This window comes from Orcinus orca, chromosome X, assembly GCF_937001465.1.
Source record: "Orcinus orca chromosome X, mOrcOrc1.1, whole genome shotgun sequence".
NCBI classification, from domain to species: Eukaryota; Metazoa; Chordata; class Mammalia; order Artiodactyla; family Delphinidae; genus Orcinus; species Orcinus orca.
Genome location: NC_064580.1, coordinates 122,324,375 through 122,396,463, shown reverse-complemented (window position 1 = coordinate 122,396,463; position 72,089 = coordinate 122,324,375).

Sequence of the window (72,089 nt, the reverse complement as noted above, 5' to 3'; positions counted from 1 at the left end):
CTCCACTGTCATCTGTTTCTAGGTATTTTTTGATTTCCTCTTTGATTTCTTCAGTGATCACTTGGTTATTAAGTAGTGTATTGTTTAGCCTCCATGTGTTTGTATTTTTTACCGATCTTTTCCTGTAATTGATATCTAGTCTCATGGCATTGTGGTCAGAAAAGATACTTGATATGATTTCAATTTTCTTAAATTTACCAAGGCTTGATTTGTGACAAAAGATATGATCTTTCCTGGAGAATGTTCCATAAGCACTTGAGAAAACCCTACAGAAAGTAAGTATAGAGGGAACTTTCCTCAACATAATAAAGGCCATATATGACAAACCCACAGCCAACATCGTCCTCAATGGTGAAAAATTGAAACCATTTCCACTAAGATCAGGAACAAGACAAGGTTGCTCACTCTCACCACTATTATTCAACATAGTTTTGGAAGTTTTAGCCACAGCAATCAGAGAAGAAAAAGAAATAAAGGGAATCTAAATCAGAAAAGAATAAGTAAAACTGTCACTGTTTGCAGATGACATGATAATCTACATAGAGAATCCTAAAGATGCTACCAGAAAACTACTAGAGCTAATCAATGAATTTGGTAAAGTAGCAGTATACAAAATTAATGCACAGAAATCTCTGGCATTCCTATAAACTAATGATGAAAAATTTGAAAGTGAAATTAAGAAAACACTCCATTTACCACTGCAACAAAAAGAATAAAGTATCTAGGAATAAACCTACCTAAGGAGACAAAAGACCTGTATGCAGAAAGTTATAAGACACTGATGAAAGAAATTAAAGATGATACAAACAGATCGAGAGATATGCCATGTTCTTGGATTGGAAGAACCTACATTGTGAAAATGACTCTACTGCCCAAAGCAATCTACAGATTCAATGTAATCCCTATCAAACTACCACTGGCATAGTTCACAGAACTAGAACAAAAAATTTCACAATTTGTATGGAAACACAAAAGACCCCGAATAGCCAAAGGAATCCTGAGAACGAAAAACGGAGCTGGAGGAATCAGGCTCCCTGACTTCAGACTATACTACAAAGCTACAGTAATCAAGACAGTATGGTACTGGCACAAAAACAGAATGATAGATCAATGGAACAGGATAGAAAGACCAGAGCTAAACCCATGCACATATGGTCACCTTATCTTTGATAAAGGAAGCAAGAATATACAGTGGAGAAAAGACAGCCTCCTCAATAAGTGGTGCTGGGAGAACTGGACAGGTACATGTAAAAGTATGAAATTAGAACACTACCTAACACCATACACAAAAATAAACTCAAAATGGTTTAAAGACCTAAATGTAAGGCCAAACACTATCAAACTCTTAGAGGAAAACATAGGCAGAACACTCTATGACATAAATCACAGCAATGTCCTTTTTGACCCACCTCCTAGAGAAATGGAAATAAAAACAAAAATAAACAAATGGGACCTAATGAAATGTAAAAGCTTTTGCACAGCAAAGGAAACCATAAACAAGACCAAAAAACAACCCTCAGAAGGGGAGAAAATATTTGCAAATGAAGCAACTGACAAAAGGATTAATCTCCAAGATTTACAAGCAGCTCATGCAGCTCAATAACAAAAAAACAAACAACCCAATCCAAAAATGGGCAGAAAACCTAAATAGATGTTTCTCCAGAGAAGATACACAGATTGCCAACAAACACATGAAAGAATGCTCAACATCATTAATCATTTGAGAAATGCAAATCAAAACTACAATGAGGTATCACCTCACACGGGTCAGAATGGCCATCATCAAAAAATCTATAAACAATAAATGTTGGACAGGGTGTGGAGAAAGGGGAACCCTCTTGCTGTTGGTGGGAATGTAAATTGATACAGTCGCTATGGAGAACAGTATGGAGGTTCCTTAAAAAACTACAAATAGAACTACCATAGGACCCAGCAATCCGACTACTGGGCATATACCCTGAGAAAACTATAATTCAAAAAGAGTCATGTACCAATATGTTCATTGAGGCTCTATTTACAATAGCCAGGATATGGAAGCAACCTAAGTGTCCGTCGTCAGATGAATGGATAAAGAAGATATGGCACATATATACAATGGAATATTACTCAGCCATAAAAAGAAACGAAATTGATATTTGTAGTGAGGTGGATGGACCCAGAGTCTGTCATACAGAGTGAAGTAAGTCAGAAAGAGAAAAACAAATACCGTATGCTAACACATATATATGGAGTCTAAGAAAAAAAAAGTGTCATGAAGGTAAGTCGGGAATAAAGACACAGACCTACTAGAGAATGGACTTGAGGATATGGGGAGGGGGAAGGGTAAGCTGTGACAAAGTGAGAGAGTGGCATGAGAGAGTGGCATGGACACATATACACTACCAAATGTCAAATAGATAGCTAGTGGGAAGCAGCCACATAGCACAGGGAGATCAGCTCGGTGCTTTGTGACCACCTAGAGGGGTGGGATAGGGAGGGTGGGAGGGAGGTAGATGCAAGAGGGAAGAGATATGGGAACATATGTATATGTATAATTGATTCACTTTTTTGTAAAGCAGAAACTAACACAGTATTGTAAAGCAATTATACTCCAATAAAGATGTTAGAAAAAATAAGTATAAAAATGTTGAATCACTGTGTTGTACACCTGAAACTAATATAATATTGTAAGTCAACTATAGTTCAATGAAAACAAAACATAAAACAAATCCAGAAAAAATTTTAAAATATTTCTCAGAATGTAAAGGCATAGATTTAGAAACTGCCAAGAATTCTTGTTCAGGTAAGCAAAATTATTGAGTCTTATAATTCAGGCCACTGGGTTCTCTTTTTTTTATTAGCTAATAAAGTATTTGGAAATAGTTCACCACAATGAGAAAGGGTAAAATCAAAGAATCAAATGCTACTTTTCCTCCTAGTTGGCTGATAAAGTAGTAAAGGACATAAATATGGTAAATAGTCTCTTTTTATCCTCTTGATTACATTTAACTTGAAAAACCATGTTGTTGATTTGCTTTTGTTTGTAAGTTTGTTTGTTGTTGTAATTGTGTTGACAATTCTCTTCTTATGGTAGCCTGTATTGCAAAAAATAAAAATAAAGACAGGCAACTGTGGTCCTAACATTGGAACAAGAGTGGTAACTCTGTCAAATATGGAAATATATTGTAAAGGCATTATAAAAATGTGATGGTGGTATGAAAATAGACTTAAAGTTAGCTTAGAAGCAGACCCTACTTTATATAGAATTTTAATATCAAATTTAGGGGGCTTCCCTGGTGGCGCAGTTGTTGAGAGTCTGCCTGCCGATGCAGGGGACACGGGTTTGTGCCCCGGTCCGGGAAGATCCCACATGCCGCAGAGCGGCTAGGCCAGTGAGCCATGGCCACTGAGCCTGCGCATCCGGAGCCTGTGCTCCGCAACGGGAGAGGCCACAACAGTGAGAGGCTCGCATACCATAAAAAAAAAAAAAAAAAAAAAATTTAGGAAATAAGGCAAGGTATATAGACTCTTCAATAAATTAAGTAAATTGACTGAAAAAATATTTCTTCAAGCTGTATATTAAAATAAGTTTTAGATGGTTTATAATTAAAATATGAAATTGCAAAACACATGGGCCATTTGGTTTTATATTTATAATATTTATATAAATGTAGAAATGGAAAGAATTCTGTAAGCACATATGAAGCTATGGAAGCCATGAAAAATTAAAAATAAAATGTAATTCAACAACCTTCAAAATTTTTTTGTTAATCAAAGCAGAAATTAGAAAGACAAATAATAAAAAGGGGAAATTGTGACAAATATGACAAAGGTTTAAAAAATTATTTAACTAGTAAATATCATCTGTTGGAGTAGTCCAAAATAGATATATATCTAAGCAATTTACTTTATTACCAATTGTGTATGAAAATAATTGTTGCAGAAGGAGAAAAGGGAAAAAAACTAGAAGCTAGAGAGTTTTAAACTCAGTAGCAGTTATTTTTCTGTAGAGATATTTTAATTAAGGTATTAGCAGAGCCGTGCATGTGTACAGTTATATAACCTAAACATCACTAAGCAAATCCCATTTTATTATTTTATTATATCTAGCTTTTGTTTAAGCTTTTCTTTTCCTAGCATCACTACCACCACCATTAGTTCATCTTCCTACACATTTTTATCACTTTCATCACTCATGATTTTTATGGACAAAAAAAAATTACTGAAAATGACCCTATTACAAAGCAGATTTTTGTTTTTAGATGTATTTTCCCTCCTGTATACCTGGTGCCAGTTTTGGATAACCAGAATGTTAAAACCAATTGTGAATTATGTTGCCTAGTTAATAGATCACATTATACACAAAGCATTTTATGAAAACCTTGAGCCATAAGAGAAATGCCTAGATGGTACATTATACAGCTCAATAATAAAAGCACAAAGACTACAATAAAACCTTTCCAAAGATATGAAAAGTTAATTTCAGTGATGGACATACAAATGCTCGAAGTCTGTATTGAGCAAAGAAATAAATGTAAATGTAAAAAAGATACCTTTTGTTCATCAAATTGGCAAGTGTTATTTTTAATGACAACATACAGTGCTGACTGAGGGTGTGTTGATGGGAAGGTAAATGGTCAAACCCATTCTGAAAAGGATTTGCTAGAGAAAGAGAGCTAGGGAGAGTGAGAGCAAGAGAGGATGATAATCTTAAGAATCTTAAGGAAAAACAATGTACAGGAGCAAAGATTTATTTCCTTTTTAATTAATTTTCCTTTTAAGTATGGCTTGCTGCAAGTTAGTTTTTGTTTTGTTTTGTTCTGTTTTTAATAGACTATTTTTAAAAGCAGTTGAGGTTCACAGAAAAACTGTGGGAAAGGTAGAGAGATTTCATGTATATTCCCTGCCCCAACACAGCATAGCCTCCCCCTTTATCAATATCCCCCACAAGAGTGGTACATCTGTTACAATTGGTGAACCTACAATGACACATCATTATCACCCAAAGTCCACAGAAAGATATTTTTTATCAAAAATAGTCATCATGGGGCTTTCCTTGTGGTGCAGTGGTTAAGAATCCGAATGCCAATGCAGGGGACACAGATTTGAGCCCTGGTCCGGAAAGATTCCACATGCCGCGGAGCAACTAAGCCCATGCACCACAACTACTGAGCTTGCGCTCTAGAGCCCGTGAGCCACAACTACTGAATCCTGCGCACCTAAAGGCCATGCTCTGCAACAAGAGAAGCCACCGCAGTGAGAAGCCCGCACACCGCGACAAAGAGTAGACCCTGCTCGCCGCAACTAGAGAAAGCCCGTGTGCAGCAATGAACATCCAACACAGCCCAAAGCAAATAAACAAAAACAACACAAACAAAAAAACAAAGAAAACAAAATAGTCATAATTATCATGTTAAGTTTGAGTCAAAATATGCAAACCAACTAATGTCTAATAATTAAATTAACATTGGTATACATCAATATTTTCAATATTTTATATTTTCAGAGTTTTCAGCACATTATCCACAATATAATGTTGAGTAAAATATGACAAAGTAGTGACATATATACAGCAGGATAAGAGGTGGATACAAGTTTTGAGAAGCCCGAAGCTTTCACAATTATTAGAAAAGGAAATACAAAATTATGAACACAAAATTAAGTAAGCATGTGAATTTGTATTTAGAATAAGAAATCAGGAAAATTCCAAAATTTACAAAGATGATGAATAACACAAAAATCACTAAATCTAGAAACATAACAGTTTTAAAACTAATTAACTTACTGACCCACCTCGCTAATTCTCTTCTGTTTTTAGCTGAATACTATTTCATTGCTTCTTCATATGACAATGATTTTGTAATATCCTTTTATGTCGGTATTATAGAAAGATAATTTAGTCTGTCCTTTAGCATAGTTGGTCAAAATTTTAAAAAATTAGTAGTACTTTAGAAATGCTTTTCCAAGCATCACAATTTATTATTGGTAATGCCACGTAAAGGTTTAGAATCATTGCCCGATTTGAGACAACCTCTATTCCATTTCTTTTCTATAAGCACTATTACAAGCATTTTCACTGTTTGTAGTACTGCCACAGATTTGTGTCCTATAAACGAAGAAGTTCTTGTAAATTCTATTTTATATGATACTATTTTTTAAAAAGTCATGTTTATATATTTTGGATATTAGGCACACTGAAGTGTATACAGAAGTCAAAATACAATGTTGTACTCATGAAACATATATAATGTTATAAACCAATGTTACTTCCAAAAAACAGCATATTTTCTTAGGATGATTATATTATTTTTAACACTTTTTAACTTTTCCCATGTGTTCTACAATTAGCATTTATGTGTTTTATAAAGTATAAGTTATATGATTAAAATATTAAAGTAAAATCAAAGACAGTATATACAATATCTTTCTATCCAGAAAAATAGGCTAGTTAAATGACTTTCAGAGTTTCTTCACTCTCTGTAATCATTGTCTCCAAGAGGAAGGGAACCAAAGTGATGGAAGATGTGGTCATGTGCAAGGATGTTCCCCCTCTTGTTGATTACAAACATGCATTTTGTATATGCAAAGGCAAAAGACTGCATTGTATTATTCTAATAGTTTGAATGGGTATTTGAAGAATGTGATGTATCCATGTGGCATGTCTGAATGATAAAGAGCCACATCTCAGTTGGGATCACAGTTTATTTTATAAAAATTAAATGAACCTTTTCTCCTGGTGCTTTAGGGAGCATTAAGGATGAGTATTAGAAAAGCTAATTATGTATGCATGTTCACTGCTCCCCTTTGTACTCTCTGTCTCCACAAGGATCAGTGCATCATTGACACATACTGCAGCTTGCAAATACTTGGCAAGGAGGATGGCAATTTTAAGATCATTGGAAGCACTGTGACTGAACACAGAGTATTGGTTCCAGCTTCCAAAATTTCTCTCTGCAATGAGACACGGTCATATCCATATAAAACGTGGATGAAGTGTATGAAATAAATTTTAACTTGTCCACCAATGTGACCAACCAGGTTCTCAGGTAAAGCAAACCTGAAAATTTTTGCTGGGCCTTATCATCCACTTGTACATTGACTGACAATCTCTTCTTTGCCTGATTTGGTTCAGAAATTCCCTACAGTATTATCCTAACAGCTGACCTGCTTCTAAAACTACTTTTCCTTCTCAAGCTATTTTGTTATCCTACCCATACTCTCTTAGCATCCACTCTTTCTCTGCTCTTGAATTTTATATCTTAGGCTTAGGCTTTCTGTGTCCTAGGCTTCACAAATTAAAACAACTTCATACTTTGAAACAGACTGAGAAAGGATACATCCTCACTGAACTGACATGTAATTTCCTTGTTATAGAAACATGCTTTACTTTTCTAGACAAAGTAACTGATTACATGAATAAGCAATTGTCATGTCAAATAAGAAGTCATTGCCGTATTTTCAAAGGTTTTAATTTTTTTGAGAATCTTAATATTCTGATACCACCTTAAAAAGTACACTTTTTCAAAAAAGTGTTTCTAAGTCATCTGAAGATGCCTAAAAGATTTTTTCAGGATTATATAATCAGATATCTTAATACTGTGTGTGTGTGTGTGTGTGTGTGTGTGTGTGTGTGTGCGCGTGCTGTTCAATTAATACAGCTTTAGCAGAGACATAGCATATTATCGTTTAATTTACAAGGAGTCTCTTTACTGCAAGGAGATTTCTTTTACCATGTAGGTGATTATCTTAAAATATAAAATATTGAAGTATAATAAGAAAAATAGCTAACATTTACTTAGGGCTTATTAGATCCCAAGAAACTGTTCTATGCCCTTTATATGTATTAACTGAATCTTCATAACCCTATAGGCTGTTATTATCCTTATTTTACAGATAAGGAAACCGAGGCACTCAGTGGTTAAGCAGCTTGCTCAAAGTCACACAGCTAACAAGGGGCAGAACTAGGATTCAAATCCAAAACCTATACTATTAACACTGACTATGCTATTCTCATTAATGTTTATAAAGATTAATTTTGAAAGTTCTTATGGAAATGTGCCATGTTAAGAGTTATATAGGAGAAGTGTTATTCCTTAGTTGACTCCAGTGCAAGTTGACATCATTGTGGCATTTAATTTCTCCCCATGTCTACAACTTCCTAAGCACTTCAATTGTTAAGAATGGTTAAAAATCAGAAATAAGGAGCCTACTGGGCTTTATAATTGCCTTAAGTTCCTGTGAGAAATCTGCTTCAAGGTGGTGGTGTTTTATTCCCTTTAAACATCATGAAAATTGCCAGATGCTGTTGGAAACTAGCCTGCTTTCCTGGTTTAGTTCATAGATGGAACAATATCATTTATTTCTTTGTCATATGCAAAGCCAAGACCCTCATGAAAAAAACTCTGTTTCTTTTTTTATAAATCCACTTATTTCTGAATTTCCAATTTTTCTTTTGGGGTTTTCAGATAGATTGATTAGGTAATTATTGATGGACAATGACATTGCTTTTGGAATATATCAGCAGAATGCTTCAGTCCTGGCCTTCTTCAGATTTGAACACACTTATTGAAATTAAAGCTATTCATCACATTAATGCTCTACTGTCATTTATAGTTAAGAAATAAAACTTTTTCCATCCTCTTGGAAAAGGCAACAGGGTAAAATAGACACTGGTACAGAGATAAGGCATCAGCCAGTGTCACTAAAAAAGGATAATTCCTTCAATAGTGAGAATGATATACAGAAAACTATCTTATTAAAAATTTGCACTAAAATATGTAGCATTTCAGAATCAACATTGCTCCTTACCACCCCAAGTGGACAGTCCAATGTAAATACTATTATCATTTTATCATCATTGTGAGATAGAGAGGTAAAGTAGAAAGAGTGTTGCTATAGAGGAAATGTTTGTGTTGAAACCTAATCCCAAGTGTATGTAATGGTATTTGGAGATGAAGGCCTTTGGGAGGTGATTAGGTCATGAGGGTGGAGCCCTCTTGAATGAGATTAGTGCCCTTACAAAAGAGACCCTCAAGAGCTCCTTCCCTCTTTCTGCCATGTGAAGACACAGCAAGAAAACAACTGTGTATGAACCAGGAAGCAGGTCCTCACCAGACACAGAATCTGCCACCACCTTTATCTTGGACTTACCAGTCTCCACAACTGTGAGAAATAAATGTCTGTTGTTTACAAGCCACTCAATATATTTTTATATAGCAGCCCAAACAGACTAAGACAAATGTTAAACTAGGAATTATATTTTTCTATTTTAAATACTATTTTGGTATCATCTCATGCCACCTCACCACTTTTCCAATCACAATGATCCTTTAACAATTTCTGGAACATTCAGGTCTCTCTCTTGCCTCAATATGCTTTTGCTACACCTGGAATTATCTTCCTCCCTCTTTTAACAAAGGTTGGTCCTTCTCTTTTTTAGATCTCACTTTGAATGTCACCCCTCAGATAGACCTTCTCTGACCATCCTATTGAAAGTGCCCCAATTTTATTTTATTATCTGTCATATAAGACTATTTTTTTCCTTCAAAGCACTTATTACAAGCTTTATTGTATCTGTACTAAATGTTTTGGCTCTTCTACCACAGTGTGAGTCCTTGAGAATCTGGTTCACAGCTATATTCCCAGTGCCTGCCATCTAGAAGATACTCAGTAAATAATTGCATAATAAACTCATTTCCAACATCACCCACTGTCCAAATGACTGAGCATTTTACTTAATCTCTAGGTACTGAAAATGTTCAGGTCAGGCTGAATGTCTGAGACAGTCAGCACTTCGTCATGGTCTTCAGAAAGAATGAACTTATAATAAAAGTATTGAGGAAAGATGTAGATTTTACTGAAGAATTCATAGGAGAGAAAAAGAAGGCTTTGCTATTTGGCTTCTTTTCTCCACAGTCTCTGTACTTATCCTGCCTAACCGGGGAGCAATGCCTCCACCCTTTCGTTACGTAGCACTCAGTCTCTGCATCCCTCCACTCTCTTCCCCTCCACTATCTTTCCGAGGATTTCAGCTCTGTGCCCAAATCTTTATACAAACAAACAAGGGTCTTGAATATAACAAGGCCCAACCTCTGAAGGAAATTTGATGACTAGCATTTATTTAATCAAGTACTCTCCCAGGGAGCCCAACAAGGAGTATTCCACCTGAGAGGTGCTCTGAAAAATGGAATTTTCTCCATTTTGTTACATCTCTAAGTGTTGGGGTTTTTTTTTTTTTTGCTTGTCATTTTTGTGTGTTTGTTTGTATTTGGATCTGGAAACTATCAGCCCTGGCAGCCAGGGCTGTGATTAGAATCAAATAATATATATAAATAAATTATTTAATCTATCTAAAGATTTACTAGATATTTAGCATGAAACAGTGGTTCCTACCCAAGAGCAGCCTACAATCAATGCCCATTATAAACAACAGAGCACGATGACAGTTTAACTACTTGTATCGAATAACTGGATATTTGCACTATTGCAATGGTCATGATTGTTTATGTTATTAGTAATTCTGAGTTTTGGAAACAGCACTGAAATAGTAAATTCTTAATATAATTGATGTGGTATTTCAGAAATGTTATGGCTAGGGGACAAGATGACATTTTTGTTAAATAAAACCAGCCCCTTTTTCCATTAGTTGGTTTTATTCCAATTGAGAATGAACATTTTAAAGAAGGAATCGTATGAGTTCTTGTCTAGTTGTTACTCATCCACTGTTACTCAGGAGTCAAAATTTCAAATACTACAGATGTAAGTCAAGCATGTTCTGGCTTAGACTAGAGGTCAGGTCCATAGCATTGCTTATCCTTAGACAGCACAGATGCAAATGTCTTCCCAACAACTCTCATAGCTGTGCTCCAGCCGTATACCTTCCAGTTTCCCAAGGAGCTTTAAAGAACCATGTCACCTGGTCCTGCTGATCTGAATACAATTACAGCCTAATAAGAAATACAATATGATACTCACACTGCAGTGATAAATGCTACAAGAATGAGCATGAGAGGCTATTGCACCATAGATAAAGGGCCCCTGTGGTGAACTTGGAGCATCTGGGAAGTCCTTTAGGAAGAGATAGTATGTGCTTAGAGGCATAAAGAACAAATAGATGCAAACCAGATGGAAAGAAGCCTGTAGAAGGTGAAAAAAAAATAGGATTTCTATAAAGTCAGGTAGAACATCACACAAAATGGTCTAGAAATAAGAACACCACTGCATTTAGTTTCATCCTGGGGATGCAGAGGTAGCAAATTATAAAGGAGTAGAATGGAACTAAGTGAGGTTGGCAGGGCTTTCAAACAGGTGAGTAATTTTAGTCTGATTTAAGTTTTTACAAATAATAGATTAGAGAGGAAGACCAGAAGCAGAAAGACCAGTAGTTGGAAGCTACTTTATGAATCTATGATCATCTGGACTGGCAGTGGGTTAACCAAGGAAACAGCTGGCAGAGCTGTTTAGAAAGAACAGGAGGGACAGAGAGAGATGAGAGTGACTTCCATCATTCTAGCTTGGATCACTAGGTGAATGGACTGCCCCAAAGGCAACGTGGACAGGGAGTCAAGACCCAGATACTAGTCTCCACTGCACTAATACTAGCTCTATAACCTTGCCCAAGTTCCTTAACCTCCACAAGCCTCAATTTCTGCACCTGTCCAATGGAAATGCACGGTCCTATACAACTCACAGAACAGTGGAAGGGCAAGATACTTATAAAACCTCCAGAAGCCAATGCAAGGGATTATTAATTGGCTCTCTGAACCATGGCATTCGTTGACTAGCCTTATGTCTGATCATCCTTTGCTGTCAAATCTTATATCACTCGTTTTCCTTCATTCTGATGGGAGCACCCAAACTTAAAAGCTTTATTTAAAAAATTAGACATTCATTGATGATTTGGTTCAGAATATTAATGTATTCAATGGAGAAGAAAGCTTAGAGAAAAATAATTGCAAAAAGAAGGCACTTTCTAACTATCGTTCAATGCTTTCACATCATCAACAGTGTCAGGCCTCATGGTCAGCACTATGAAGAATACAGAGATGAGTAAGATCTACTGTTTATCTTTAAGGAGGTGAAAGTCAATGGAAAAACAATACACAAATATGTATCATTGTAACACAAAGTGGAAATAAAAGGAACCTAATAAAAGGGATAAGCCAAGTGTGAGTGAATGACAAACCGAGAGACATCATGGGAAACTATAAGACATTAAGGAAAGAAACATTAGAAAGTCCTGGTTTGAAATTCCAGATATGTCACTTGTTGGCTGTGTGATCTTGGGCAAATGACTTAACTCTTCTGACCTTCAGGTTTCTTATTAGTAAACTGGGGATAATACTAGCATCTCTCCCTCTTAGAATTTTGTGAGAATTAATTAAATGAGATAATATGACAAATTAGGGCTGAATAAATTTTTGGTAGGCAGAAACTTCAGTGATATGGGTCTTCTAAGACAGAAACATTAGCAAGAAACTAAATGGGTACCCTCTCCATCTGTTGAGAGCGGATAGTGAAGAGTTATAAACCCCTGTGTCATTAAAGAAAGGCTTCTAGGCTGAGTGAGAAGTGGCTGCAAGTGTCTTCCACAATCACTCCCAAATTATAAGCTTTCTTCATTACAAAGCTTTGTCCTGAGCCTGCAACCAGTCTGGCTAGCTGAGCTGGGAGTGTCCCTATCATAGCTTAATACACACGATATCAGGGCAACATAGCACAGTACTGGGTACTCAGTGGGTTCTCAAGAAACGGTTTTCAAAGTAACATAGAATTGCAAAAGCCTAACCTGGGTAAAGAATACTAAAGGGATAGTTTGGGCCAGCAATGCCTCAAGTGTCAGAGCAGGAGATGGACCAGCAGTGAGTAAGAAGGAAAAAAAAGAAAAGGAAAAGAAAATCTCAGAAAACTAATAGAACACTTCTTTTCCATAGCACAATACCTGTGCTATTAAAATAAAAATTACTTTCCAACTGGCAAAAAAAAAAAGACATGATTTTTCCCCCTTCTCCAGTAATGTATTAGTTATGAAAAAGTGTGATCAGGCTTTAGTAACTGCTGCTGGAGAGTAACAGAAAATTAAATATTCCTGCAACTTTTCATTTCTGTCAGCAACTGTAAGTGTAATCAATTTTTTTTTCAAAATAGGCCAACTGGCTGCTTATTTAGAAATTCGTTTTTAAAGTGACAAATGTGGTTGTACAAACCCAGGCAGCTAAGTTTAGTAATAGCACTAATCAAAGCTGCAAAATGGTAAGCATCTTTTCTATCTTCTAAGGAGAAGCACCCAGATTACCTATGAGAGAAAAGAACAAAATGTGAAATTAAAAAAAAAAAAGGAAAAAGGTGCATCCCTGCTACTGTGGTGATGTCAGAGAGTGGTTAAACTTCGTAGTTTTGGGCTCAAGTACCAGACTCTGACTTGATAGATTTATGTCTTCAGACAAATGAATCTCTTCAAATTCTTGCCTTTAAAATGTGAGTACTAAATGGGTCATTTTATGTAAAGCAGCTATCATAATGGCTGCATATATGTATCAATACAAGTTAGTTGCTGCTGCGTTTAAAAGTCATAGTGTTATTATTAGCATTCGCATTATTATCAGTACCATTAATTGTGACCTAATTATTGCCCTGGAAATTTGACAGCAGTTATTTCATTAAATGTGCCTAACTATACTGAGAGTTAGACATTCTTAACCCAGGGTAGAGAAAGCAACTTTTATTAGTGGTTGATGTGTATTCCACCTGGGGTTGGACTATAAAGCTTACATTGATCCCAATCCCGGGTCTCCTCTTGAGGAAGGAAAGGGAAAGGTCCCACATTATTCAGCTGTGCTGTCAGCCATGAGGCCTTGGAAGAGTGTCAAGGTTAGAAAAACTCTGACTTGGTACCCAGATCAAGGCTATTTATGAGACCTGACAGATAATTCAGGGTTTTTCCCTGATGAAGGAAGCAAAGGACGCAAGGAACTGTAGTAAGTGTGTTCATTGTGCTGCTTTCTGAATCGGGTCCTTTTGGCATGTAGAATAAATATGCATAAAGTAATCATTCATCCCCTGGGTTTTCTGCTCTTCACTCTTTCCCATCTTCCATGTCTGTCCCCAAGTAGCTGCCATCAAGGTCCCACAGGGGCCAATTATATCCAGCTCTGAGTGATGGAAACTCCACCTACCTGAGGCTGGCTCCCAGCACAGAGCACACCTGCAGGTCCACAGCCCAGTAAGCACTCCCAGGATTGGGGTTCCCAGGGGCTACTGAGCTCCATAGGAATATGGGTGTCAAAGGATGAAGTCAGAGGCAGATGGCAAGGAAACATGTAGCCAGTTCTGCAATTTCCTCCTCTCCTAGAGCCATGCCAACTTCCATACTCCTGCCAGAGTTACCATTTCCAAATCCTGATCTGGTTATCTGAGTTCCTGCTTGTCAATATTGTGTGGCTTCCTATTCCTTGCAAGGTAAAGTAAAATCTCACCCGGTTGTACCTTCCCATCTGCATTTCCCATGATGTTCTTTATCCACCATGTAGTACACCATCTAGTCCCAGCAAATTAAAAATCATCCCCATGACATGATTTGAGGTTTCTGTGCCTTGCACATGCTACTCCCAATGCATGGAGTGTGTCTGATCATTTCCTCCATTTTCTTTTAGGTAAGCTGACCTGTCATCTCTCCTGAAGAGTCCTTCCCAGCCTTTTTGTTGCTCATCCCTTGTGAACAACAGAGTGGCACTTAGTATTTAATTTTTAAATGATTGTACTTTACTTGTCCTTCTTTTCAATTACACTATAAGCTTCTTATTTATTTAAAATATACTTTTTGTACTTTGCTCTGACTTGAAAAGTAATACAGGATCATTATTGAAATGAAAAATATAGAAAAGAGCACAGCATGAAATATTTTACCAGCAACTCCACTCCTCAGAGACAATCAGTGTTAATATTTGGATATGTTTATGCTTACACATGCATGCAAATCAAACAGCTCATGTGCAAAGAGCCTGGTGGAAAGAGAATGGGTGGCACATTTAAGGGACTGAAAGAAGTTCAAAAGGCTACAGCGTGCAGAGCAAGAAGAGCAGGATGTGATGATACTGCAGAGCAAGAGCTTTCAAAAGATTCTCACCGTGACCTACAGCAGCTATGGAAAACAGTATGGAGGTTCCTCAAAAAAATTAAAAATAGAACCACCATACAATCCAGCAATCCCCATCTGAATATATATCCAAAATAATGGAAATCAGAATCTCAAAGAGAGGTCTTCACTCCTGTGTTCACTGCATGGACAATTTACAATAGCCAAGATATGGGGGTGGGGTGGGGAATCTAAGTGTTCACTGACAGATTAATGGATAAAGAAAAAGTGTTATATACATACAATAGAATATTAGTCAGCCTTAAAAAAAAGGAAATCTTGCCATATGCAACAACATGGATGAACCTGGAGGACATTATGCTAAGTGAAATAAACCAGTCAAAGAAAGACAAATGCTGCATTATACCACTTACATGAGCTATCTAAAATTGTCAAACTCATAGAAGCAGAGAACTGAAATGGGGAGTTCTTCAACAGGTATAAAGTTTCAATTATGCAAGATGAATAAGTTCTAGAGACCTGCTATACAACACAGTGCCTACAGTTAAGAATACTGTACTGCACAGTGAAAAATTTAGGAGGGTAGATCTCAAGATCCTGTTCTTACCACAGGAAAATGGGAGGCAGGAGGAAACTTGTGGAGGTCATGGATAAGTTTATTACCTTAATTGTGGTGATAGCTTCAGAGGTGTGTATATATGTTGAAAACCATTGAACCGTGTACATTAAATATATGCAGTTTTTTGTATATCGGTTATAACTCAATAAGGCTGTTAAAAAAAGAAAAGAAATGCATTTTCTACTGTGACTCAGGGGTACACATATATAACTGAAGCAAAGGGTTCATGAAATATCCTTACCATGTGAGATGAACTCTAATATTTTCTATTGTGTTCTATCCCTCTTATTCATTTAAAAGAAGATGCTGGGACGAGGGGAAGATGGCGGAAGAGTAAGACACGGAGATCACCTTCCTCCCCACAGATACACCAGAAATACATCTACACGTGGAACAACTCCTACAGAACACCTACTGAACGCTGGCAGAAGACCTCAGACCTCCCAAAAGGCAAGAAACTCCCCACGTACCTGGGTAGGGCAAAAGAAAAAAGAATAAACAGAGACAAAAGGATAGGGACGGGACCTGCACCAGTGGGAGGGAGCTGTGAAGGAGGAAAGGTTTCCACACACTAGGAAGCCCCTTCGCAGGCGGAGACTGCGGGTGGCAGAGTGGGGGAGCTTCAAGGCCACGGAGGAGAGCACAGCAATAGGGGTGCGGAGGGCACAGCGGAGAGATTCCCACACAGAGGATCGGTGCCGACCGGCACTCACCAGCCCGAGAGGCTTGTCTGCTCACCCAACCGGGGCCTCCCTATCCCACCCCTCTAGGTGGTCACAAAGCACTGAGCTGATCTCCCTGTGAGAGGCAGCTGCTTCCCACTAGCTATAGGTTTTATATTTGGTAGTGTATATATGTCAATGCTACTCTCTCACTTCATCCCAGTTTACTCTTCCCCCTCCCTGTGTCCTCAAGTCCATGCTCTACATCTGTGTCTTTATTGCTGTCTTGCCCCTACGTTCATCAGAACAATTTTTTTTTTAGCTTCCATATATATGTACTAGCATACGGTATTTACTTTTCTCTTTCTGACTTACTTCACTCTGTATGACAGACTCTAGGTTCATCCACCTCACTACAAATAACTCAATTTCGTTTCTTTTTATGCCTGAGTAATATTCCATTGTATATATGTGCCACATCTTCGTTATCCATTCTTCTGTGGATGGACACTTAGGTTGCTTCCATGTCCTGGCTATTGTAAATAGTGCTGCAATGAACATTGTGGTACATGACTCTTTTTGAATTATGGTTTTCTCCGGGTATATGCCCAGTAGTGGGACTGCTGGGTCATATGGTAGTTCTATTTGTAGTTTTTTCAGGAACCTCCATACTGTTCTCCATAGTGGCTGTATCAGTTTACATTCCCACCAACAGTGCAAGAAGGTTCCCTTTTCTCCACACCCTCTCCAGCATTTACTGTTTATAGATTTTTTGATGATGGCCATTCTGACCGGTGTGACCACCTGTCTTCTTGAATGGCCCTGCAATAATCCTTTCTCTACCCCAAACTCCAACATTTCAGTTTGTTTGGCCTCACTGTCCATTGGGCACACAAACTTGTGTTTGATAACAGGCATAAGACTCAATGATACAACTCAATACTCTACTTTCTGATTTCTAAGGCAGTTCTCTATTTACTATATTAGTTAACCATAATTCAAAGTGAGATACCACTGTAAAGCAATTATACTCCAATAAAGATGTTAAAAAAAACTGGATTGTAAGCTCTGTGAGAGCAGGAACAATGTCATGTTAAGCCCTGTATATTTAGCATCTAGTAGATTACTTACAAGATAGCAAGTGCTCAATAAATATTTATTAATGAAAAAAAAAGTGAGAACATTTAAACCAGGTGGAAGACAGAGCAAATCTCTGACTTTTGTAGGAGTTTAGCACAGGTAACTGCATTTGAATTTTGGAAGGGTCAGAGGCCTGGGGTTTGATCCAAATTTTTAATCTCATGTTGCTTTCCTCTAAAGTATGGGATTTCAGGATGACTTTGACACATACAAAAAATATTGTCTATTCATATATTCTGCAAATAGCAGAAAAGCATGCTGAAGCTAGAAAGATTTACAGTAAAATGTATTAAAGATCTGGCAAATAGTAGCTTTCATCAAAGATTAAAGGAATGGGATTCTTAAGCAAAGTAGGTAACAGAAGGGAAGATTTCATAACAGTCCTCCCATATATTCTGAATTATTTTTCTCCCCTATTACATCAAAGATAAAATGAGAAGAGGTAAGAGAGACCTAAAAGAATGATGAACTTTCTGAATGAAACAGACTTGTCATGAGAGATTCCTTCACTACTTTTAACAATAAATTGAAAATTATTTTAAAATTTTCCACCTATCTTCTAGGGAATTCCATTATGAAATTCCTCAAGGTAATTAATCTGATTAAATCCAGTCATGCATAGACAGAATCCAAGAAAAATTGCTGACTGGGAATATGAGCATTATAGAAATAGTCAAGATGCTTTCTGATGGAATTTCTCTAAGTTCAGCCAACTCCACATGGTTGACTTGATTAAGCCCCGATAAGTTGATCACCAAGTAATCAGTCAAAGTGGTAAACAAGATTCAGAATAAGAGGGTAAAATAAAGAAATCAGTTATGGTCTGGTCATTGTAGTCATGCCATAAGACCTGGATACTGTGGCAGTAAGACATAATGAGTATCTGAATAAAAATAGAATTAGTGTTGCAGAGAAGCATGTGTACTTTTAAACATTTAGTTTTAAAAATTTTCAAACCCATGAAAATGTTATAAGACTTATACAATGAGTATTCATATTCCCATCATTTAAATTCAATGATTGTTGTCAGTTTGCTGTATCTACATTATATGTGTGTATACTACATGTATACAAATATACACTATGTATTTTACCGATGCATCAAAATTAACTACAGATTTATTTATGATGCTTAAGCCCTAATTATTTCAGCACACAAATTCTAAAAGTAAGGACAGTCTCCTACATCACAAAATATCATGACATTTCTTAAAAAAAAATTAACACTACTTCCTTAATATCATTTAATTCCTATTCTATATTCTGATCTGTTCAATTGTTCTCCAAACGTCTTCTCTTTTCCTTTTAACTTTTAACTTTTGAAATAACTTTAAACACAGAATAGTTGCAAAATCGCACAGAGTTCCCATATACCCTTCACCCAGTTTCTCCTAATGCAAACACTTTGTACACTTATGGAAACCAGAAAATTGACATTGGGATGGTACTCTACTGACCAGATTAGAATTTAACCAGCAATGAAGAAACTTAAGATAATCATGTCAACAACATTGTGATATAGGCATTGTCATCATTTCACAGATAAAAGAACTAAAAAATTTGGGCTTCCCTGGTGGCGCAGTGGTTGAGAGTCTGCCTGCCGATGCAGGGGACGTGGGTTCGTGCCCTGGTCCGGGAGGATCCCACATGCCGCGGAGCGGCTGGGCCCGTGAGCCATGGCCGCGGAGCCTGCACGTCCGGAGCCTGTGCTCCGCAACAGGAGAGGCCACAGCGGTGAGAGGCCCGCGTACCGCAAAAAAAAAAAAAAAAAGCTTACATTTCTATCCCAAGGTCATAGAGGCAGTGAATGGCGACCCCTATAAAACTGTTTGGCTCTAAAGTTCACATACTTTTCACTACATGATGCTGCTTTTCCACTAATGTCTGCTATATACGTAATGGGGTCAAATAGTTGAAAGAGAAAAAAATTATAAATTAAATCGTTTATCATTTATAGCTCATGAATTAGAACTAGAAGTTCCAGATGTTTTCAAATATCACTGATAAAATTCTTTACGACTTAAGCATGTAAAGAGCTTATGTTATAAAACCTACATTTTATAAAAATTAGTAAAACTTGGTCTGCTCCTTCTGTCTTTTCTGTTCAAGCAAAATTCCTTTTGGTTTGTATAGTTATATAAGTGACAGTAATTAACTCTGCTTAAAACACTCTCACTTTTGTAAAATTACATATTTTTTTAAATCAGGCACAGTGATCACAACACCTAAAGCTTTTGAAGTGAGGAAACTGGGACCCAGAAGAATTACATAATTGTATAATGGTCGCATAGTAAGCAAGTAGTAAATATAGGACTACAACACATATTTTCTGATTCCAGTAAAATATGCTAACTATATCAAGGTACTTGGCAAATAACAAACAGCCAATAAATGTTTTTTAATAAATTAAACCTCAGTTGTTTGAAGATAAAAAATATATTGCAATAAACCCTTGGCATTCATAAGGGATATATATTTTTGAATCACAAAACTTATAAATTCCAATATAACATGATATTCATCACAAAATACAGTAGTATATAAATGAAAACAATAAGTGATCACTTCAGACCACAAAAGATTTAATATTTACAAGACTACAGTCAGTTTTTGCACTGAACTGAACATGTGATGTAATGGTTTCACAAACATTTTTCTTTATTCTGTATAGAGTGTATGATGAACACAATGTGACAGATCTCAATGACTTAAAAAAATTGACATTTTACTCCTTAATTTAAAACTTCTATGTTCAGGTTAAGAACCACAATTATGTGAAATCTCTTTGCCTAACTTCCCCTTTATTCTCTAGCACTGACATTTCGCTTTCTCTTCAGAACTCTTTTATTCCTCCTCCACATAAACATACAGGAGAAAAATTCACTATTTAAAATCACAGCTACTTTTTAAAGAGATTAGATCTTGTTAAAGTAAAGTCTCTAAACTAAGGATGGTCCTTTTGTTCAGCTAAGAACATTGATAGGTTTTTATATATGAACGTAGGCCAAGAACTGAGTTTGGTTTTAGAATTAAAACAATTGCCCAGCCTTGTGAGGAAGAGAATTAAGAGATGAGAGATACAGAGTGGGATCAATAAATTGGTGAGAGGTCAGAGTGCCACATGAGGTAGTGTGGTCTGTGAGGAATACTCAATGGCTGAATGTCCAATAATAGTAACTTCTAATGTGAACAATCAAGTTATTTTTTGTTTGATCAAACAATGTAACATTGTATTGATTACATGCCAACAATCATTAATCGTATACAAAACAGTCTATACAAACAAATCTATACAAAACAGTCCTGTGTTAGAGGTTGCTTTGAAAGGGGTGCGAAAAGAGAATAGCTTAAAACTTATGTTTGAGACAATTCCAGTTTGGAGATAAAGGCTGAAAGATTCAGAGAAGAGAATAAGAAATAAGGTAGAAGCAGGGAATCACAGTCAAAGTACTATGAAATTAGAACCAGCTACAGGAATTTGTGGAAAAACTTGATGGGGCATTGATCTTACCAAAAGTATGGCAGCCATTTGGTTTATACAAATAAATGGTATGTTTTACTTTAGATTACTTGATGAGAATGATTAATCACATGGATAATGAGAAGAGAATAGTAACACTACTTGGGAATATGTATGTTGATTGGCCACTAAGATTGCTCATTAAGAGATTGGCTCTTGTGTACATTTCCCACAGTAAACATGAAACCGAAGATTAACAAAGTTCTAATGCATAGTCAAAATCATAAATATGGAATCCACAGATACCAAGGGTCTGTGATATACATTTTTTCATTTTTCTTTATTAATAGACTATTTATAGAGCAGTTTTAGGTTCACAGCAATTGAGCAGAAGGTACAGATATTTCCCATATACCTCCTGTCCCACCACATGCATAGCCTTCAGCATTATCAGCAACCCCCACCAGAGTGGTACCTTTCTTAGAATTAATGAACATATATTGATACTTTATTATCAACTCAATGGTCACAGTTTACGTAAGGTTCAATTTTGGTGTTTTACATTCTATAGGTTTGAACAAATGTATAATGGCATGTACCTCCTTTATAGTATCATATAAAGTAGTTTTGCAATAATTAGTATAATTTCTTCCTTAAATGTTTGGTAGAATTCATCAATAATCCCATCTGGGCCTGATGCTTTCTATTTAATTATTTATTTAATTTACTTACTAGATATATGTCCACATAGATTGTCTATTTCTCCTGTTGTGAGTTTTAGCAAAGGTATCTTTCAAGAAATTTGCCCATTTCATCTAGGTTATCAAATTTGCTGGTAGTGCTGTTCATAATATTCCTGTATTATTCTTTTAATGTCCATGGGATCTTTAGTGTTGTCCTGTCTTTCTTTCTCATATTAGTAATTTGTGTCCTCTCTTTTTTTTCTTAGTGTAGCTAGAGGCTTACTGATTTTATTGATGTTTTAAAAGAATCATTCTTTGGTTTTGCTGTCAATTTCTATTGATTTGCCATTTTTTATTTTCATTCATTTCTGCTCTAATTTTTATTATTTCTTTTCGCCTACTTAATTCAGATTTTTTTCTTCCAGTTTTATTGAGATATAATTTACATACAGCACTGTGTATAAATTTAAGGTGTAGAGTGTAATGATTTGACTTACATTGACTTACATCAATGAAATGATTACCACAATAGGTTTAGTGAACATCTGTCATCTCAAATAGATACAAGAAATAGAAAATAACATTTTTCCTTGTGATGAGAACTCTTAGGAGCAAAGAAAGGTTTATTGCCATTGCCATGCAAGGAGAACAGGCAGCTGGCTTATGTTCAAAGACCTGACCTCCCCAATGGCTTTTGGAGGAAGAGGTTTTATAGGCAAAATTTGGGGGAAGGTCTGCAGGGTGTGTGACCTTCCTCTGATTGGTTGGTGGGGAGATAACAAAGTGGAGTTCTAGGAATCTCATTCATCAGCCTTCTGGTTCTAACCAGTCTAGAGTCCACATGCTTGTGTTCAGCCTGAAGGTACCATCCTCCACCTGGGTGCGGGGTCTTAGTTCCTGTAGAAGAACTCAGATATACGTTGTTATATATATATCCCTTGAGGAGGAACCAGGACCCTGCTTTATCACTGCACTATTATTTCTTAACTGTTCCTCCTTTGTTTCTGCATTCCCTCCCTTCTCTGATTAGCAAATGTTTGAATCTGCCCTTTGGAACTCAGGGAAGTTCTAGGAGGCTGAAGCCTTTTTCCTACAAAGAGGAAACAGGGAAACAAAAAGGCTTTTGTTACCTGGGAGGGCCCCACAGGGTCCTGCGTGGTTTCTGAGGAGAAATGGGATGTAATTCTTATCTTTGCTTCTCTGTAGACAAGGTTTCCCACCTCACACTCTCTAACTATATTCAGGACTTTTTTTCCTTAATTTTCTGTAATTTGGAAATGATATGCTTAGGTCTTGGGGTTTTTTTTAGAATTTATCTTGCTTGGTATTCTCTGAGCTTCCTCAATCTGTGGTTTAGTAGCAGACATCAATTTGGGGGAAATTCTCAGTCATCATTGTTTCAAATATTTCTTCTGTTCCAGTCTTTCTTTCTCTGGTATTTCCATTACATATATGTTACATCTTTTGTAGTTGTCCTATGTTTCTTGGATATTTTGTTTTGTTTTGTCTTTGTTCTCTTTGCTTTTCAGTTTTTGAAGTTTCTATTGAGATATCCACAAGCTCAAAGATTTTTTTTTCCCTCAATCATGTTCAGTCTACTAATAAGCCAATCACATGCATCCTTCATTTCTATTACAGTGTTTATGATATCTAGCATTTCTCTTTGGTCTTTCGCAGAATTTCCATCTCTCTGCTTCACTGCCCATCTGTTTTTGTATGCTGTCAACTTTATCCATTAGAGCCCTTAGATAATAATCATAGTTTCAAATTCCTTGTCTGACAATTCTAACATCTCTGTCATATCTGAGTGGGGTTCTAACGCTTGCCGTCTCTCTTCAAACTGTTTTTTGCCTTTTAATGCTTCTTGTAATTTTTCTTGGTAGCTGGATATGACGTACCCAGCACTCATTTCCTCAGAGTTTTCTGCTGTGGTAAATTGTGATTCTCTGTTTTTACTTGTCAGTCTCTCCAATTTGGGGGGAAGCAGGTGGTCCTATGATCTCATTTCTCTTATGGACGTAATAAGAGTTGTTGACTTTTCAGTTTCTTCAGCTTTTTACTTTATAGGACAGAGTGGCAAATTCCAAATTTCTTACATGCTGGACCAGAACCTGATTGCCCCATATAATTTTCATTTTGATGTCTCATGACCAATAATATCTGATTAGTTTTGTAAGATATTAAATCAATCAGTATTTATTGCATACCTATATATTTATAACTGTGCTATAACTTCTTTAAAACAAGCTTGGACATCTTTTCTCTTATAAATTTACTATCTAGTTGATATTAGACATGCTACATACAGAAAATATTAACTTTACACTCTCAATAGGTTAGGCCATTTGTTGGATGGATCTACAGAACCTCATAGTACTTTCAGCCATTGCATTTGTATATTTTTTGTGTCCTATTTGAGTATTGCCTATTTACTCCACTCACCTGTAAGGGTCTGTGTCTCTCTGTCCAAGATTATATAGGGGTTGTATCTGTCTTGTTCTTGTCTGTATCCCCAGTGCCAGCACAGTAGTCAGCACTTAATAAGAGCTGGATAAAGTCTTGGTGAATGAGTAAATAAATTAGAAAGTTTTATGAACAATAGTGCTACATGCTGATATAAAAAAGTGTTAAATTATCAGTGGCAGGTAGAAAAATAGAACAAAATATAATGTGTTAATTTGCAGTTTAGCTAGTAGGTACTAAAGGAATTTGAAAAGGAAATAATAAAGAGGATTGTGTAAAAGTTTCTCTTTCTTGTTTTTTGTTTGTTTGTTTTCTTAAGATAGGAAACACCAAATAAATTTGAGGACAAAAGGGAAGAGGCCAAGGGGTGTGGAAATTGATTTTGCATAAGAAAGTGTATTTTTCTATTTTTAATTCCAAACAGATAATAGCTGGTTAGCATTATCAAGCATCAACTAACAATCTATGCTAGAAATAAAAATATAGGTGTTGCCTAAGTTTAAACATTGATCACATAAAATAGTTCAGAGAACACAGAAATTGAGTAATCACTATCCTTATAATAAAATATTTTTTCATACATTCAAAAAACATTAAATCCTCCCTTAACAAACTTTTCTTAAAAATCATACATCTTTTACCACTAGTCATCAGACCTATTTTATATATTTTTAAGTCAATCTTATCATTGTTCTCTGGACCCACTCTAACATCCTATCTCCTGTGCAAAGGTCAGGACTCAAACTAATCTAATATTCTCATACTCTTCAAACTAAGACAGGACATTCTTTCTCATTTACTGTATTTGCCTCTTGCTATACTCGGTGTCACACTGACTTTTGATTCAGAGTAGAAATGTTGCTTGCAGGCATTCAGTTCAACCTTGAAATCTCTTTCTACCTCAGTTGTAGGCCATTTTGTACATACCTTAACCAAATTTTATCTTGCTTGGATGAATTTTTTCCAATTTATCATGATTACTTAAAATTGCATTTATATCTTATAGAATGATGGAAACTCCAAATAACTTAATTTCCTCTGAAATTCTGCTGGGTATAATTTCAAATACTTTATAGTAAGGGTCAATAAGTGTTGAATGCTACCAAGGCCATTCTTCAGGGGTTATTATATGGCATAATCACCAAAATTGACCCCAACACCTGCAATAACATATTCCCTGTTTTTATTCAAAGTAAAATAATCATTATCATAATTTTATTTTTTATTAGAAAGTTATGTGAAATGTAATTGAGAGCCCTACCAAAATCAATGTGGACCACATCTTTCCAGGTGATAATATGAACCTGATCAGTTTGTTATTACATGGGACTAATTTTTTCCTTTGGCATATATAGGCTCTAAATTTGCCTCTTACTAATGCTCTGGGAAGCCATGGTCTCCTAAAAATAACAGCTTGTGGTTTGCCTGGGATATCTGCCAGTTCCTTAAGTAGCCAAGAATAACAGTCACCAATGTTTTCTGATACAGATTATCCAACTTCTTACATAACTTTTTTGATGAAGCGTGAGACACATGCATAGCTCTCTTCTATATTTATTTGAGTAATATTTGATCTTTGCTGACCTAATTAATATCATTAAGAACAGTTGTTCTCATTTTATAAAATATATTGCAGACTACAAGTGAAATTCAAATAAATGGCATCTTTCTGCTGCATCTTTCAATTAAATAATCAGCTTTAACCTGAAGCCTTTCTAGGTCAACGTTATTGGGAAAATTTAATTAGCTGATTTTGGCTAAAACTGCCCCAAATTGTATTTAGGAAAAGCAGGCCTATGGACTCCAAGCTGCAAATATAAAGAAGTGCCTGAAGATCTCATTTTTAAAAACGGTAGTTAAGGGGCTTCCCTGGTGGCGCAGTGGTTGAGAGTCCGCCTGCCGATGCAGGGGACACGGGTTCGTGCCCCGGTCCGGGAAGATCCCACATGCCGCGGAGCGGCTGGGCCCGTGGGCCATGGCCGCTGAGCCTGCACGTCCGGAGCCTGTGCTCCGCAACGGGAGAGGCCACAGCGGTGAGAGGCCCGCGTACCGCAAAAAAAAAAAAAAAAACAGTAGTTAAAGATGCCAAACTGGGCAAAAAACACAAAGAAACAAACAGAAAGCACGTGTCTGCCTCACCTCAATATAGAGGTTTGTTTTCTTTTTGTTTCAAAAGGATACCTCAATGATTTTTCTACCTCTGAAGATACTCATCCACTGTCACCATGAGTAAGATTCCCACAAGGTCTCATAAAAGTTATTTTCACTGTTATATCCTTACTTCAAAGGGCAAAAAATGTCCCTTCACAATAACCTTCTTGCCATGAAATACTTCCAGCGAGAGCATTCTAAAGGGATAATCCATAATCCATAAAGAACACAGAGGCATTTTCTATTCTATTCATGAAGTTGGAAAAAGCAAAATAAAGTGCTATATGTTTATCTGTAGATTGAGATAGACATTTTTTCTGGGGAAATAAAGGGAAATTGGACTGTAATGTTAGCAACAACTTTTGCAAGGTTTCCTTTCATAGTCTATTCTATGTTTGTCTCTGATATGGATAAGTAGGAATGTGACCTAACACATCCCTTTAAATTGTAGTTTAAATTATGCGTGTGACACTCTGGAGCATTTTTATATCAGAAGAGATTTGTGATTATATGTAATATTACTTGGTCCTATAATCATAATAATTTATGTGTTATGAAAAGAATGTGTACTTTTCCTTTCTCCAGCAAAGGAAATGTCAATGCATAAAAAAAATAGATGTTAGGCCCTGTTGCCTTTTCGGCTTCTGAATCCTTTTTCTCCCCACAAAGGAGGCAGACCACATTGTCACGCTGGTCTTCAATGGTTGCAAGTTCACATCACTGTACTCTCAAAGCCCCTCAAATCTGCTCAAATACCTAAGTTCCCAACTGGAATTATTCTTTTCTTCTAGCCCTTTGGGATGAGCCTTATCTGGACTTTCAGGACAAAGACCCTGACAGCTGCCCCGGACCAGACATGGCTCTAAAACCAGAACCCTGCAGAGGAGGCAACAGACTCCAAACCCAGGAGGCATAAAAAAGCCACCCAAAGGGGCTTCCCTGGTGGCGCAGTGGTTGAGAGTCCGCCTGCCGATGCAGGGGACACGGGTTCGTGCCCCGGTCTGGGAAGATCCCACATGCCGCAGAGCGGCTGGGCCCGTGAGCCTAAGGCCGCTGGACCTGCGCGTCCGGAGTCTGTGCTCCGCAATGGGTGAGGCCACAACACCGACAGGCCCGTGTAATGCAAAAAAAAAAAAAAAAAAAAAACCACCCAAGTCCTAAGGACTAAAATTGGCATCTCTGTCCTTTGAGAAGCCTGAGTGTACGGTGGCTGCTTAAAACATTTGTTCTCAATTCTGGGTACTCATTGAAGTCTTCCTGAGGCATGGAACCTACCCTTTTGTAACTAAATTGGAACCTCTGGAGGGTGTTCCCAAGGCATCTGTGCTTTTAAAGTGGTCTCTCATTTTAACGTGCAGCTAGAGCTGAGAACCACTGACCTAGAAGAACAAACACTGCCTGGTCCTTGGTCTTGTTTCAGATTCCCACGGACACGAATGCATGCACTAAATATTTACTAAGAGTTTATTGGGCTGCAGGTACTGTTTTAGATAAGGGGATACAACTATGAGCAACATAACAAACTTTACCATCCTCATGGAGCTGGAATTCAAGTAGGGGTCTTTTGTTCTGTTTCAGGTCTGATGGAGAGCAGTAAAACCAGAGTCAGTTATCCCAGAGCTCCCTGAGCTATCCAGGAGAAAATGAGAGTTCTCTCCATGCTCCCTCAATCATCAGTTACTTCTTCTGAACCCTGACATGAGCTAGAGCCCCCAAGGATGAAACTCCTTCCCACTCACTCTTCTCCAAGAGCTCTAGAGTTGGAGTCAACTGGTGTAATGATTGATCCTCTCTTGGTGATGCCAGTCATAACTTGAATGGGGCCTGTGATTAAAATAATCTGTGTGTGGTTATATCTGTCAAGAACTATCATATAGGGCTTGAAATGTGTTCTATCAGCCATAAGTTCGACCTGAGGTCACATTCTTACTTTTAACACTCTGAACACCTCTGAACTTGTCAACAAGAATATATTGCTTGGCCCTTAACCTGTGCTACAGAATTAGTGAGGATACTTTAGGACATCTTGGATCCTCAAATGGCTTATCATAAAAATGATAATAATATCTACCTTGAATGGCTCTTATATTAAATGAGGTCTTTCCTAAACTCCTCAACCTAACATTCAAGATGGTCTATCATTTCCTCAGAACTACATCATACCTTATAATCTAATTACCCTGAATACTTTGTTTTTTCCTCTTTTAATAGTATGCAATAAGCCTTTATCCATGTCATTATTAGCACTTTTTTATCATTACATTGTATTCTATTAAATCGGTCCACCAGAATTTACTGTTGTTGGACATCATGATTGCTTCTAATTTTTCATGACAATAAATAATAAAGCAATAAACAATACTGTAATTAAGTCTATATTATACCCTGATTAGTTCAAACACCCTTGTGAATGTTCTAGGATTCCTGCTCATTTTCCTCAGCTGTTCTTCCTTATTTTGCTAATTTGTTAACCAAGAGGCATAGTCCTCAAAATGTTTTATCTCCCTTGATGAAAAAACATTGGATCATATGGATTTAAGTATCATTTCTACACTGATAACTCCCAGATTCATATACTCAGCTCAGAACTTCCAGTGTCCTCCAGAATTATATACTTTACTGCCTCCTTCTACACCTCATAACTTGGAAGTCTAACAAGCAATTGAAAATCAACATTCCCAAAACTAAAATCTTGCTTTTCCAACAAAACACATGACTACCTCAGACTTCTCTATATCAGTAATCACCAACTTCATGCTTCTAGTTGCTCCAGCCCAAACTTAGATTAATTCTTGCCTCTTCTTTATCACAAGGTAGTACATGATATTGGCTCCATCTTCAAATGATATCCTTAATCCACCTGAACTATTACCACTCTAATACAAGCCACCACCATCTCCCTCCTGGGTTACTCCAATAGTCTCCTAACAGATCTTCCTGTTTTTCCCCTGCACTCCCCCCACAAAGTTTGTTCTCAATACAGCAACCAGAATGATCATAAAACAGTTCATATCCCTGTGCTGAAAACGATGCAATGATCCAATGGCTTCCCATCTCATTCAGAGTAAAATTAACTTATTGCAGTAGAGACTACAAAATCTGCCCCGTCTTTGTTTGCTCTCTGACCTCAAAATTCTATTATAACCTTCCATCATGCTCTCTGGTCCAGCTACACTGGCCTTCTTGATATTTTCCTAATTGATCAGGCATACTCCTTTCTTAGGGCCTTTGCACTAGCCCTTTCTTCTACTTGGAATGCTGCCACTAGATATCTTCATGGCTAGCTGCCTCACCTTCCTCAGATTTTTTGCACCTCAGAAAAGCCCCCTCCAAGCCTCCTATTTTAAACAAAGACCCGTATTTCTTTTTTTTTGGTAATTAAAAAAAATAAATTTATTTTATTTATTTATTTTTGGCTGTGTTGGGTCTTCATTTCTGTGCACAGGCTTTCTCTGGTTGTGGCGAGCGGGAGCTACTCTTCATTGCGGTGCGTGGGCTTCTCATTGCTGAGCACAGGCTCTAGGCGCACGGGCTTCAGTAGTTGTGGCACACAGGCTCAGTAGTTGTGGCATGTGGGCTCAGTAGTTGTGGCTCGCAGGCTCTAGAGCGCAGGCTCAGTAGTTGTGGTGCATGGGCTTAGTTGCTCCGTGCATGTGGGATCCTTCCAGACCAGGGATCGAACCCGTGTCCCCTGGATTGGCAGGCGGATTCTTAACCATTGTGCCACCAGGGAAGTCCCAAGACCCGTATTTCTTATACCCCACTTTGTTCTTCAAAATAGAAGTTTACAAATCACATATATAATTTACTAATTTACTTTTTGCATTCTTTTTTTCTCCACTAGGTTGTAATTTCATGATGGCAGAGATTGCTTGCCTCTTTTGATCACTGTTATAACCCCAACACCTATATTAAATGATCATGTTCTAATAATACCATGCTTATTTTATAAAAATAAATAAGTAAATATCACATGTACAATTTTCAATCTTTTTACATATATGGCTAAGGTCTAGCTTTCTGACTAAAATATGGGCTCTATGTAGACCTTCAACATATATTTGTTGATTGAATAGTATTTCTATATTATAAAATACATTAAACTGTATGCAGGCTTTAAGCTTCATTCAAACTGACACCTTTAGCCTAGCAGCTTTTTTCTTCCTTCCTGCCTTTGGAAAGTTTTATTTTGTTAATTTTGTATCATTTCTTTTTATAACATATTTACATACAATTGATATATAATAAAAGTCTACCATTTAAATTTTATAGTTTAATAGTTTTAATGCACTTACAGAGTTGTGCAACCATCGCCACAATCAATTTTAGAAAATTTCCATTATCCCCCAAATAAAGCACATACCCTTTAATAGTCTCCCTCCCCACAATTTCTCTCAACACCGTCCACCAGTCTAGTACTAGGCAGCCACTATTTAGCCACTATACGTTTGCCTAAAGTGGACATTTAATATGGAATATAAATGGGATCATACAATATGTGGTCTTTTGTGACTGACTTCTTTCTTAAGCATAATGTTTTCAAGGATCATCCTTGTTGTGTATGTTTCATTACTTCATTTGCTTTTATTGGTATATTTTATTATAAAGTCATTAAGAAGCTAAAATAGCATTAACCTTTTAAGTTAAAGACTGAGAGTTTTGACCTTGTCTCAATGATACGCCACAACTAGACACATATTCCATTGTAGGGATACACCATTTCTTATTTATCCATTTATCAACTGATGGACATTTAAGTTGCTTCCACTTTTTGGCTATTATGATTAATATTGTTATGAACATTCATGTAACAAGATTTTGAATGGGCATGATTTTTTTTCATTTCTCTTAGGTACATACTTAGGACTGGACTTGCCTGGTCATATGCTAAGCTTTAATGTTTAACCTTTTGAGGAACTGCCATACTGCTTTTCAAAGTAACTGTACATTTTACATTCCCACTAGCAGTATGTGAGGTTTTAGTCTAGTACCTTTTGATATACAATACCTAATTTTTCCCAGTAGAAGAGTTGTATTGATATGAATCTCCCACCATCAGTATGAGTGAGTTCTTGTTTTCCTGGACACCCATAAATGCTAGATAATATAATCTATCTTAACTTGATAATTTTATAGCAAAAATATTTAATTTGTATTCACTTGATTACACATGATTTTCATTCACATGATTTATACATGATTTCATGTTCAAGTCATTTATTTAAATTCATTGTGAAATTATTTCCATCATCTGTCATTTTTTCCTGTTATTGCTAATTATTGTTTTTAAGAGTTTTTCTATAATAAAGAAATCAACTCTTTTCCAATCATATATGTTGTAACTATTTTTCTTCTTTTGATGGAAAACACATTTACTTTTTAAATGATTTGAAATTTATACTGTCACGATGTTCTGTGCATAATGAAGTAGCATACTTAGAAAGTCATCTATTCCTCTAATTATTCTTTTCTGAACTTTAACTTTTTATTTTATACAACACCCATGTTGATTTACAGTCTGAGGTTGGGATCTAAATTTTCTTCTATCATATAATATTTTCAAAAAGTTGTAAAGGAGGTGAGACAAAAGTAATTTTCCATTTAACTCTTAGTACATAGAAAATTTAATTAGCCAGGGCATGTTATGCTCAACGTAGTAATCTCAGTTAAACCAAATATGTACACAATGCTTTAGGAAGTTTGATTTCATTTTCACTGAAGCAAATGGGAAATGCCAAGTATTGGTTAGAGTGGCATTTGACCAGTTTGAATAATGTTGCTACAGTCATGTGTATGTTAAAATATCAGAGGGAAGTTCCCTGGTGGTCTAGTGGTTAGGATTAGGCGCTGTCACTGCTGTGGCCCAGCTTCAAGGGGTTCAATCCCTTGTGGGGGAACTGAAATCCCGCAAGCTGCATTGTGTGGCCAATAACTAAATAAACAGAATATCACAGATGAATCTTAGCAATATCAAAAAGGAGTTTGTCCTAAATGAAAAAATATATAATCTATTCTATAGGTTCCTAGCAACTGTGTATCAGGAACCTCAGATATTTCTATACATATTTGGTCTAATAATTTCATTTAAATTGAATCATCTATTCACTTGGCAAAGATTTAATGACTACCTACCATGTGTTAGACTTTCTGACAATGCCTGGGAATATGGTGACCCCTGCCTTTATGGAAATTACATTCTAACTAGGAAAGTGGTGGAGGGAAGACACTAAACGATAACACAAATGATTTTATAATTACGGTTGTAGTATTATAAAAGAAAATTATAGTGTTAGGATAGCCTATTAAAGGAGTGTCTGACCTATACTTGTGGGCCAGGGAAGGCTTATCAGGAAATGACATTGAATTCAGGACCTGAGAAATGACTAAGAGTTAGGCATGCAGAATAGAGAGGAAGGGTGGTGTTAATGCAGTCCCAGAGGATGGAGGCAAGTTATGAGGCAGAAAGGAACACATAATTGGGGATGCCCCTAATGTGTGATAGCAGAGTACATCAGCCCTATGCATGAGTAAATATTGCATCTGAAGTAAATTACTAAGGGGCACTTTCTTTTTCATCACATTGAAAGAGTTTTATCATAAATTAATGTGATAATGTCTGTAGATTATAATTATCAATAATTTTGGGATGCTGAAACACATGCCATCTGGAATGTTTAAAATATCTGTTTTAGAAACAACCTGGGAAAAGTGCCTCATCATAGTGTGGCAGAAGAGTAAGCATGTTTCCTAAGGATTCATATAAATGCCGGCTCATCAGTTTCTTTGGAGATGCATTGCTCCACTCTCCTCTTTCCTATGATGACTCCTCATGCTGCACACCTTTTCCCTTCCCCTTCTTGTCACTCTTCTATTACTGAACAGCATCACTGTCTTCTTAAAGCATCTTGTTATCTCATACCTTTGGCTACCAAATGATCTCCTTTACTCCGACCTCCCCAAAGCTTATCAAGTTGGAATTCCTTAATTATCTTTCTCTTCTCTCTTCTTTCCAACCTAGTTGAGGTTTAATGAAACAGAGGCTAAGTGTTGCACACTTGCTCTGAAGTCATCACACTCATCACACTTCTCAATTACTGGTAACCCCTACTATTCTCCTAGAGCTTTAATACTAGGGTTCAAGTATATGAACACTGTACAATGGGAAGTCAGCAGTGATTAGAGTTAACATATGGGGTGAGAAATATCACAGAAACAGAGCTGGAAAGAAACTCTTAGACTCATTTAGCCTCATGCTCTCAGGAAATGCCATCATGACCCCTACTGTCTCCTCCCCCATCCTCTCTGACCTTGCCTTAAGGAACTTGCTTGCTTTCTGAGCTTCCATAGCTTAGCATTCACTGCTCTGTACTGTGAATTAGACTGTTTACCCACTTTTCATCTTTGGTATCCATGGAACTTGTGGAATGCAGAGACCATGTCTTGTTCATCATTATACCCAGCTAAGTGCTTGAAATGTAATAGAGACCCAATAAATATTTTTTGAGGTTAAATGGTGTAAGTATGAAATGACTGGCACTGAAAACAAAACTGCACAAAAATTACAACATGGACTAGAAAGCTTTTGCAGCTATGCACTGATCTGGTTCCAGGTCTGCCAGCCCACATGTGGTGTGTAGGGGAGCTTCCCAGAAGAGTCAGAGACGAGGCATTAGTTCCCTACAGATAATGACAGTGGGAATTCTTTGCAAGAAAAATTCCTCAGGTCACAGTGTTTATACTCATGGTCCCCAGCCAGCAACCCCACTACTGGGCATATACCCTGAGAAAACCATAATTCAAAAAGAGTCATGTACCAAAAAAGTTCATTGCAGCTCTATTTACAATAGCCCGGAGATGGAAACAACCTAAGTGTCCATCATCGGATGAATGGATAAACACAAGGTATCTTTTGCATCTAGTGTCTTTTGGTGTATGTAGCTACAACTGATTGACAAGCAGTTTTTTGTTTTGTTTTGTTTTAATTTAACAAGAAACAGGGGAAAAATCTGAATATATTTTGAGGGTTTGAAGTAGGCAGATGACTCGGTGTGAAGAAGCTTGTTTGAGGAGTTGCGAACACTTGAGTGGTGACACGTCACCAGACGTGGAGGCCCACACATGATGGGGGATTCGATATAAGATGCAGGATAGAATTGCAGCCATAATAGTCTCAATAAACAGGAACAGAAGTGTCATCACAGTACTACATAGGGCACATGAGCAAAATTTATATGCACAGTTTGGTACTGACATCATAGTAAGTGATATAAAATGGACTGCTCACAAAAGCAAGTACTGGGGACTAAAATTTGAGACCTGCTGAATTTACATAGTGTTTCTTTGTAGAGATCATCTGAGAAACAGAAAAAGACAAGTAATTGTACAAATATCTGCAAATCAGTTGCTAACAATATTAAGCAAAGAACAGTGTGGCCACTCCATATACAGTACTACGTGTCAGCTTCTTATTTCTGAAAAAAAAAATATATATATATATACATATAAAAGAACATGGTGAGATGTTTAGACGCTCCCTGATACATGGCACTAACACCAGGGCATGAATGTTGAACAACAACACAAAGTCTGAGAGTTTCATGAAGCATATGTTAGGGACAGTACTTCTCAGTAGTTAGGAAATTCTATAATCCTTATGTTGTGTGTAGGGTTGGGTTGGAAGGAAGAAGAGAATCTAAAGGTCTACTTTTTATTTAGAAAACACACCACATTGGAAATTGCCTACCTGAGGTATCCTGCCTTCTGTTTTATTACACATAAGACATAGAAAGAGAAGGGAATAAACAGAGGAGGAAAATAAAGTTAGATTGACTTATTAAATTATATGTATGTTTTAAATGCATTTGCATGATGTTTCTAGGTATAATTATTATAAAGTAAATAAAAAATTAAGAGTAATAATTAGTACTTCAAATGTGCACTTACAAAGAGATAGTGTTAAAATGCTTGAGGAAAAAAATGTAATCCCTTAAGAAACTTTAACATACATGACAAAGTTCTTTATACTAACAATTGACTTAGCATACCCTTCACGGGTAATCCAAAAAGGAAACTTTCATTCAACTCATAAGGAATTATAAATTTGCACTGATGCAAATCCACAATGTATTTAATCCACAATGTATGGAATGATTCTTCTGCAGCAAGTATTATGAAGACATTCTTACAGTTAATGTCAACATTTAGCTCAGGTTATCCATAATAATTATTTAATTTTATTTTTATTTAACCAAAACTTATTTAATACTAGGAGTCAGGCACTGTTCTATGTGCTTTACAAATATGAATGCAATTAATCATTATAACTACTCTCTGGAGTGAATACTATTTTTATCTATGATTTACAGATGAGGTCATTAAAACTCAGAGCAGTTTTACGTAACTCGCTCAGAGTCACAGATTTGGTAAATGGTAGAGCCAGGATCCAAATTCAGGCAATTTGGCTCCAGAGTGCTGACTCTTAGCCACCATTAGACATGTCTCATATTGTATTCAACTATCATCCTATGTTCAGATCAGTATGAAAAAGTGAATCTTCAAATCTCTGCTGCAGCGCTTCCTGCCAGTGAGACCTGGTGTGATATGATTAGCAATGACCTCTGAATGTTTGACTTGATAAAAATATTAATTTCTACCATCTAATCTTAATTTTTGTTTGGGGTGACTGGTTGCCATTTGGGAAAATGTCAAAGCTTTCTATTCTTTTTATCAGAAGATTCATGTAGTTTTGTTTTGTTTTGTTTTGCTTTGTTCTTTAAAGACTAAGTAAACAGGCACTGGTGTTGAAGAGGCCCAGGACTGCAGGCCAATGGGTCCCATCCAGGCCTTTTATGTTTGCTGTTTCTTCGGACCCATTTCTTTGTAAAGCTTCTTCCTGCTTGCTTTGGCCTTCAGGTCTCAGCTCACCAGTGACTTCCTCAGAGAGGCCTTCCCTAAGTCCCTATCTCATGCACACACACACACAAAATCACTGACTAACTCAGCACCCTGATCTTCTTCATAGCACTACTTACTATATGAAATCATATTTATTTCCTTTTCTGTTCCCTCTTCTCCTTGCATAAGCCCCATGATGACAGAGTTCTGTTTTTACTTACTTCTATATATTCATTGTCTATCTAGGCACATGGGTGGTACTCAGTAAACAGGTTTTTGAATAATGGCATCAAACAACTTGAGAGTGGCATATCACAAAGGTGATGCTAGTGTAGGGAACAAAATTTGCCACCCCAAAATGAATCTTTGGCAAGTGGATTATTTCGAGCCAAAAAGAATCAAGATCCAAAAGATTCAGAAAAAAGCTTTGACTTTCCCCCTAACTTCCTGAAGAATTTAGATAGAGGACCTATTCCAGGAACAGAGCTATCACCAGAGACATCTGCAAAGAATATGGGCTAGGTGCGGTGGGGTTAGGTCTTAGAGATCAGAGTCCACTCTGCATCCCATTGTCTCTGCCTGGCCCAGGAAACATTTCTTTACCAAACCTTTGCTTTTCCATCCCTATGTGAATTGCCTTCCTCCCCTTTGAAGTCCCAAACTGTTACAGAACTCAGGTTGGGCTGCTTGCCACTCAAAAGCCAATTTCTCGAGAGACAAGTGTTGGTTGGAAAGTAAAGGTTGCTTTATTCAGGAGGCTGGTAACTTGGGGAAAAGGTGGACTCATATCCAAGAACCAACTCTGAAGATTCTGCTGACCATGACAGTTTTTAAAGGGAGAAAGAGATCACAGTTACTCATTCGGGGAAGGGGTCAGAGTCTCCGTTATCTTCCACTGTGTACACACTTTCTTCTGATTGGTTGGTGGTGAGGTAAAAGGATGGTGTTCCAGGAATCTTGTGCTCAGCCTGAAGTAACCGTCCTCCATCTGAGAGGGGGCCCTTAGTTCCTGCAGAAGAACTCAAAGATATTGTTTTGTATATCCCTTGAGGAGGAACCAGGACCCTGGCCCATCACTGCACCATTGTTTCTTGATTGCTCCTCCTTTGCCTCTGCAGTTCCTCACTTTTCTGATTAGCAATTATTTGAATCTGTCCTTTGGAACTCAGGGAAGGTCAAGGAGGCTGAATGAAGCCTTTTTTCTACAAACAAGAAATGGGGGAGACAAGGAAAGGATTTGTACCTGGGTGGGCCCCACAGGGTCCTTCTTGATTTCAAAATTAATACCCCCAATATCCTCTTTTGTATTTAGCTGAAGATGGTATTCAAGGTGAGGGTTTTGACCATTTTGTAGAGTTACTCAGTTCTCCTGGGTCTCTCCCATGTATACATGTTATTAAACTTTTGTGTGATCTCCTGTTAATCTGTCTCATGTCAATTTAATTCTTAGGCCAGCCAGAAGAACCTAGAAGGGGAGAGGGAAATTTCTTCCTCCCCAACAGCAGCACTTACTAGAAGCAGTGAAAGAAACCAAGCAGGGAGCGATGGGAGTGCTGTGTAACACAAATGCCTCGGTTATATCAAGAGTACCTATGCATTCATTCTCTTCATGGTTTCACATTCAATTCCAGGGACATGGAGGAAACTGTTCAAGTTACTTCCCAGGGAAAGAGGTACCCAGAAGTTGCTAAATCAGAAAACCTGAGGATTTACTAATCTCTAAAAGAAAGAAGATCCTCCTTCTTAACATTTCTACTTTATCCTTCAGCTTAATTCTGTCTCTCTTCAGTGGAGAACAGTAAGTCACCATCTTTCTTTTAATTGTCCATGAAATAGTTCCTATGCACTGCAGAAATCTGACCATTCTTCCCTCCAGCCTGAATGATTTCCACTAACTCTTCTTTCTTACATTTCATTTTGAGTAATTCTGTAATCACTGTGGTGGCTTCTCTCTTGATTTTTATGTTAGGGCTTTGGAAAGAGGAAGCAAGGACAGTGTAGTCACTATCCGCCTGTGTGGGCACAGGCCCTGCTCCATTTAGCCTTTAGCCTTACCTTTGAGCTTTCTTGGATTTGTAGCATTTACACTTCCAAGGCTCCATTCAAATGAACAGTTCACAGCCAGCATTCATTTTCAGTGTTTGCTCTGAACGTTATTTCAGTAGGTTCTTAACAATATGGTTCTCCTGAATCTCTCACTCTGTGGGATTGGTATCTCTGGGATTAGCAGACTGCGACTCTCCTCATGCACTCTCTTGGGGCTGGGAACCCTGAATGAACGTTTGTTTTTCAGATTTTCTCTGCTCCTTAGAGATGGTTGGAATTGATCCTTTTTTCCTTTTCCTTATGACAATCATTTACTACCTTTCTTCAAATATAATCAGTCTTCTCTACAAGAGAGTGAAAACAAAGTGGGAGTTTGCATGCCATTAACTCTACAGTTGCAAGTCTCCTCTCCTTCACAGTTCTCTGACTTAGGTCAGCCATCTTAAATGATAGCAAGATATTATAAGAAAGGACTGCCTTGAGCAAGAAGAGAGAAGTGTATTTATGGGATAAAAGAGTCATGACTAAGTATATCTGACTAGTGGAAGGGGAGAAAACAATTTTCATTTTTTGTTTACAAGGATATTGGAGATTCTATTAGAATCTAAGTTTTAACCATTCCTATCATCAAAAAAGACATCTAAAATAGAAAAATACATAATATTTGTGACAACTGGTAATGATGGAAGAATGATTTGCAATACATGAGAAAGTGTTTCCACCTCCAGGATAAACAAAAAGACTGGCAAGGCTTTTCATCTGACCACATTCAATTATTATTTCATACCAAAAGGACAACAGTAATATTGGCTATTAATTTGAAATAGAGCATAACTCAGGTTGAACACATATATTAGGAATAGTTTTATATCATGGAAGAGTATTTAATTATATTGTATGCCATTTTATTATCTATTGATAAAAATCATTTTATTTAACATAGAGCTAATTTAACACACAATTATTGATTACCTACGGTGTGCTGAGCATGATTTCAGGTGCCAAGATATAACAATAGAAAAATGTCAAAATCTCACTTTTTAACTGGAGAAAGACAGTGAACATAATAAATAAATTATATGGGTTGCTTGAATATGATAACTGCTGTGTAACAGCAAGTAGAACATGGTAAGGAAGATGAGTGTAAGCAGATAGGATGGGGGGTGGTCCCTGGAAAAAGAGCCAGGCATGGATTTCTTGACATAAGAGAAGCCATGTTAGGCCTAAGCCATTTTGTGATCTAAGCCTGGCTACAATGCTTGCCCTTGCAGAAGAATAGGTCTCAGTAGTTAATGAGTTTAAAGGGACAAAAGAAGGTAAAAATAGCTATTACCAGGCCAGTGAGACAACTTAACCATATGGGAAACAATATATCAGTTGTAAAGACTCCCAGTTCCATTTCAAAGGTAAAGATTAGCTTGAAGCACATTCTTGAGCTGTTTTGAAAAATTCAAACCCCCTGGATCACTCAACCACCAGATAAACTGGAACCTAAGGAATGATGATGCTGACCTTCTCTGACCCTCGTGACTTTAATCAACTAGAGCCTGGACTCTGTCACCTCTGCACCAATTCTATGCTGAATTCTCCTTTGCTCAAGCCCCTTCATGAATATGCAGGTACTGCATTTTGCTGTTCGAGGAGACACTGCTTTGGGAAAGATCCCTGGTGTTCTCCTTATTGGCTGCAAGTAATACACCCTTCCTTCTCCAGCTCTTTGGCTTGGTTGTGTTTTTTGGCTCAACACCCACCAATGGGCAAACCCCGTTTTCGGGTAACATTAGGAGAGTAGGGGTAGGAGCAGAGAGATGCAGGTTGCAATTTTAATTAGGGTATTCAGGGTAGTTCTAACCAAGAAAAAGACATTTGAACAAAGACATAAAGGAGATGATGGAATAGTTAAGTGGCTATCAGAGGAAGGAACAAACCAGGCAAAGGACATGACTAATAAAAGGCCCTAAGGCAGGAGAATGCCTGTCATACTCAGGGAAGCAGAGTGAAGTGAATGAGTGGGACAGCATTAAAAATTGAAGTCAAAAATAAACTCAAAATGGATTAGAGACCTCAATGTAAGGCCAGACACTATCAAACTCTTAGAGGAAAACATAGGCAGAACACTCTATGACATAAATTACAGCAAGATCCTTTTTGACCCACCTCCTAGAGAAATGGAAATAAAAACAAAAATAAACAAATGGGACCTAATGAAACGTCAAAGCTTTTGCACAGCAAAGGAAACCATAAACAAGACCAAAAGACAACCCTCAGAATGGGAGAAAATATTTGCAAATGAAGCAACTGACAAAGGATTAATCTCCAAAATTTACAAGCAGCTCATGCAGCTCAATATCAAAAACACAAACAACCCAAACCCAAAATGGGTAGAAGACCTAAGAAGATATACAGATTGTCAACAAACACATGAAAGGATGCTCAACATCACTAATAATTAGAGAAATGCAAATCAAAACTACAATGAGGTATCACCTCACACCACTCAGAATGGCCATCATCAAAAAATCTAGAAACAATAAATGCTGGACAGGGTGTGGAGAAAAGGGACCACTCTTCCACTGTTGGTGGGAATGTGAATTGATACAGCACTATGGAGAACAGTATGGAGGTTCCTTAAAAAACTACAAATAGAACTACCATATGACCCAGCAATCCCACTACTGGGCATATACCCTGAGAAAACCATAATTCAAAGAGTCATGTGCCACAATGTTCATTGCAGCTCTATTTACAATAGCCAGGACATGGAAGTAACCTAAGTGTCCATCGACAGAAGAACGGATAAAGAAGATGTGGCAATATATACAATGGAATATTACTCAGCCATAAAAAGAAACAAAATTGAGTTATTTGTAGTGAGGTAGATGGACCTAGCATCTGTCATACAGAGTGAAGTAAGTCAGAAAGAGAAAAACAAATACCGTATGCTAACACATATATATGGAATCTAAAATAAATGGTTATAAAGAACCTAGGGGCAGGACAGGAACAAAGATGCAGACCTACGAGAGAATGGACTTGAGGACATGGGGAGGGGGAAGGGTAAGCTGGGACGAAGTGAGAGAGTGGCATGGACTTATATATACTACCAAATGTAAAATAGATAGTTAGTGGGAAGCAGCCGCATAGCACAGGCAGATCAGCTCAGTGCTTTGTGACTACCTAGAGGGGTGGGATAGGGACAGTGGGAGGGAGATGAAAGAGGGAGGAGATATGGGGATATATGTATATGTACAGCGATTCACTTTGTTATAAAGCAGAAAGTAACACCATTGTAAAGCAATTATACTCCAATAAAGCTGTTAAAAAAAAAAAGCGTGATAACAGGAAGCCATGGGAAAGTGGGCAGGCAGGACTCGCCAGGGCACAGACTTCTGGTAAACCACCAAACTCAAATACAGAAGCCTGCTGGTGAGTCTGCCCTCTGCACACCCTGGCCTGACCTAGTAGGAGGGCTTCTGCCTGGACACAAGTTCATAGAATTGATTTGATATAAACACTGTAATTTTTCAGAATGGGTCTTCATGAGCATGGTGCCTTCCAGTAGTGTGTGAAGCACCAAAAATGGTCAGACCAGCTAAAGATCTAACAGACCACACTACTATTCATTAAGTAACATAAAACATCTTCTTATCCTGTCCTTGGAAGGGGGGAGGGGTAAGCAACAAACAAAATAACAACTACAATCACCATAAAATTGTGTCTCAGAAGGCTCACGTATTAAGCCCTGCCAGTCATTTTATATACATGTGACTGACTTCATCAGCACATTTTCTGCAGATCTGTTTTGGGATGCTTTGAGTCACTGAGGGTTAGTTTTGATAGAATTGATATAACAGCAGGAGTAAATGGACTTGTTGGGTATTGCTGAAATAATATGAAGACAATGCCTGAGAGGTCAAAGGCACTAAACAAATTTGTCAGTTTTGAATCCTGGCTGAAGGCTGAACATCTGACCCCCAGATGGTCTCAGTTAATAACTTGCTCTTCACAGCATGAAAATTTGTTAAGCTTTACTGATTGTTTAATTGTCTTACCAAATGGTTTCCCAATCTTCCCTTAATACTAGGCCTCTAAGGTGAAAATTATGTGAAAACTACTCATGGAACTTGAGTTGGATCCAGGCATCGATCTTGATTATTACAGTGATAGAAAGGTGAAATGGGAGGATAAGCAAGACCTCTTGATTTTGGTGAAACAGGAAGCCCCAAAGCAGTGACCTCTGAGGTCAAGTTACTTGACTCAAGGGGAAATTATGAGAGTAGTAGTAGGATCAGAAGGCTTGATACAGAATGTGTGTACATGATGTACAAGGGATATTCAAAGTGGCTGATTAGCCAACACACTGCTTGGTTTGTTATCTTTTCATTTATATCTGACAATGTTGAACTTTACTTGAGCCCAGTACAGTTTACTTTTCTCCTGGAAAACATCCAGATTAAGAAATCCTCTTTTGTGTTCCCAAAAGTTACTGAAAAGAACCACCCTTCCTCACATGACTTAGATAAGACCCACAGATGACCCATTTGTTTTACCTAGGCCCAGGCCATTCACAGATCTACCAAATTCCCATATTTTGTCTTATTAATGATTAGCTGAATTGTTTGTTGCCACTGACAAATCTGGACAAAATACCTGCTAACATGACTTGATCAGACTTTAGTTAATTTTCACTTCTCCCAGCCCCATGAATTTTTATTTACCCAGAGCCAGCAGTGGAATGCAAAACAACCCCTCCTTAAGTGTCCCACCCAAGAATAAGCTAACCTTGACCCAAAGGAAAAACATTTCCTGCTCAACTGTATTATCATGTTACCCACTCTTCCCACTCCACCATACTATGTTTGGTTCTTTCTAACCTTGTTTACCCCTCTCTATAAAAGAAAATTCCTTCTGCCTGATCTCTGAGACATTTGCAAATCTCATGTTTGGAGTGTCCTCATTATTGCAACAGCCCCCCTTCCCTTATTTCAACAGTAAACCTTCCCTTATTACAATGATTCTTTTAAATAAGCATCTCCTTATCTAACTCAACATATGATGTTTATTTGATGTATCCAAATAAAACGCAACAGAACTCTGGGAACATAAAATCAGAGAACGTATTCTTTTTGATTAAAATCTAATGCCCTGACAATCCCTCACTAACTCATAGACTGATTTTATCAGTTAGCCTCTTGAGGGCAAATGGGTTTGGGAAGAGTGTGTGTGTGTGTGTGTGTGTGTGTGTGTGTGTGTGTGTGTGTGTGTGTGTGTGTGTGTGTGTGTGTGTGTGTGTGTGTTTGAGTGCTCCCATGACTGCGTCTTAGGGTAGGGCTTTGCAGTAAAAGCTGGGATGAGAATAATAAAAACCTCATAGATATTGCTATGGCCTGAATGTTTGTGTCCCCCCAAATTTCATATGTTGAAACCCTAACCCCCAAAGATGTTGTATTAGGAGATGGGACCTTTTGGGGGTGATTAGATCATGGGGAGGTGCCTTCATAAACAGAATTAATGGCCTTATAAAAGAGATCTCACAGAGCTCCCCAGCCTCTTTCACCATGTGAGAGTATAGTAAGAAGGCACCAGCTATGAACCAGGAAGTTGGCCCTCGCCAGACACCACACCAAATTTGCAGGATTCTATTTTTGGACTTCCCAAACTCTACAACTGTGAGAAATAAGTTTATTTTGTTTATAAGTTACCCAGTCTCTAGTATTTTTTTATAGTAGCCCAAATGGATTAAGACAAACATGCTTTTGGCTTATAGGTGCTAATGACCTTCCTCTTGTCACATGTCAGACCTGTCACATGTCAGGTCTTGAGAAAACGGGGTTTAGACTTTCCTCATTTTTATAGTAATTTAATGCAGAGTTCTTTTGTTTGGAATTTAACATATATTTATTTTGTTTAGCAATTAAGCACTTACCTAGCAGAGCATTGTTTTCAACGGAATGTGGAGACATAGCTGCAATTAAAAAAAAAAAACAACGTCTCAAATTTACCCAATTAAGGTTTACACCACAAAATATTTTAGAGAGTTGTCCAAATGACCTGTAGCAAATTACTTATCAGGGAGAAAACATGGCAGTGCTATGATTTTAGAAGGAAAACTGGCATGTGTATTTCATGAATGTTATTTTTTTCATGAGCTCATCTATGAACTTCAATTCATTTCAAGGGGTTAAAAAAGAAAATCAGCTGTGTCTCAGAGCCTTGCAATTTAAGCACCATGTCATTTTCTTACGTTGTGCTTACAGTATCAAATTCTCTAAATCCACAAATCCTCTTTCATTTTTTGTGACGTTTGTTATAATCTTTAGTTAATCTTCCACTTAGGAGTTTTAATGTTCTTCTCCAGACTCGTGACATTAATGCAGCTGAGTTTAAGGGTCCATTTCAGCTGCTGTCAAAGAGATTTCAAATCTATTCTTACACATGGCAGTGGAGTGGCACCAAATTCGCTTTAATTTGGGGAATTATTATTTAATTTTGTAAAAGTTATCCCAGACATTAGCACAAGAAAACAACTAAATCGATACCCACAAATGTCACAACCTAGAATTATGGGCCAATTAAGAAGAAATGTGATTTCAAAAAGACACTTAAAGTAATTGTTGGCCACCAAATGGAAATGTATCAAAATAAGTCAAAATAGATAAAATCAGTGCTAGCCCTAGGTTCATCTCAAAAGTATTGACAAGGGCAAAAGCAAAGCAAAAAGTAATTAAACTACACCAAGATAGTATGTGAAGACTGAAAAGGAAGGAGCATACGAATCAATCAATTCTCTTCCATGAGACCGGAACTCTTTATTCTACTGTATATCTATGACACAGAAAACAAATGACTCATTGTTATTACTCTCAATGTTATTATTCTTCATTGATAACTATTTCTCTATAGTGTTGGTAGTAGAGGGTAGTAGTCCAGAGCACAAGCTCTGGAGCCAGTGTTTTTGAATTAAAATCTTGGTGCCATATCTTTACTAGAAGCAAGTCACTCAACATCACTGCACTTTAGTTTTATAATCTGTAAAATTTACATAAAATAGCCACCTCCCAGGATTGTTGTGTATATTGACTGGGTGAAGACACATAACTCACTCAGAACAATGCCTGACCTGTAAGCCCTCAATAAAAGTTGGCTAATAACCTCATTAGTGTATCCCCATTCCTTTTACCAGAGACTGAAACACACAATAGAAGGTAATCAGTAAATATTTGGAATTTGAAGCCATTTCAGATCATAGCTGTCTATGTTGTTTTCCAACGTACAAATACTTGAAAGTAATAAAAGTGATGTCTGAAGGAAGGAAGGCTAAAATGCCAAACCTTCACAAGAGCAATAGAGAAGCTGACAAAAACTGTCAGATTCAACTTTTTTGGAACTCAGGAATCTAAACTTACAACAACGAAGGAACTGCTTAATGAAAAAAAAAAAAAGACTGCTGCATTTTGGTGGAAGAGCTCTGTGACATTTTAATTTACCCTGTTACCATCTACCACACACCAGTGAGGCAGTGGCTTTAAATGGCCGGGCAACTTCCCAGTGCAGGTTGCTGATACCACAGGAAGCAATATGGATTTTCTTCTCAAAGAATTGTCATTGTATGTTTTGACCTTGCTTATGGCTCCCTGAAGAATTGGCTTAAGTGTTTCCTTTTGTTTTGCCTGTCTCATAGCATCCCTAGAACTGCAGTGGCTCCCAGGGCAGTGTCTGTCAAAAAATTTTAAAGGCAAATATATTAGATGCTGCCTGGCACAAAAGATACCCATTGGGTTAAGAAATATAACAAAAAGCCTAGGAAAGAAGAGACTTGGGAAGGAAATACTTGGAGAATAAAGACTTTGAAAAACTCCCACAAATTCTGAAGACTCTAGAAGTCTGCATGAATGCCTAGGGAAGAATATATCCTCAAAAATGACCTGAGGAGACACTAAGTTCTCACCACTGGCTGACCTTCAGGCTCTGTGCAACCAAGAAGTAAAGGCTAAGGCAGAGTTTTTTGAATAATGGAAGGAAATTTGGAAAATTCACAAATATGTGGATAAGTACACAACACACTCTTAAACAACCAATGAATTAAAGAAGAAATCACAAGGGAATTTAGAAAATAATTTGAGACAAATGAAAATGAAAATACAACATAACAAAACTATGGGATGCAGGAAAAAAGAGAGAGAAATTTATAGCAATAAACACCTACATTTAAAAGAAGAAAGATCCTAAATTACTAACCCAACTTTACACCTTAAGGAACTAGAAAAATAAGAGCAAACTAAACCCAAAGCTAGTAGAAGTAGGAAATAATAAAGATTGGAGAGGAGATAAAAGAAATACAGAATAGAACCAGAAATTGGTTCTTTTAATTGTCATCAAAATTGACTAACATTCACCTAGACTGACAAGGAGAAAAGAAGATTCAAATTATTAAAATCAGAAATGAAAATGAGGACATTATTATCAACCTAACAGAAATAATAGGTATTATAAGAGAGTACTACAAACAATTGTATATGAATTAGATAACTTAAATAAAATAGAAAAAAATTCCTGGAATCACACAAACTATCAAAACTGAATTATGAAGAAACAGAAAATCTGAACAGATCAACAATGAGTAAGAAGATTGAGTCAGCAATCAAAAAACTCCCAACCAAAAAATCCCAGGGCCAGATGGCCTTACTGGTGAATTCTACTAAATATTTAAAGAAGAATTAACACAAATCCTTCTCAAAATCTTCCAAAAATTAGAAGTGAACTCATTCCTAACTCAGTCTATGAGGTCAGCATTACTTTGATACCAAAACCAAAGACATCACAAGAAGAGGAAATTATAAAATAATATCCCTTATGAATATTGTTGTGCAAATCCTCAACAAAAGTACTAGCAAACAGAATCCTGCAGAATATTAAAAAGATTACCCACCATAAACAATTGTAATTTATTCCAGGAATGTGAGGGTAGTTCCACATACAAAAATTAATCTATGTAACACATCATATTAATGGAATTATGGGAAAAATGATAATTTCAATTGATGCATAAAAAACACTTAACAAAATTCAACCTTTTAATCATAAAAATATTCAACAAAATAGGAATAGTGGGCTTCCCTGGTGGCACAGTGGTTGAGAGTCCGCCTGCTGATGCAGGGGACACGGGTTCGTGCCCTGGTCTGGGAAGAGCCCACATGCCGCGGAGTGGCTGGGCCTGTGAGCCAGGGCCACTGAGCCTGCGCGTCTGGAGCCTGTGCTCCGCAACAGGACAGCCCACAGCAGTAAGAGGCCCGCGTACCGCCAAAAAAACCCAAAAAACAAACAAAAATAGGAATAGTGTGTCAACATGACTAAAAGCATTCATAAAAACTCCTAAGGTTAGGAACAAGACCAGGATGCCTGCTTTGACCATGAATGTTTAATATTGGGCTGAGAATATTGGCAAGAAAAATAAATAAAAGTCATCCAAATCGGAAAAGAAGTAAAACTATCTCTATTTGCAGATTACCCTAAAGAATCCATATATACACATGGATTAAAAAAAAACTATTATAGCTAATAAATTCAGCAAAGTTGCAGGATATAAATCAGTATTCAAAGTTTAGTTTTATTTCTATACATTGAAAATGAACAATCTAAAAGGAAATTAAGAAATAAATTCCATTTACAGTATCATCAGAAAGAATAATATACTTAGAAATATATTTAACCTAAGAGATGCAAAACTTATACAATGAAGACTGCAAATTATTGCTGAACTAAATAAAATAACTAAATATAGGGAAAGACATTGATATTTGTGTGGATTGGAAGACTTAATATTGTTAAAATGGTAATACTCCCTAAAGTCATCTGCAGATTCAATGCCATCCTTATCAAAATCTCAATGATCTTTTTTTCAGAAATTGAAAAGTTGATCTTAATATTTTTATGGAGTTGCAAGGGACCAGAAAGCAAACATCTTGAGAAGGAACAGAGCTGGAAGACACACACTAGTTGATTTCATTTATATGAAATACCTAGAATAAGAAAATCCATAGATCCCACAAGCCACGTGGTGTGGCCAAAATAAATAAATAAAAAATATAAAAAAATAAGAAAATCCATAGAGACAGAAAGCAGATTGGTGGTTTCCAGGGGCTAAAAAGATGAGAGAATGGGGATTCATGAGTAAACAGTAGAGTTCCATTTTGGGGTGATGAAATTATTTTGGAACTAGATAGTGGTGATGGTTGTGCAACATGTAAATGTACAGAATGTAATGACTTCAGCTTTCCATATTCCAAGGTATTTAATTCAAGTTTCTTGGGTACCATGACATACCAAAGGGTTGCTCTCTATGAGATTCCTGGACACAGATTGACAAAAGAAAAAAAAATCAAAATAAAACAAAAAGCTTGTTTTTCTTTTTAATTTTAGAATTTTATTTATTTTTTTATACAGCAGGTTCTTATTAGTTATCCATTTTATACATATTAGTGTATATATGTCAATCCCAATCTCCCTCCAAGATTTTTGTCTTGGATGCCACGAAGGCTCCGACAGCACCATATTTTGCTTAGTGGAAGGAGAAAACTATATCCCTTCTCTGCAGCCTGTCCAACTACTGAGAATAATGTCATACTGTATATCCAAGAAAAAAATGCTAGGACAAGGAAAAACATAATAGCACGCATGGTCACCCACCCCAGAGAGCCAAACTTAACCCATTCCATGACTTTTAGCAAATATTTATTGAGAACTTGCTATGTGTTTGGGGTGGAATGCAGAGATGAATTAAAGTATCATCCCCCACAAATCTAAGAGAAAGAGAAGGAAACTTAAAGCAATTTACAGTCAGTGTCAACCTCACGGGCACGGAGCCCAGGCTTCAAAGGGTCTTTCACTTAGTTTAATGTTCTGCTGCTGCTGTCTTCAAATTCTTAATGGTTGTGCAAATTACGTAGCTTGTCCTGTTTACAATAAAGTGTGCTTCAAGGAATGGTGCATGGGCTGTGGGACAACAGAGACAGGGACACTGTTTTTCTCTGGGGGACTCCCTTGCTGTTTAGGCTGAGCCTGAGAAAAGAAATTTCACAGGCAAAGCTCGGGGAGGCAACACAGGCAGGTTGCTAGAATGTACAAAATCTTAGATATGTGAAAATATATAATGTCTACGTAATCATGTGGATTTGGGAATGTCACTTTAGAGACTAGGGGTATGATGGTAAATGTGACTGGAGAGACTGTCAGGGCCCACATCACGATGAGCCTTAGAAATCACGTAGGACCCTAAAGTAAAATAATAAAGCTTTGCTTGATTTGTGCTCAGACCGTAATTGTTCCAATCTACTTAGTCGTCTTCTTTTGGTTTTGTGTATGGAGCAAGAATAGGTCATTTTAAGCAAATTTTGCTGATGTCTGAGGAAAAGTATGAAATATGACACTCCCAGTTTTCATAACCACTCTAGGTCTCACATTCCAATAGATGAGATAGAAGAGTTCTTACAGCTACAAAAACATCCATTTTCTCCATCACCGTGGCAACGCACCTAGAGGTGAGCTACAGGGGCTTAAGCCATACTATCAGTGCTGGTACTATGTGACCACATGGAATTTTACGGCTTGACTTCTCTCAAAAACAGATGACTCTGAGGCATAATAATTAAGAAAATGAAACTTTGCAGTCAGAAAGACTAATATTCACAACCTGGTTTTATGGCTTACTAGCATTATCTTGATGGACTTAGCCTTCCTGCCCCTCAGTTTCCTCATGTGAAAAATAGGAGTAATAATTGCACCTTCTCCTTTTGGTTGTTGGGAGGATTCAATATGTTAATTCACGTATCACTTCATTATATCTCCTGGTGCATTGGAGGTCAACACTCTAGCTACTTCTCCCTTAGGCTGTGACTCCTTGGGCTCTAAGACCACATCATTCATCTCTATAACACTGGCCTGTAGCTCAGCATCTGGAACATAGTAGGCTCATAATAAGTATTTTTGAATAAATAAGTTGTAAAAGTCCACACTGCAAAATGCCATATCATCACCTACTTCACTGCTACATACAAGAGATGAAAATAATTCTTAGCGACCTCTTCTCTTTATTATCTGTATTCCCTGTACTCTTTCTCTCTCTCTCTCTCTCTCTCTCTCTCTCTCTCTCTCACACACACACACACACACACACAAACTCACACCAAGACACACACACACAGAAACCCTTCATAGTTACATGTTTTAAGGTATAAATAGTCAAATTGGGCAGTGGAACAAAACATAGCAATCCGTTGTTTATAACAGATATACCTAAAACATAATGGTACAGAAAAATTGATAGTAAAAGATATATCAGGGAAATACTAACCAAGAAACAATTGAGGTAATTACATTATCACAGAGAGATAGAAATTTAGGCCAAATATTAAGCATAAAGCATCATTATAAGAAGCACAGAGAGTATGATCTATTATGAATATGGACTATTTATGTCACACTGTTCAGGCCCATACCAGCTCTGTGACCTTGGACAAGTTGCTTGTTCTGCTTATTTCTTCATCCGTAAAATTTCAGTGCAATTAGTACTTGCTTGATAGGGTTGTGTTAAAGATTAAATGTGTATACATATTTTAGAATAAAGTCTAGAATATGGTAAGTTCTCAAGAAGTGTTAACTACATAGAGATAAAAGGTATAATTCAAAGGCAAGATTCAATGTAAATGCAAGTAAAATGTAGATTCAAAATACATAAAAAAATGACAGAACTCCAAGGAGAAACTGAAAAACACATCATGATTTTGGGACATCTCCCTCAATATTTCAAATGTTAAGCAGAAAACAAACAAAAGAACAAACTAGCTAGAATACTGAGAATTTTGTGAACAGCACAATTTCCAAACAGGAATTTCTGAATTCCTGCTACACTTAGCAATGAAAGAAAACACATTTTTCTCAAAAACACATAGAAGTTTTACAAAATTTGGCTGTACACTAATCCATAAAGTGAATCTAATAAATTTTTTAAAAATCAGTATTATACAGATAAAATTATCTGACTAAAATTCAACAACTATAAAGTAATGACAAAAATATATCTAAAAAAGCCAATATATTTTGAAATTAATGAACAATTTTTGAAGGCTGTGTATTAAAGAATACATCATAATGAATATTTATTAAGAGTAGAACTTAATGTAATGAATATTCTACATTTTCAAATATAATTTGATGAAAAGTACAAGGCAAAGAGAAATCTATATCTTGATATTAGAAAAGATGGAACCCCAAATTCAATGAGCTAAATGTATTTCTTAAGGCATTATAAAAAGAACAACAAAATAAATGCAAAGAAAAAAAGTAAATAATAAGGATCACAGTAGAAATCAATGCAGGAGAAAACAAAGGACAATGGAAAAAATCAATAACCCCAATAATTTTAATATATAATAGAAAATGTCTCTGGCAATATTTAGTAAGGATAAAAATGAGAGATACCATATATTACTAATGATAAGTTTGACATAACTACACATGCAGCAGAATAAAAATAAGAAATGAGAAATAATACATTAAAAAATTATATACAATGGATTACTTTCTAGAAAAATATTTTAACAAAATAAAGAAATTAAGAGTTTATAAATATCCCTGCAAATAAAAGACTAGGACTAAATGGTTTTACCTGAAAACTACTTCTATAACAAAACAAAACAAAAAATAACTAGATGGTTCTACAAAATTTTCAAGAAATTTATCATCTCAATATTACACAATTTTTTTTTCAAAAAACAGATAAAGAACAGATACAAATTCATTTTAGGAACCAGTATAACCTTGATACCCAAAGTAGACAAGGTTTCTATAAAAGAAACAGGCCAATATCATTCATGACCATGAATATAACATGCTAAAGAAAATATTTGTAAATGAAATTCTATCTATGCTATCTAAATATTTATGTACCTATGTATCTATCTAAGTATTATGATTGATTTATATTTATTCAAGGAATGCATCAGGAAATCTATTAATATAGTTCATCCCAACTTATTAACGGAGAAACACATATTATCATTTCAGTAGATTAAAAAGAGCATTTGCTAAAATACAACACCCATTAATGATTAAACAAAACAGAACAAAGCAAAACAAGACTTCTAGCAAACTAAAAATGGAAAGACATCTCCTTAAAATGATAAAGGATATGCATCAAAAATCTATGGCAAAAATCACACTTAATGGTGAAAGTTTGGAGCAATGCTCTCAAAATCAAAAGCATGACAAGGACATTCTTTGTCAATTTTCATTCAATACTGTGTTCTAAATCCAGTGCAAAGTAGTAAAAGAGAACAAAATAAAAAGCATAAGGACAAGAAAGGAAGAAACAAAACTCATATTATCTTTAGGCTATATGATTGTCTATGTAGAAAACCCAAAAGGAAAATTATTAGAAGAAATTACTAGAATTGATAAGAGAATGTGGCAACTTGATGTGACTACAATCAATATAAAATATATTACATTTCCATATACCACCATCAATGGAAATTTTCACTTTAAAAAAGTTACCATTTAAGATACTAACAACAAATATAAAGTTCTTAGAAATAAATTTAACCAAAGATTTGTAAAATCCATTGGAAAAAAATTAGCTTTATTAAGATGCTAAATAAGACTTAGATAAACAGAGCTATATAGTCTGTCCACTGATATACTATCACTACTGGAGTTTACTTTATTCAGGACATCAGTTCTCAAATTGATCAAAATCCCAACAAAATTTTTCATGGAGCTGGACAAACTGGATTTCAGGTTCATATGGATGAACAAATGAGCAAAATACCAAAGACAATCCTAAAGAAAAAGAACAAGATAGAGGGGTTTGCCCAACCTGACATCAAGAATTATTATAGTAGTATAATAATTATATAGTAATATAATTATATAGTATAGTAATGAAGACATTGCAATTTGGTACATAGATAGCAGATTAAAATAACTAAGTAAAGAGCCCAGATACCAGCCCACACTTACAAAGGCAATGATTTATGATAGAACCGGCATTGCTGATCAATGGGAAATCATTGACTATTTGGTAAATAATTCTCAGACCATTGGCTACCATTTACAAAAAATAGCTGAAATTGAATCCCTCCTAACACCACACTCAAAAATCAATTCCATACATATTACAGAGATACATATTAAAAACAGAATTTTAATAGTTCTAGAATAAAATATAGAAGAATGCCTTTATAATACCAAACATAATATCAAGGATTTCTTAAGCAGGGCACCCAAAGGACAAACCATGAAAGAGAGTGATAAATTACAATTCATTGACATTAAAATGTAAATACCCATAACATACTGAGTTCCTTACAATTTAATAAGAAAAAAAGATATATACAATGGAAAATGGTAAAAAAAAAAAAAAAGGGATAGGCTTTGCACAAGTAAAACTCCAAATGTCCAATAAGCATGTAAAATTATATCAATGTCATCTGTAATTAGGGAAATGTAAATTTAAATTATACAGATATACCACTTTATACCTGCCATATACATAAAGTTTTATAACTATAAGCAAAATTGTCCTAGAAAAATGAACCCTTATACATTGCGCATATTGGGATAACTGATTTGGGATACAATTTGGCATTATCTTATAAAGCTTAATATGAATATATCATAAAACCCACAATTTCCACTCATTGGTATATAACCTAGAGCAGGGTTTCTCAACCTGTGCATTGCTGATGTTTTTGACCAGAAAAGCCTATGTTGTATGGGCTCTCTTGTGCATTATAGAATGTACCAGACATCTGCCAAATAGATACCAGAAGCATAGTAGCACCCCACCCCCAGTCATGTTAACCAAAATGGTCTCCAAACATAGTGAAATGTCCCCTTAAGGTAAAAATCACCCCCATTTAAGAACAACGGCATTAAAAATACTATTGCACATGGAGAGTAATGTTCATAGTAGCATCATTTGTGATAGCAATTTTTTTTTTACAAACCAAATAACTATCTTCATCACTGGATTTCTGTATAAAAGTAAAATTGAAAGCACTGAAGTTATATGCATATATAGATTAATGCATCCATCCATTAGTAGATCAATAGATAGATATTGATATATAGATAGTAATTGATATATACATGTTGATATATGCATGCATATATCTGCATGTATATATTTCACAAGCATAATGAGTAGATAAAAGTAAGTAACAACAGAATGTATGCAGTATGATGTTATTTATATATAGTTTTAAAGTACATTAGATATGCATATGTATATAGTCAAAATATAATAAGCAAGTTGAGGTTAAGGACAAAATGGCTAACCTTAACAGAGGGGTGAGGGCAGAGGGTGGTGATTGTGGAGGGGCACACAGTTGGGTTTCAATACTAATAATTTGAAAATAAGAAAACATCATTAATTTTTAGAGAAATTGATGGCTATGGCAGCATCTTCTGTATTATTACTTAAACCTTAAAGTATCTTTTGTATTTTCAACTTTCTTTATATGAAATATTTTATAATTAAAAAAATATTTTAAGCCAAAAAAGGAAGCACTGATTTGCAAATCAAAATGACAATGTGATATATCTCATACCTGTTAGAAAGACTATTATCAAAAAGACAAGGAATAACAAGTGTTTGTGATTGGGTTGTTCATATTTTCCATTTCTTCCTGGTTCAGGTTCGGCAAGTTGTGCATTTCTAAGAATTTGTCCATTTCTTCCAGGTTGTCCATTTTATTGGCATAGAGTTGCTTGTAGTAATCTCTCATGCTCTTTGGTATTTCTGCAGTGTCAGTTGTTACTTCTCCTTTTTCACTTCTAATTCTAGTGATTTGAGTTTTCTCCCTTCTTTTCTTGATGAGTCTGGCTAATGGTTTATCAATTTTGTTTACCTTCTCAAAGAACAAGCTTTTAGTTTTATTGATCTTTGCTATCGTTTCCTTCATTTCTTTTTCATTTACTTCTGATCTGATCTTTATGATTACTTTCCTTCTGCTAACTTTGGGGTTTTTTGGTCTTCTTTCTCTAATTGCTTTAGGTGCAAGGTTAGGTAGTTTATTTGAGATGTTTCCTGTTTCTTAAGGTAGCATTCTATTGCTATAAACTTCCCTCTTAGAACTGCTTTTTCTGCATCCCATAGGTTTTGGGTCGTCGTGTCTCCATTGTCATTTGTTTCTAGGTATTTTTTGATTTCCTCTTTGATTTCTTCAGTGATCACTTGGTTATTAGGTAGTGTATTGTTTACCCTCCATGTGTTTGTATTTTTTACAGATTTTTTTCCTGCAATTGATATCTAGTCTCATAGCGTTGTGGTCAGAAAAGATAGTTCATATGATTTCAGTTTTCTTAAATTTACCAAGGCTTGATTTGTGACCCAAGATATGATCTATCCTGGAGAATGTTCCATGAGCACTTGAGAAAACCCTGCAGAAAGTAGGCATAGAGGGAACTTTCCTCAACATCATAAAGGCCATATATGACAAACCCACAGCCAACATCATCCTCAATGGTGAAAAACTGAAACCATTTCCACTAAGATCAGGAACAAGACAAGGTTGCCCACTCTCACCACTCTTATTCAACATAGTTTTGGAAGTTCTAGCCACAGCAATCAGAGAAGAAAAAGAAATAATAGGAATCCAAATTGGAAAAGAAGAAGTAAAGCTGTCACTGTTTGCAGATAACATGATACTACACATAGAGAATTCTAAAGATGCTACCAGAAAACTACTAGAGCTAATCAATGAATTTGGTAAAGTAGCAGGATACAAAATTAATGCACAGAAATCTCTGGCATTCTTATACACTAATGATGAAAAATCTGAAAGTGAAATTAAGAAAACACTGCCATTTACCATTGCAACAGAAAGAATAAATATCTAGGAATAAACCTACCTAAGGAGAAAAAAGACCTGTATGCAGAAAATTATAAGACACTGATGAAAGAAATTAAAGATGATACAAGTAGATGGAGAGATATACCATGTTCTTAGATTGGAAGAATCAACATTGTGAAAATGACTCTACTACCCAAAGCAATCTACAGATTCAATGTAATCCCTATCAAACTACCACTGGCATTTTTCACAGAACTAGAACAAAGAATTTCACAATTTGTATGGGAACACAAAAGACCCCAAATAGCCAAAGCAATCTTGAGAACGAAAAATGGAGCTGGAGGAATCAGGCTCCCTGACTTAAGACTATACTACAAAGCTACAGTAATGAAGACAGTATGGTACTGGCACAAAAACAGAAATATAGATCAATGGAACAGGATAGAAAGCCCAGAGATAAACCCACACTCATATGGTTACCTTATCTTTGATAAAGGAGGCAAGAATACATAGTGGAGAAAAGACAGCCTCTTCAATAAGTGGTGCTGGGAAAACTGGACAGGTACATGTAAAAGTATGAAATTAGAACACTCCCTAACACCATACACAAAAATAAACTCAAAATGGATTAAAGACCTAAATGTAAGGCCAGAAACTATCAAACTCTTAGAGGAAAACATAGGCAGAACACTCTATGACATAAATCACGGCAAGATCCTTTTTGACCCACCTCCTAGAGAAATGGAAATAAAAACAAAAATAAACAAATGGGACCTAATGAAAGTTAAAACCTTTTGCACAGCAAAGGAAACCATAAACAAGACCAAAAGACAACCCTCAGAATGGGAGAAAATATTTGCAAATGAAGCAACTGACAAAGCATTAATCTCCAAGATTTACAAGCAGCTCATGAAGCTCAATAACAAAAAATCAAACAACCCAATCCAAAAATGGGCAGAAGACCTAAATAGACGTTTCTCCAAAGAAGATATACAGATTGCCAACAAACACATGAAAGAATGCTCAACATCATTAATCACTAGAGAAATGCAACTCAAAACTACAATGAGATATCATCTCACACCGGTCAGAATGGCCATCATCAAAAAGTCTAGAAACAATAAATGATGGAGAGGGTGGGTGTGGAGAAAAGGGAACACTCTTGCACTGTTGGTGGGAATGTAAATTGATACAGCCACTATGGAGAACAGTATGGAGGTTCCTTAAAAAAATACAAATAGAACTACCATACGACCCAGCAATCCCACTACTGGGCATATACCCTGAGAAAACCATAATTCAAAAAGAGTCATGTACCAAAATGTTCTTTGCAGCTCTATTTACAATAGCCAGGACATGGACGCAACCTAAGTGTCCATCAACAGCTGAATGGATAAAGAAGATGTGGCACATATATACAATGGAATATTACTCAGCCATAAAAAGAAACGAAATTGAGTTATTTGTTGTCAGGTGGATGGACCTAGAGTCTGTCATACAGAGGGTAGTAAGTCAGAAAGAGAAAAACAAATACCGTATGCTTACACATATATTTGGAATCTAAGGGAAAAAAAAGGTCATGAAGAACCTAGGGGTAAGATGGGAATAAAGACACAGACCTACTAGAGCATGGACTTGAGCATATGGGGAGGGCAAAGGGTAAGTTATGACAAAGTGAGAGAGTGGCATGGACATATATACACTACCAAGAGTAAAATGGATGGTTGGTGGGAGGTAGCCGCATAGCAGAGGGAGATCAGCTAGGTGGTTTGTGACCACCTAGAGGGGTGGGATAGGGAGGGTGGGAGGGAGGGAGACACAAGAGGGAAGTGATATGGGAGTATATATACGTGTATAGCTGATTCACTTTGTCATAAAGCAGAAGCTAACACACCATTGTAAAGCAATTATACTCCAATAAAGATGCTAAAAAAAAGAAATAACAAGTGTTGGCAAAGATATGGAAAAAAGGGAACACTTGTGCACTCTTGGTGGGAATGTAAATTGGTGTAGCCCCTGTGGAAAAAATTCAAAAACTTAATAATAGAACTACCATATGATCCAGCAATTCTACTTTTGGTGTTTATTCAAAGGAAATGAAAATACCAAATTGAAAAGATGTATTCACCCAGTGTCTATTGCAGCATTATTTACAATAGGTAAGACATGGGCTCAAATTAAGTGACCATCACTGGATGAATGGATAAAGAATATATGTTGTATACACTCAATGGAATATCATTCAGTCTTAAAAAAGAAAGAAATCCCGCCATTTGGGACAACATGGATGGACCTTGAAGGAATTATGTTGAATGAAATACTCCAGCCAAAGACAAATACCTATGATCTCACTTATATGTGGAATCTAAAAACCTGAACTCACAGAAACAGAGCTTAGATTGGTAGTTGCCAGATGTAGGGGTAGGAGGTAGGCAACATAGGTGAAGGGGATGAAAAGGTACAAACTTAGAGTTACAAAATGAATAAGCCAGGGGATATAATGTACAGCATGGTGACTACAGTTAATAATACTGTATTGTGTATTTGAAAGTTGTTAAAAATTTTAAAGGGTTGAGGAAGGAGACAAAGTGGTATATGGATGGGTACATCGGTAAATGCCAATTCTGTGCCAATGGCCCCTTCGAGTTTTATGTTGATACTGCATAGTATGATAAATCTATATAGAAACATTAACAGAGTTTTTAAAGGGGAGGAACCCTAAATGACATACTATATCTTGATTTTAAGAAATCAGGTAGGTGTATAAGAATATCATCACAAGATGGTAAACTATAATGTTTTATTCTGTTCAACAAATATTTTTTGAGCACTTATTATGTGACAGGCAGTGTTTTAGATATTTAGGATACATAGTTGAAAAACAGACTTAGACCCCTGTCCTAATGAACATTCATGAAAAAGAGATAAGCAATCAACCACATTTATCAAAAAATAAGCAAGTTCCATAGTTGATTATTATACATTGCAATTTGGAGAGCTTTATGGATATGGTAATTCATAATAATAATGACATATATATATAATACTTTAAGATTTACAAAACACTGGTATACATATTATTTTTAAGTCTCATGACTGGTGACATATACAGGCCCGCTATTAATTATTATCCCCAATTTCTTTTTATAGGCAAGGTGGCCTTGAATTTTCAACTTGTGCAAAACCCAGTTAGAAGTTCAGAGCCTAGCCTAGAATCATTTTTTCATATAAAAACGGTTACAGTCCTTCTCCAATACAAACAAACAAGCTAGAGTTCCTCTTCTTCTGACTTCAAGTTTATGATGTATAAATACGTACTTGGATCCTCTAAAGCCATTGTGATACCCATGATTTATCACGAGAGAACCTTTCCATTTAAAAGTTGCCAGATTTCAAGTTTCATTCTTCAGATTATCATCTTTAGATGTCCTGACATAAAATTCATCAGCAGCTTGAGGGAGATGGTTTTGCAACAGCAGTTTCCACTGACATTTGGGGGATCAATACAAATTAACTCAAAGAGCAGATAACACATCCTGTCACTGTGTGTTTGTCAATTAATGGTACTCCTGAGAGTTAAATTATTTCAGCTTGCAGGGGAAGAATTAACGGTGGAATGGCCTTGTTACCCTTTTGAAATACGAAGTTAGTTTTCCCCATCTTACTCTAATACATCTATGTGTGTATTTTCGATGGCCATTCTTATGAACTTCAAGTAGGAGGACTTTCAAGTGATGGAAAATGTTCTGAAGCCACCAGTAGTAAGGACACATAGAAAGATATAGCATAGTTGGTTAGTACAGAGAATATATGCTATATCTAAAAGTATTTAAACACACTATAAAAGGCATAGGACCTTTTGATATCAATGCTTTCTATTATCTAAAGTGATTTCTAGAGGTAGCTTTTGTTTAGAAAAAGATGTGATATTCACTGTGTAATGATAAATAAGGCACAAGAATCAGATCTGTCATTGATCACTTATAACTGAAAAACCTTAAATCTAGTTTACAACGTCTGGCATTCAAAGACTCATACAATCTATCCCTAATTTACTTTTCCAGTTTCATTTTTAACAGTTCCCCTGTTTGAAACTTTCACTCTAGTAAAAGTAATCAAATTACTGTCTCCTGGCATGATTTATACCTTTCCAATGCTACACCTCTTTTCTGCACACTTCTTTCTGGCATGTCCTTGTCACACCCACACCCCAAATCTTGCCCCTACTCCCATTCTGGCCCTCCTATTTCTGCCAGATAAAAGCTGAAACCTTCTCAAAGGAGGTGCCACTGCCATATCCTCCCTGTAAAGGCGACATGCATCTTTCATTTCACATGAGACAAAACAGTCTAGTGTTAGTTTCATTTCAATCTAAACTGGAAGTCTGGATACTTCACTAAGCATCATAGCTGTGAAGTCATTTGTTCTTGGATAAGGCAATACCATAGTCTATCCTGCACTTCCTTAAACAATAAAATGAACCTTTCCCCGATAACCTACCTTCCTTCTGCTTACAACGATTTTTACCGTCTTCTTAGTTGATATGTAGTATATCTGTGATCTTGTAATCATTCTGTACATGGAAGAGAGATGCAAGTGTCAAGATGTCTAGAAAGGTGCAGAAAGCTGTAGTGCTGATTCATAGAGGACAGCCAGAGGTCAGGTGCCAGAAGCCGACAACACACATTTCTCAAGGGCTTTAATGTCGTAGTGGTACGTAAATTCACCCCATCTTTCTTGGTAATGGGAGGGATTACGGTGGTGTGTGACGTAGAAGATGAAAGTGGGAAAGGATTGTCAAATGTAGGAAAAATGATTTCTTGGAACTTCATAAATCTTGGTCAAAGATCTAAATCATTGAGCAGTCCTGAGTTTTTGCCTGCTTTGTCTTCCTTGTTGACAGATTCATGAATGACAGCTTCATTTCAAATATACCTTCATGAGAATAATAAAATCTCCCAAGTTAAAGAAAACCACATTGGTATTTGACTGTCCCGAAGTTTCTCAAGGGCCTCAAGGAACTGCAGCTGCTCGAAAGGGTACCCTGACGCTGGCAACAGCTGGCTTTTTAGTTATTTGGTTACATGTCTCATTTATTTTCCTAAACTGTCAACTCTGGATGAGCTTTGATAGAGAATATAATTTCTTACTTCACCTACCTGATTCCTGAGGCTTATTTCCAAAATTATGGGCTTAGAGTGTACAGAGACTAGATAGAAAGCATAAATTATGGGTTTTGTTGATACAACTTTAGTAATAGACTTCTCTCACAGAGAAAGATATATGAAAATATCTCTATCAATTCCTTTTTTGTTTTGTTTTGTTTTAACCATGCCACATGACTTGTGGGATCTTAGTTCCCTGACCATGTGTCAAACCCATGCCCCCTGCAATGGAAGCGCAGAGTTCCAACCACAGGACCACCAGGGAAGTCTCTAAATTCTCCATCAATTCTATTCACAGTTATTTTCAGTGCCAGCAAGGACTCTTGGGAGCATAGCAGTAGCCTGCCCCCATGCTCTGCTCCCTGAGTTGATTTCTCATTTCTGTGACTCAGCTATTGTCTCAATTAAAGACGATTTTTGAATTGGAAGACCTCGTTTTTGAAGTTTGAAAATTTGAAACTGAATAATATCACAAGAAATTGCAAAGTTTTCACAGTGTGTTTTCTTCCAATACCTTATCTTCCAGACTTTTTGAACTTGACCAAGGGAGAGTCCTTGACCTCCATGAGATTTGGATAAGAACATTCCTCCCAAGGCCCCTCCTGCCTCCGTAGCAGAAGTCCAGAAGATGCCCTAAATCTAGTTAAGACTGTGGAGTCTCAGACCCCCTCAGATCCCCTCTCTTCCTCCTTCACAGCCTCACATCTATCATTTCCCTTGAGATCTCAAGACCAATGGTATTACGTCCATTTTCTTGATTTACAATAAATACCACGAGGGCTAGGACTGCTCAGGACTCTAGTCTATGTATGGCTCTGGAGCACCGAGGAAATGCCCACCTTGAACTCTCCTCCACTCCTCACCACTTTATTTCCCCCCCGTTTTCAACAAGTGATACACTATGTATTTTACTCATTTATTTGCTTAGCTCCATCCACTAGATGAGGGCATTTACTCATTTATTTGCTTAGCTCCATCCACTAGATGAGGGCAAAGTCTTTTGGTCTTTGTCCTCCATGAGATATACTAGTTTAATTTGCAGTCAAGTGTGGATGCAAAAATAGTACCAACAACAGTAAAAAAAAAAAAAAAAAAGTGTACAATAAAAATTTTAAGGTCTCACCTCTTAAACCTGATTATTTCTTTCAGTTTTAGAACGCACGGGCCACAGAGGAAGGGAGCTCATCTTGTTGGGGCTTTATTCACCAAGATTTGAGTTCCGAATGCCTGTTTTCTTTCTGTTCACGAGGAGTTAGCTCCTGCATTCAATAGCCAATCTCATCACACTGAAGTATTTAAGGGAGTGATTTGTATTTCTGTGTACATATGGGGTCTTTACTGGAAAGAACATCTATTACGGGAGTCCTGCCACAACTGCGTCAGAAATATTTGCATTGTGTGAAGTAATAAGCCTGGAGCTGTGCTCCAATTGCCAGATGATCATTTCTTGTTACTACCTTAGTAATAAGAAGCAATTATATTTACTATTTTCCCAAACCATTATCCCTTCAATTTTATATGCTCTTTTCTCTTGACATGTGAAGAGCCAAGTACAAAAAGAAAAAAATAGGCCTATTATAATCTATCTTCTTTGCTTATCATACTACATTTTTAAATTTTTCTCAAAAGCCCACATTTTGCCTTAGGATACTCTAATATGACCTTTATATCTTTTCTGTGAGAATTTTGCTTACACAGACAGGCCCAGAATTTTTTTCTTCTTTCTCTGCTTAGACATCCTTTTATGCCAAATCTTTAGATTCAATCAATACCTGCTCAGTGTTTTCATTAATTCATTCAGTAAAAGTCTACTGAGCACCAACTATGTTGTAGGTATAGTGCTAGGAACAATTTTTTGAAGACAGCTAAGGAAAAAAACCCTCCTTTTATGGAGCTATTAGTTGAATAGAGAGGGTCAAACATTTTATCAATAAATGTAGGCAGAGGGTAGGGTTACAAAGGAGTAAGATTATTTTGGGGGCTGCTTCAGTTAACCATCAAACTAAGTACAGGCAGACCTTGCAAACAAGGCAGACCTTGTTTTATTGCGCTTGACTTTATTGCAGTTCTAAGATATCACATTTTTTACAAATTGAGTATTTGTAGCAACCCTGCATTGTCAGATGTTCGTTAGCAATTTTTAGTGATAAAGTATTTTTTAAAATAAGGTACGTACATTGATTTTTAGACATAATGCTATGACACACTTAATAGAAAACAGTATAGTCTATTAAACATGACTTTGATATGCACTTTGAAAGCACAAAATTCACGCAACTCGCTTTATTGCTACATTTGCTTTATTGCGGTGGTCTGGAAACAAACTCACACTATCTCTGAGGTCTGCTTGTAATGCAAGATAGGTAAGTGGTCCCAGGAGGATAGAATGAGGTAGAGCCTGTGGTGCAAGGAAAGAGATGGTGAGAGTTATGGCTAGAGAGGTTGGCATAAAGAATTTTCTGTGCCATAATAAAGAATTTGGACTTTTTTGCCCAGAAAAATGGATTAAGGTGTCTGAAAATTTTACTAGTCTGATAAACAGATTTGAAGTAAGAAAACTCATCATCAGATGAGATGGAGGAGGTAGAGCAAGACTAGAGGAAGTGAGGTTGTTGCACTTGCAATAATCAGCCATAGGTGTTGCTGACATTAATGATCCTTCCTTTGTTATCCATTTCTAATCCATCTTCACGACCATTTCACTCTTTTTTTTTTTTTTTTTCATTTCACTCTTTAGAAACGACACATGAGGCCTGCAAGAAGGCCAGGGATAGTCAGTAATGGGGGCCATGTTGAGTTTTGATTTGTTGAGATGATCTCCAATTGTGATGATTCAGTCCTCAATAACATTGGTTCTCAGGCCCCAGAATGGAAATATCAAGGCTAAAGTTTTTCCCAAGGAGTTTCTTGGAGAGTCTGGAGACTGGCTTAAAAGTTTCAGTGTTTCATCACTAGGGCAAACCCATTTGCAAGACTGCTTTCTGACTTACACTGACATGGATCTTTTGCTTTTTACTTTCTGACTACAAGGAAAAATGCTTCAGTAATTTCAAGATAGAAGGAAACATTTTGGACTACAGAATTGTGATATTATGATACTTCTAGTGGCAGCCTTGGCCTATGAAAAGGAGAATGTGGACCAGATTTAACTAATAATGCATAAAAATGGTGTGGAAATACATCAGGCCATAATATTTGACGTACTAGCTCACTGAAACATTTTCAAGAGGACAGTTCCTCACTCCACCACATTCTGCTTGCCATAGATGAAACAATTTTTCAACTCTTCTCCTATCGCCTCAATTAGTTAAGGCTTCACTACACCTTTCACAAAAATTATTCTGTTAATCATTTTGTGAGTACCCTGCTAGACCATGAGCCATTTGGGATCAAGAACTATGTTTCATTTGCTGTTGTATCTGCAGTATGTAGGACACAATCTGGCACCCAGTAACTGGAACTGAATAAAAGAATGAATGCCATTTCTTTGATCACTTTTCAACTTTCCATAATGTATTTTTTACTACATGATCAATTTGCATGGAATAACCCTTTCCATCACCAGACAGTGTGCTTCACAGAAGCAAGGAGCGTGTCATTATTTCTCCCTTAACTGGCATAGAGGATATGCTTCACAAACATAAACTGAATTAAATTTATGAATTCAATGTTATGATGATCTCTCTGGTAACTGAATGATCAAGAAAGAGACAGTGGGTTCACTATTAACATTATTATGGAATTATTTCAGTCTTGTTATGGCAAAGACAAATTTGAAACTGAGTGAAGAGTTGACTATGCTCTAATTAACTGTATTCTCTTTGGACAGACCTTTATGAGTCATGGGATGGAACTGTTCTGTGTAAGAAGTGAGCTATTTCAATTATTAAAATAAACTTAGTGGAACACATTAGGTACTAAATGGTAAAGTCAGCTAACTACTTTCCATTCCTTTCCATTTCCAGTACTTGCAGTAGACACAAAAGCATGTATGTGCACACACACACACACACACACACACACACACTTTTCTCTTGTCCTAGAACTATCTTTGATTTTAATTGAGTTCCTAAATATGACTCTAGTGACTTAGCAATTAAGATAAAGTCAATTTGAAAATATAACTTGAAATATTACACGAACAAATATACTTATTGAAGTAAACGTATGTGCAAAAGTAGGCCATTAAAATCCCCTGCAACACTACCACTTGACTATATATCTATATCTATGATTACAAGAAAAATAGGATCTTACTTATGCACTATTTGGCCTCCTGCTCTTTTCACTTCTTTCCAAGTTACCAAATATTACAATATGGCATAATGCTGAGAGACTGAGCCTTGGCATTTGATAGACCTAGTTTTGAGTTTTGGGACAAGTCACTTATTCTGATGATCAATTTTATCATGTGCAATATGGGGAAATAATTAGCCCCTAGTGTTGTGGTGAGGAGGAAATGAAATGCAAATAAGTAGCATATAATGAGTAACCAACAAATTAGGTAGCATTTCCTGGTATATAACGTATCTCAATTTACTTAACCAACTCAAAGCCAACCCAACCAACATTAAATGACTTTGTTTTCTCAATATTAGAAGAAAATTATATGATGAATATCCTTGTGCATTTATAGGTGCCTATTTGTTCAATTATTTTTTGTAGAATATATTACTAGAAGTAAACTCCCTGAGTCAAAGGGTATGAACATTTTCAAGACATTCTGTTCTGCCAAATTGCTCTGCAGACGGGGTGTACCAATTTACACTACCACCAGCAGGGTGTGAGAGTACTTATTTCCCATGATGTTGTCAGCACTGAATACTTATTAAAAACCCTGCCAATTCCACTGGGGGGAAATGTATCTCTTATTTTAATTTGCATTTTTATTGCTAGTGAGATTTATTGACCAGTTGCGTTTTTTCTTCTGTATCTACCTGTTACACTTTTTGTCCATTTTCTCTTTATATGTGCTTTTTTCCCCCTACACACATCTTCTGTATATTAAGGTTGTATGCGTTTGACATTAAAATACACTGCAAAATTTCTCTAAGCTTGCCGTTTTACTTGTTATGATGGTATTTTCATGGACAGATATGTTAATACATTTGTGTGAATTTTAAAAATCTCTTCAGGTAATTGTACTGATATCAGAAAGAAACAGTCTAAGGATTTCCATTTACTATAATTTTCAATATCGCCTACAAAATGTCCCCCTATATACTGCGAATATTATAAGTCAAAACAGCACCTATGTGATATACTTGTATTGCCTTCCATTTATTACATTTTTGTAATGATAAAATGAACAATTTAATTGTAACATGGCTGCTAGCTCATCATTCTTGGCAGTAACACATCATCAGGTTAAGTTAAATACCAAGGAATAGTCTTCAAAAGAAAAAGGTATTTATCGCAAAACTCATCAAAATTGAATCTGGCCCTGCCAACACTGACACTTTACTCTTTACTATAGCAGAAATAATTTCAGTCCACCATCTACAATAGCATTGCCTATACTACATCTAAAATCATAAATTTTCAACCATGATCCATCCAGTCATTCTTTCATAAAACATATACTGAGTTCCTACTGTACCAAACATTATGCTAGGCACTGAAACAAATAAGACCAGCAAAGTCTTACAGAGCTTACAGTGTTTTACAAGAGTATAAACTAGATAGAATGGACTTGTTTCAACATTAAAAATAAAAACAAAAGAAAATGTAAAACAACTCTTGTGTAAATAAAAGGACTCATTTAAATTGCATTTACTATAGACCAAATGATATTCTACTTCTTTTTTATGCATATACATTAACTCATTTCATCCTACCAACAACCCTAAGAGGAAGGTAGTATTAAATTATTTCCATTTTACAGATGTGGATACTAAAGCATAGAGATATGAAGTGAATTCTTCAGTGTCATACAGTTACAAAGCAGAGAGACTGAGTTTCAAACCCAGTGAATCTGGCTCTTGAACTCGTACTCTTAACCACTGTTCTAGACTACCTCTGGAATAGGGTGAAATGTTTTCCTATTTTCATACAATATATTTTATGTACTTACTTTATGCCTTTTAAACATTTTAAAATTTACAGTTTTAAAACATGACTTTCTAATTCTTCAGAGTTGATTTAATATGGAACACACATAAATAAAATATGAATTCTCTTCATTTTCTGTGCTTTGATTGAAAAGATTCTCTGCTTTAGCTCTTCTTAAAAGTACCTTTAATGATTCTACTTTTGAATACTTATATCCCTCCCTCCTTATCCAGCTCTCATGTCCATAGCTTCCTTAAGTATTCACAAAACATATAAAAAACAGAATATAAAAAAACACACAAACAAATGCCTTTAGCAACCAAAATAGATGTCATAAGTTTATGCATGAGGGAACATTCCAGGCTCTCACTCAGAGGTAGTTTAACTTTACACGGAATTATAATAAGCTTTAATAAGCTGCTGCAGATCGAAAGTAGAAGGGGGTTATAAAGAGAGGATTCTGACAGCCTGACTAGAATTAATAATACAGGAAAGCCATAAATATGTCACGCAAAAGAAGTCAAAAATATTTTCTGAGGATACTTAGTGTAGGGATAAACCATCAATGTATGATAACCAAGAAAAGTCATTGAAGTTTAAAACAATACCCCACAATCATTAATAAAATGTTTGAGTTCAATCAATTTTGTCTAAATATTTAGTGAACTTCCACCAACAATGACATCTGATTAGAACCTGGTGTTGATGATGATGTGACAAAAGGAGTATTCTCATATAAAATACAACATTTATATAAGGCAATTTGGCAATATTTATGAAAAGCGTTAGCATCCTTAGCCAGTTTTCTCTATTACAAAAGGTAAAATTCAGTTTTTTCTTAATAATTTTAGTGTTTTCTAGGTTTCTCTGATTTTTACCTGATCCTACTTTTTAACTTCACTTCATGACTCAAAAAGTTACCTTTTATGAAAAAGAAATAGCTATAAGCTTCATCTGTTGTGTTGAAGTTATTTGGTATGACAAGATCTGAAGTGTAGACTCATATATAAGACAATGGTTGACAGAGGCTAGTTAAGTATACTTTGCCAATAATCTTAGGCTCATGATGGAAAATATCTTGCTGCTAACTAATTTCCTGGAAGTGTCACCACAGACTTGTATGATGCATCATCTCCTGAGGATGCCTTTTTTTCCTGTGGTGCTCTCAGTCTGGAATGTTCTCTCTGAACTTCCATCTCTATGTCTCTATCTATCGAAATCCTGCTCATTATTATTCAAAACCCAGCTCAGATGCCATCTTCTCCATGTAGTCTTTCCCAGCCCATCTGCTGAGAGGCAGAATTGGGTAATGAGTGTGGGCTTTGCACTCAGACACACCTAATTTTGAATTCTGGCTCTGCCACTTACCCGTCACGTGACATTAAATAAATGACTTCACTACTCGAATCCTCAATTTCTTTATTGGTAACATGTGACTAATTGAGGATCCTGCCTTATAGGACTGTTGTGAGAATTAAATGATATTACTTCAGAAAGGTATAAAAAATTGATAAAAGTATTCTAAATATATACTACATTCAGCACAGTAAGTTCCCTACATATGAACTTTCAATTTGCGAACTTTCAAAGATGTGAACATGTGTTCGCATGTCCAATCACATGTTAGTTCATGTGTCTGGCGTACGTTGTCACGTGCGTGCACCCTCTACAAGTGGTTGTGCTTTTGTGTACTTTACTGTATAGTACTGTGCTGTGCAATACAAGGAGCCTACTAATGAAGACCTGATGGAATTGGAGGCCCATAGGAAGGACGAAGTGAGACAAGAAGAAGAAAAAGTAACTGAAGAACCGAAGAGATTCATGACACAGGAAATGGCAAGGGGATTTTCTTTATTTGAGGAGGCACTGTTAGTTTTTGAGGCACAGGACCCACAGGACCCGAATGTATAATGGTACACGAAGGTTGCAGCAGCTGTTCAGAATACAATCCAGGGCTACCATGTCATCTATGATGAGAAAAAAAGAGCTACTACCCAGATATCACTGGATCGTTTTTTCAAGAGGGTACATAGAACTGAATCCAGCAAGGAACCAGAACCTGGGCCATCAACATCAGGCATGACTGAAACTGCAGTTTGCCCTCCGTCTCCTATTGCTGATGATCCTTCAGCTCTACCATTTCCAACCTCCTCTCCCTCCTCCAGTCAGTAACTCTACTCCCCTGTTCATTCGATGTCAGCTCCTGTATGCCAGCTGTTGTAATGAACTACTGTACTTTTCAAGGTACTGTACTGTAAGATTAAAAATATTCTCTTTATTTTTGTTTTTTTGCTTCTTATGTATTATTTGTGTGAAAAGTATTATAAAACAATTACAGTATAGTACTATATAGCAGATTGTGTTAGTGGGGTACGCAGGCTAACTTTGTTGGACTTAGGAACAAAGGGGACTTAAGAATGTGCTCCTGCAAAATAGACTTTAAAATAAAGACTACTACAAGAGACAAAGAAGGACACTACATAATGATCAAGGGATCGATCCAACAAGAAGATATAACAAGTGTAAATATTTATGCACCCAACATAGGAGCACCTCAATACATAACGCAAATACTAACAGCCATAAAAGGGGAAATTGACAGTAACACAATCATAGTAGGGGAATTTAACACCCCACTTTCACCAATGGATAGATCATCCAAAATGAAAATAGATAAGGAAATACAAGCTTTAAATGATACATTAAACAAGATGGACTTAATTGATATTTATAGGACATTCCATCCAAAAACAACAGAATACACATTTTTCTCAACTGCTCACGGAACATCCTCCAGGATAGATCATATCTTGGGTCACAAACCAAGCCACGGTAAATTTAAGAAAATTGAAATCGTATCAAGTATCTTTTCCAAACACAATGCTATGAGACTAGATATCAATTACAGGAAAAGATCGGTAAAAAATACAAACACATGGAGGCTAAACAATACACTACTTAATAATGAAGTGATCACTGAAGAAATCAAAGAGGAAATCAAAAAATACCTAGAAACAAATGACAATGGAGACACGACGACCCAAAACCTATGGGATGCAGCAAAAGCAGTTCTAAGGGGGAAGTTTATAGCAATACAATCCTACCTTCAGAAACAGGAAACATCTCAAATAAACAACGTAACCTTGCACCTAAAGCAATTAGAGAAAGAAGAACAAAAAAACCCCAAAGTTAGCAGAAGGAAAGAAATCATAAAGATCAGATCAGAAATGAATGAAAAAGAAATGAAGGAAACAATAGCAAAGATCAATAAAATGAAAAGCTGGTTCTTTGAGAAGATAAACAAAATTGATAAACCATCAGCCAGACTCATCAAGAAAAAAAAGGGAGAAGACTCAAATCAATAGAATTAGAAGTGAAAAAGGAGAAGTAACAACTGACACTGCAGAAATACAAAGGATCATGAGAGATTACTACAAGCAACTCTATGCCAATAAAATGGACAACCTGGAAGAAATGGACAAATTTTTATAAATGCACAACCTGCCGAGACTGAATCAGGAAGAAATAGAAAATACGAACAGACCAATCACAAGCACTGAAATTAAAACTGTGATTAAAAATCTTCCAACAAACAAAAGCCCAGGAACAGATGCCTTCACAGGTGAATTCTATCAAACATTTACAGAAGAGCTAACATCTCTCCTTCTCAAACTCTTGCAAAATATAGCAGAGGGAGGAACACTCCCAAACTCATTCTACGAGGCCACCATCACCCTGATACCAAAACCAGACAAAGATGTCAAAAAGAAGGAAAACTACAGGCTAATATCAATAATGAACATAGATGCAAAAATCCTCAACAAAATACTAGCAAACAGAATCCAACAACACATTAAAAGGATCATACACCATGATCAAGTGGGGTTTATTCCAGGAATGCAGGGATTATTCAATATACGCAAATCAATCAACGTGATACACCATATTAACAAACTGAAGGAGAAAAACCATATGATCATCTCAATAGATGCAGAGAAAGCTTTTGACAAAATTCAACACCCATTTATGATAAAAACCCTGCAGAAAGTAGGCATAGAGGGAAATTTCCTCAACATAATACAGGCCATATATGACAAACCCACAGCCAACATCATCCTCAATGGTGAAAAACTGAAACCATTTCCACTAAGATCAGGAACAAGACAAGGTTGCCCATTCTCACCACTATTATTCAACATAGCTTTGGAAGTTTTAGCCACAGCAATCAGAGAAGAAAAAGAAATAAAAGGAATCCAAATTGGAAAAGAATAAGTAAAACTGTCACTGTTTGCAGATGACATGATACGATACATAGAGAAACCTAAACATGCTATCAGAAAACTACCAGAGCTAATGAATTTGGTAAAGTAGCAGGATACAAAATTAATGCACAGAAACCTCTGGCATTCTTATACACTAGTGATGAAAAATCTTAAAGTGAAATTAAGAAAACATTCCCATTTACCATTGCAACAAAAAGAATAAAATATCTAGGAATAAACCTACCTAAGGAGACAAGAGACCTGTAGGCAGAAAATTATGACACTGATGAAAGAAATTAAAGATGATACAAATAGATGGAGAGATATACCATGTTCTTGGATTGGAAGAATCAACATTGTGAAAATGACTGTACTACCTAAAGCAATCTACAGATTCAATGCAATCCCTATCCAACTACCACTGGCATTTTTCACCGAACTGGAACAAAAATTTCACAATTTGTATGGAAACACAAAAGACCCCAAATAGCCAAAGTAATCTTGACAAAGAAATACAGGGCTGGAGGAGTCAGGCTCCCTGACTTCAGACTATACTACAAAGCTACAG